The sequence below is a fragment of the Pelmatolapia mariae genome, linkage group LG18, assembly GCF_036321145.2.
Source record: "Pelmatolapia mariae isolate MD_Pm_ZW linkage group LG18, Pm_UMD_F_2, whole genome shotgun sequence".
Classification (NCBI taxonomy): Eukaryota; Metazoa; Chordata; class Actinopteri; order Cichliformes; family Cichlidae; genus Pelmatolapia; species Pelmatolapia mariae.
The window spans coordinates 25,462,773-25,515,000 of NC_086243.1; the positions used below are offsets into that span (position 1 = coordinate 25,462,773).

At 39.5% G+C, this 52,228-nt stretch overlaps 4 protein-coding genes across 5 annotated transcripts; 1 reads left to right on the forward strand and 3 right to left on the reverse strand.

Moving 5' to 3' along the window:
• Window positions 1-415: 415 nt before the first annotated feature.
• Window positions 416-7,364, reverse strand: LOC134617495 (transcription factor BTF3 homolog 4-like). 2 transcript variants are annotated; one of them, XM_063462747.1, is made up of 6 exons: window positions 7,274-7,364; window positions 6,720-6,779; window positions 3,461-3,574; window positions 2,538-2,739; window positions 1,171-1,230; window positions 416-882 (listed from the first exon to the last, which is right to left on the reverse strand). In XM_063462747.1, exons 2-6 carry the CDS (start codon window positions 6,771-6,773, stop codon window positions 836-838), a joined length of 477 nt encoding a protein of 158 aa, XP_063318817.1. In that variant the 5' UTR covers window positions 6,774-6,779; window positions 7,274-7,364; the 3' UTR covers window positions 416-835. The 2 variants fall into 2 exon arrangements, with proteins under 2 accessions (XP_063318817.1, XP_063318818.1); XM_063462748.1 differs by having other exon boundaries at window positions 7,182-7,350.
• A 2,294-nt stretch (window positions 7,365-9,658) lies between these two features.
• Window positions 9,659-16,903, forward strand: txndc12 (thioredoxin domain containing 12 (endoplasmic reticulum)). The gene is made up of 7 exons (XM_063461789.1): window positions 9,659-9,823; window positions 10,782-10,842; window positions 11,119-11,171; window positions 12,624-12,697; window positions 12,883-12,952; window positions 14,385-14,468; window positions 15,736-16,903. The coding sequence occupies exons 1-7, from the start codon at window positions 9,724-9,726 to the stop codon at window positions 15,813-15,815; spliced, it is 522 nt and encodes a 173-aa protein (XP_063317859.1). The 5' UTR covers window positions 9,659-9,723; the 3' UTR covers window positions 15,816-16,903.
• Window positions 16,904-17,585: 682 nt separating this feature from the next.
• On the reverse strand, window positions 17,586-40,353 carry gipc2 (GIPC PDZ domain containing family, member 2). Its single transcript, XM_063461594.1, has 6 exons — window positions 39,758-40,353; window positions 24,625-24,810; window positions 20,646-20,826; window positions 20,103-20,215; window positions 19,856-19,937; window positions 17,586-18,681 (listed from the first exon to the last, which is right to left on the reverse strand). The coding sequence occupies exons 1-6, from the start codon at window positions 40,031-40,033 to the stop codon at window positions 18,530-18,532; spliced, it is 990 nt and encodes a 329-aa protein (XP_063317664.1). The 5' UTR covers window positions 40,034-40,353; the 3' UTR covers window positions 17,586-18,529.
• A 5,373-nt stretch (window positions 40,354-45,726) lies between these two features.
• dnajb4 (DnaJ heat shock protein family (Hsp40) member B4) lies at window positions 45,727-52,025 on the reverse strand. Its single transcript, XM_063462775.1, has 3 exons — window positions 51,534-52,025; window positions 48,834-49,414; window positions 45,727-46,740 (listed from the first exon to the last, which is right to left on the reverse strand). Exons 1-3 carry the CDS (start codon window positions 51,742-51,744, stop codon window positions 46,510-46,512), a joined length of 1,023 nt encoding a protein of 340 aa, XP_063318845.1. The 5' UTR covers window positions 51,745-52,025; the 3' UTR covers window positions 45,727-46,509.
• Window positions 52,026-52,228: the final 203 nt, after the last annotated feature.

Sequence of the window (52,228 nt, forward strand, 5' to 3'; positions counted from 1 at the left end):
AGTGTTTTTTTCTTCCTATAGAAGCTTAAACACTATATATTAAATAATTATATAGAATTACAATAATGTGTTGAAGATAACATTGTTTTTCCCAGAAAGAGCTCTGGATGCCCCCCCCCCCCCCTTCCTTATACCCATTTCCATGAGAGCTCATGGATACATTGTAACCAAAGATCATCTGACTCAGTGTCCCGACAAAGAAAATTTTACTTTGACTGAAGTAGTTTGTCCCAATAATTTATTACACTTTGACATTAGGACTTCTGGAGTACATGAGAGCTCAGTTATTAATGAAAACAAGTATTTCACACATTAAGGCCTCAGCATACCACTTTACAGCTGCTCACCGAGGCGGATAGGTAGGAAAATATGGTTGACAAATCTGAACAGTAAAGTAAATGAAGAGAAACTCTAATAGCCCAAAAATGTTTTATTAAATTCATAATCACCACTATAACGTTAAGTGAATCACTCATTCACATTAACTGCAATTTAATAATCTCTTAAATACTAGCCACGTTTAACCATATAAGAAGTTTATTTCTAAACTATTGCGAGTCCTTTGGGTGCTGAGAGTTACAGATACTGTGTCCACAATATCACCGACTAGTGAAATCAGAACTTAGGTGTGTGTGTGTGTCGTAGTGCTCCTGCGGCTGCAGGCTAACCCGAAATGTTTCACGTCTCTGGAGATGATGCACCGCACCTTTAACAACCGTTCCCACACAAAGGGAGGTGCCCCTTGTGAGGCTGTGAGAGGTTAAAAAAATTAAAATTAAAAACTGAAAACGGTTGACCAAGGGGGCAAAAAAAAGAAAAAAAAAGAAAAGGAAAATCAGTTTGCTTCATTCTTTGAGGCTTCGTCAAAGTTCTCCACAAGATCTGCAAGACAGAAAACAACAAAGATCACCTGATTTTGTTCTGAGAGCAAAGCACAGTGTTCGGTTAAAGAGATTCAAGAGACAACTGCTGAAAGTGACAGCAAGTAATTTACTCCTCAAGGGACACCCCCCCCCCCCCATTATTCCTGATACCCTGAACATTTAAACTATCTGATTAAACACACAAAATAACTGATGAACTACTATCTGTGCCCCAAGCAAGATCAAAACCAGATATAAAAAACTAAGAAGCTTTGTTTACTTCAAGGATAATAATTTGTATCAATACCTGGGACATCGTCATCATCTTCTTCTGCGTTTTCCTCCTTGACTGCTTTCATGTCCATTGCTAAAAAAAAATGAAAACACAAAAATGTATCAAATGTTAAGGTTCACATTGCAACTTCCACAATGCGAACATCCACTGATCCCTTGTTACAAAGCGGTGCTCTGCTGGGAAATTATTGCAGACTAAATATAACCCACTATTAAAACCAAACAACAACCTCCAGGGCTGTAAAATTAAGCTAGAAGTATCACGATTAACCCTAATGTTATAGACTCTGATGTTAAAATGACAAATTTTCCAGAGAAGAAAAAGAAGAAGAAGAAATAAATGATCGCCTCATCACAACTAGACAGTGACTCACTTTTGTTATTGCTTAAAGTTAGAGGTGTGGTAGTGCTGACTGATGTGTATCACCACCCCCACCAAATGGAATTGTGGTGCCTTTTGGAACACCTTAGTACAGTTATGAGAAATATTATGTTTGTTTGGTACAGGTCATCCAGGAACTTTGTGTTTCAGTTTTATTTTATTATCATATTTCTCATATTTAGTCTGTTACACACTTAAGTGACAGCTATCAATCTGTACTCAAGCTAACTAATGCTGATGTTTAAAAGTCAGAGTCCAAAAAGAAATGTGTCCAATTACATCAGCCATCTTTTATTTACAGTCTACGAGAGGCACAGAACCTGCCACGCAACTTGCAGGATGAGCTGCCAACATAATATCAGAGTAGCTGTGCTAAAAGACCACAAAACATTATCATAAGCTGCAGAACGGCCCCTAAGAAGACATCACGGTGACATTTTCCTTTATTTCTGCTCCTGTGTTGGACTCCGCACAGATTCACAGCACAGGGTTAGCTGTGCTGTGAATCCAAGTGAAAAAGATGGTCCTGTCTCCCATGTTTGCTTCACTGGGTTTATTTTCATCTCCATGTGCATCATCTACAAGGCCAGCCTCTGCAGACTGAATCATCTAGATGCTCAGACCGTGTGCTGGAAGCGTTCCTGCCCTTACCAACTACCAATCACTCTCTGAGTGCTCTGATTCTTTCAGACTCACAGTCACGTTACGTCTAATCCTCAGTAACTCTGAACAAAACACTGCTGGATAAATGCACAATAATGTATGAGGCAGTGTCTTAAGCAAGTTCAGCCATGACCAGCTGCTAATGCCTGAGTCATTTAAGCTCCGTGTTTGCCAACAGGGACACCTGAACAATAGTCTCACCTCTCACCACAATATTTCATGTGTGACAAAAAAACCTCTGTCTGACGTGACCGTGACCGTTATTCGCATGACAACCTCAGAGGACACTCTGACATTGTGACACGGAACGTGTGTTTTTGTGTGTGCAAGCTCACATTGCCGTGGGAACTGCTCAGCCAGCTTGCGCAGGCTGCTGAGGCTGTCGGCTCCCAGCTGGCTCAGGATGCCGGGCAGCATCTCTGTCAGCTGTTTGGTCTCTCCGTGGCCCGTGATGGCGAAGGTGTTGGCAGACAGAGACGCCTGAACTTTGGGGTTGTTGAAGTGAATCACCGTCCCGTCATCTTTTATCATATTCACCTGAGAGAAAGAGGGAAACCGCACAGTCTGGATTAGAGCCTTTATCCTACAAGATTTTGCACTGTCAGGCTCATTAAAACCAGCCCAGGTATATTAGACGCTCTGGTGGGCAGAGGATTCCAAAAACAGAAATATGTCTTAATGCTCTGAGGAAATAAAGTACTACAAATACAGAGGTACAGTAGAAGGACATTTCCGTTTTCAAGAATCTGTGGCAAATGCATTAATGTCCTTTGAGTAGTTTTTGTTGGGCCTGTCCCAGAAACACCCACTGTACAGATTATGATATGTGACTGTATCAGGTTCCAAATTAGCAAGTGTGTGATGTGATGTGTGCCCAAAATCACCACGCTGTACAGGCGCTGCAAAAAACCCCCCAACAAAACTGCTGTAATTATCTTAACAATATAAACAGTATGCTGTAAAGACAAAATGTATATTAAGTAAAAAAAAAACAAATGTGCATCAGGTGAGGGTCCCTTTTTTGTTTATGCTCTGATGTAACAAGGACACTTTATGGTATGCCCGTTTGCTGAAAGCTCCCTAAAAATAAACTGGAAGATGACATGACTGCGTTTCACTTAGGCGCCCCCCCATCTTTCATCCCTTCGTATGCCGCATGACATAATGATAAAAAATTCAGGATCCTCAGAAAGAAACAAATCAAAATAGAACAGACACAGAGAGTAACAGTAGCATTAGTTTCCCTTTGATGGCTCACCTCTTCTATCCCTGCGATGTTATTCACTGCCAGTTTCTTCAGAGAGCCCTGCAGCTTTTTGTCGTCAGCTGTTGCCGTTTTGTGAACAACCTTTTTCTTCCTGCGGGCCGTTCCCTGAAGGGGAAAAAAATGGATTTCATAACCGAGTGAACCAGAATGTCAAACATAGTTAAGGTCACACGCGTCATCCTGTCACGGACATAAAATTACCCTCACAGAAAAAGACCTGTTTTTATTATTATAAATGAGTGGCTTATTCTTTCCATCTCAGAGTGCATTCTTCAAGATAATTACATTAATCTATAAATACTGTGGCTCAGGAGGCAGAGCAGTAGTCAGGTAATTTTCAAGGTCGGTGTCTTTGGTAAAGATTTTGAACCCCAAATTTCCCCAGAAGCAGCTGCATTTACACAACCCACAATGATTGTGATTGGCTCATTCATTACCATCATTTTAAATAGAAAAAACAAAACAAAACAGATTAACTAATAGAAAATGGAGAGCCTCTACTGGCCACTAGTACTTAGTGTCAAAATTGCAGAGAAGCACCCGTACATCCACAAACAGCTAAAATACAGTGCTCCATTTGAAATGGAAAGTTGGAAATCTTGGAATTTTCAGCTGGAAGTTAGGCTTCCCACATTCACCAACATTGTGAGTGTAAACAGTAGGAAAACTGAAGAACCTGCCATGTGTACAACCACTGTTGTGTATTTGTCACTGGTTAAACAAGCAAACACAGAGAACCAAACCTTTTCATTAACATGTTGCGGCGACATGCTGTGGCGTCATGCTGCAGCAGTGGCGGCAATGACAAAAAGGACAGAAGGAAGGGCTGAAAATACTAAGATTCTCACTGGTAGTGATTAGGATGGACAGGATTAGAAATGAGTACATCAGAAGGACAGCTCAAGTTAGAGAGGCAAGGCTGAGATGGCTTGGATATGTGTCGAACAGGGGTAGTGTATATATTGGACAATGGATGTTGGAAGATGGCACTGCCAGGCTGCAGGAAGAGAGCAAGACCACAGGGAAGATTTCATGAATGCAGTGAAGGAAGACATGCAGAGGGTTGGTATGACAGAGAAGATGCTAGGGATAGGGTGAGATGGAGGCAGGTGATCTACTATGGTGATCACTAAAGGCTGAAAGTAGATGACGACAATGTCTGGAACATGCTTCACTTTAAATTTAAACATCTGTCCAGTTAGGAAGACCTGAGCGGTAGGGCTGTGCGATATGACCAAAATCTCATATCCCGATATAAGACATCTTGTCCCGATAACGATATAAATCACAAAAATTTAACATTTTCTGTAAATTCTGTGAATCTCGGGCAGCTCGACTTGCGTGAAGTGTTTCCAGCTGGGCGTCGTGTACCTGGAGTCCAGTGTTTTAACCGATGCATGAAACGATACATTTTTAGACATAAGTTGTAACGGCTGCCGTTTTCTTTGTGAGTATTTATTACACAGGAAAAGCCTGTTCTAACGTTTGAATCTAAGGTTTATTTTTTAGCACCTGACGGCTCTTTTTTGCTTCTCATCCGTAAATACTCTGCATACTCTTTCCCGTGATTCAGTTTATTTTGAAAAGTCTCAACAGGATCTTGAGCTTTATTGTGAAAGGTTTATGTGGAAAATAAACAAGCGGACACGCGATGCTTTTACCGTCGTTGTTGCTAACAACAAGGCATAAAAACAGGCGCTTGTCAGTAGTGTGGTTATATTAAATATAAGAGAAAGAGAGAACTTTAAGAAATTAATATAGCCACTACAGTGACCATCAAAACGATGAAAAAAATATTGCCATAAGCAGTTTATTTTACGACACCACGAAACAAACGATAGCGTAAAATGAAACGATAGATGTTTTTATATCGTCATCCGACATATATCGTTATATTGAACAGCCCTACTGAGCGGTGTACCATAAAGACAGACATAATGAGTTCCCTTCTGCTGAAGAAGAATATTTATCCCACAGAAAGAAGCCGAGCAGTACAATTAAACCAGAATTGGTGCACTCTCAGAAATGTACCTGAATTCATTTAGAGATAAAGAAAACACATTTTGATGCTTGGTTAATTTTATACCAAGTCTGTTTTACAGTGTCAGCAATACAGCTAATAGAGCATAAGCCCATTTCAAGGCTAGTTATCAACAGGCAACAAAATCAAAGGAAATGTTTTCACTTTGGAACACCACGTCATCTTCATTGGTATATGGGAGACACACTGAGTAATGTGAAGGTTCCATGTCACATGAGAAACAAACAGTAGCACTGAGAATGTACTAAGTGACAACATAAACAAATGTATGAATTCACATGATTTTCTGCAGCACTGCTTTCTTTACTTATATATAACTGGATTAAGAAAGAAAGCTGCCAACCACGGTGGTGATACTGGGGGCTTTGTCAAGCTGTGTAATGTAAAGAAATCCTGTTTATGTTCACAGTGTCACAGCACAGGTCACTCCTCTGGACAAGTACAATTGATTTTTTTAAGTACCCAGAGAAAAGACATACCTTACTGTATGTCATGTGACCATATTAAGCAAAACATGGTCAGTATTGATGCACTAGTAAGCAAAATATTACACCCAAAAAAGGGAAGTTAGTCCAAAAGTTAAAACCACACTACTCAATTGAAGCGAATAGAGTTACAAATCAAACTTCTGTGATGGCTGAATTATCAGAAAGCTTCTATAGGTTGAAGAACAGAAAACATAGAAAGGTGCTTAAGCCATGTGAGATATTGGTTGCCTCCTCCACCCAGTGAGCTAAACTAGTGTCCACTAACCTTTATTTTATTTTAAGGAAGAGCTTTACTCCCACCCAAATATTTAAACCAGACATTATGCATCTATATTTCAGCACCACAAATTCATTGTGATATGTACACAGAAACAAGAGTCTGTTGAGGGTCACTCCAGTTTTAAAAAAAAAATGTTGAGAATGTCGATGTGAGGTTAAAGGAATTTCAAAGCAAGAAAAACAAATAACGCCACCTAGTGTGTGACTGAAGGCTTCACAATAAATGTGAACAAAGCCAGAGAGGCCACAGATGAAGGGGGGCACAGCTCTGCCCTCCCCCAAAAAGGGAATGCTGAGGTCAAGAGGAAACACCTGACCTCAGCTGAATACCATCACACCTTGAAATGAGCAGGAAAATGAACCCAAGACAGATGAATCCAAAATGTGACATCTGTTAAGTTACCATAATTAGAATAAAAGAGGAGATCCAGCAGACTCTTACCTTTCCCCCTATTCGGACCTGAGCCTGAAGTTTAGCGAGCTTCTCTTGATTCATAGTGTTCTGTTTTGAAAGTAAAAAAAAAACAAACAAAAAACACACACATTTAACGTGATTTTATTCCCATGCTCATCAAAGAGGGAAAGAAAACAGTTTTGTTTTTTTGTTTTTCAGCTCTTAAAACCACCATCTGCCTGAGGAGCGCCGCATGCTGCTGCTGAAATACAATAGTCCCAGCATGAGCTACAATAATCCCCCAAAATAACAAACTGGAAATGAGCTGACTGACAATCTAATCGTTATACTCAACCTGCTGACCATTATACACTGAATGCGATGAAGAGATATATCCGGGCTTTGTCGTTTTAAATTACATCCACGATAGCTGTAGCTAGTTAGGCTGCTAACTAGTTGAGTAGCTAAGCTAATGCTAGCATCAAGCCAGAAGAAACAAGCTGAACGCACCTGCTTTGGTATCGACAACTAAATTTAAGCTCAAATCCAACGATGGAAACAAACCAGCGCAGATGTCTGCTGAGAAATACCCCCCAAATTACCTGCGGTAATGAATTTGCTGACGGTCAGTTGTACTAGTCTCGATGTTAACCACCCAGCTTAGCTTAAACTATCGTTAAGTCAACAGCAATCACATACATTTCCTGTTGGAATTTTCACTATAAAGTTTACATCACGCCCGTCAAACGATGTTATATAGCTTTTATCCAGGTGAAAAGGACATAAATACAAATGTTAAAAATATCTCCAGTTAAATTTAAACTTATATTAACTGACATATGTAAATATATTGTATATTTGCTATATTTCGATGTAGTTCAAACTTTTATTTTGGCACGACTTTCCGGTGTCATATCAAAATTTCGTTGTCTAGCTTCACTATGTGACAAAGCAGCGAAGAGCACGCGGTTATGTGGATGTGATGTCATATGACCCGCCCCACCAAAAGGAAAATGAATCACCGTTGGCCAATAGTAAAACGCGGACACACACGCGCGCACAAACGTGCACGCCCACAAACACAACATGATTATTACAAATATGAAAGTTTTAGGGAAGTTTACATACATTCGTCACGGACATTAATGTCATGGTAATTTGGGGCTTTTCATGATTTTTTCGATTTTTTCTTTATTCAGGTTGGTATGACTGGACAAAATCCTTTAATTAATTTAAATAAACAAGGACTGTGTGCACAAGTTTGTGTTTATTTTGGATTTTCTATAACCCATACAGGGTATATATGCACAAAATCCTATTAATGATTGGTTAAAGTTGCATCTCGACCGCTGATATTTGACCAATCATTTTGGCAGATTTGGTAAAGTTTTAATTGGTTTCCTGGCACAGATCCAGCTATTAAGCATAGTCCACAAATTATCAATAGAGGTTGAAGTTGGGGTTTTGGGAAGGCCATTTTAGAAGCTTAATGTTAGCCTGCTTTATCCATTCCTAACACATTTTTGATTTGTATTTGGGATTATTGTCTCTTCAAACACCCAATTGTGCTCTTCCCTTCTTCATTATTCTAACCACTTTGTGCAGTGTGCCAGTACCACTGGCAGCAAAAGAGTCCTAGAGTGTAATGCTACCACCACCATGCTTGACCAATGGGAAAAGTGTTCCTAGGTTTAAAAGCCTCATCATTACTACTCCAAACATACTTCTCGTCATTGTGGTCAAATAGCTCAAACTGTTCTCCAGCAGCCATTTGGTTTGTCCATGTGAATGGCTGCAAACTCCAGTCGAGCCTGAAGGTGTTGATTTTGAAGCAGCACCTCTCAGACCATGGTGATGTAAAACTCACTTCACTGTGGACAGTAACACTGGCGTCCCAACAGTTTCTAATTCATGACAGGCTTGAGCCTTGGTTGTGCCCGGGTTGTTTCTGAACATCCTAACCTGTTTCCTCTGATCTAAAGGTGACAGTTTGGGTCTTCTTCCAGACCTTGGAAAAGTGGTGACACATCTGGAAACTTGTTGTGTACAGGTAATTAAAGTTATGATCTTGGAATCTGCAGTTGTTTCAAAATGACTCCAAGACACCTTCCCAACGGAAATCTACTATTCTACAGATCTCCTTTGAGAAATTACCGGTTGTTGTCAATTGTGATCACCAAGGAAAAGTTAACACGTTTTGGCCTTGTCAAGTTAAAAGACATTGTAGAACCTTGAGCTCTGCTTATTAAAAGATCTAATTGAGTGTATGAATATATTTTAGCCTGTGTGTAAACATTTGATCCTGTGTGGACTACAGGAAATCAAAAATAAATTGTGCAAACAACTCTCATTTCCTAAAGTCATTAAATATATAAGTTGTACAATCATTCAACTCTGGAAAAATAACTGTTCAAACCATTAAAAGTAGATTTAAACTTCTGACTGAAGTGAACATTCAAAGGGACCATGGAAAACTAAATAATCTAAGCAAATAAACAGAAAATTGTAAATTTCACACACACACACACACACACACACACACACACACACACACACACACACACACACACACACACACACACACACAAATGACAGCAATTTTGCATTTTTTTTCACTCAAATAAAATTTTAGTAACAAAACTTTTGATTTTTTTTTCTTGGAAATAACTCCACCCAGTTTCTTTCTTTTATTAAAGAAAGAAAGAAAGAAAGAAAGAAGATCTGTAACAGGAAGAATTGTAACATATATTTATTAGAAAAAACAAAACATATATATATATATATATATATATATATATATATATATATATATATATATATATATATATATATATATATATATATATATATATATATATATATATTGGTATTGTTTCAGGCTATTGTTTGTTTTACAATTTTATTTTCTGTGCACAGTTTTGTAAAATCCCAACTTTCTCAATGGGGCTTTTATTATGAAACGCGGCTGTTATACATCCGGGTCACTTGGCTAACTATCGGTCACTGCTATTAGCTGTTCCCGTCCGCATTTTGACAAGGAAAAGCACTCAAAATGCAAACCTCTCTGCTGAACTTCGGCCTTTTCTCAGTTTTTCAGCTTTTAATCTCTTTATCGTATTTCCAGGAGGTTGTGGAAGCCACCAGCGGGAGAGGTGAGTTTAAATCTGGAGTTAATGATTGATTTAAAGCAGGATCTTTGTGTAGCTTCATTGATAGTGTCATCAGTGGCAGAGCAGAGCAGAGCCAGATGTCTTTCATCCTGAAACCTAATATCCGTGTCCTGGTTTACTGAGCAGGTGTATGCATGTGTTTCTGTCGGGCAGACATAATTTGTAGTTTTTCTGGTCAGCTTAGCCGAGTTGTTTTATAGCTTTAAGTCCTCTACAGACCTGCATTTTCCTTTTAGTTTAACGATTTCTTCATTAATACTGTATTAACTTATAATTATACTCACTCAAATTAAAATGTTTTTCGCTAAGCAAACAGGAAGATGAGATATAAGCTTAAATAAAATATGCCTACATGAATGTAGATGCATTTTGATTGGAAAAATAAAAGTTGTACAGTATGTATGTAAATAGTAGTGGGCGTTAAAAGAAACAAGTTAGTGAATGCGATTAAAGTTTAGTACTGAAACAAATGATTAATCCGTTGATTGCATTCTTAATTATTCAGAAGTACCCGAAAAGAGTAGAAGATAAAAAGGATGTTAAATAAAATGTTTTTTTGTCTTATAATCAAACAGCTTTTTCTTCTTGCAGATTTGCCAGTTTATTTCTGATAAATTTTCCAGATTTTAATTTTAATAGTTTTTTCTAAAATGTATTTCATGCTTATTAATAGTACTACTAGTAATAAGCTACTACTACCTTTATTACTGGTGAAGTAGCTGTATAAAGTACCTTGTTTCAGCCCTGTTTGCTATAGCACTATCTAGCCAGCGACTTTTATGTGACTAATATCAAATAACTTGCCATTCAGTTGTATTTGCCAGAGTTTCCTCATACCTCTATCTATTGATTGAGTATTTAGGGCAAACACACCCCCTGTTGTGCAACACAATACCAGATACACAATGTGGGTGTGCTCATTGATTGTCTCTGCCTGCAGGATTCGGTGATCACATCCACTGGAGGACGCTGGAAGATGCCAAGAAAGAAGCTGAAGCCAGGTGAGCTAAAATATTACAAACACTTCCTGAAATGCTGCCAAAGAGCCTTTTGTGCAAAGATTAGCCCGAGGCAGCTGTTAAAACCCCCCACGCATATATCTATTTTTGTCCTGGTTAGAGGAGCAGATTGACAAGTTGTCAATGAGCGGGTGTAGTTTTTCATGTGTTGCAATTTCAGGCTTTAAAAACATGGAGCAGCGTGAGAAGTTTTCAGTTTGGAACAGCATGAGTTTAATTTTGGTTTTGATGCACTTTTAAATGTGTTTAAATTAACAGCGGGCTGCCGATCATGGTCATCATCCACAAGAGCTGGTGTGGAGCCTGCAAAGGTAAAATAATGTTCCACCGTTCACCTTGCAGAAACTGTCCGATTAAAAGTCTCTTCTATAACGTAAAAATACGCCACATTAGGTGTAATTAAAATCATGGTGAACGTTATTGAATTTAGTCGATTGACATTACTTTGAAGAGAGAATCAAAGCCAGACATGTTGCATATTTCCTGCTTAAAAATTATTTTATTTTTTTAAAGAAAACATTTAAACATAAAAGGTTTAACATTTAGACAGGTTGTCTGAGTCATAAAGGCATAAAATACTGTACACGTGAAGCTTTTATGATCAGTAAATTTATGTACACGTAATAATAGTAGGCTCACTGTGTTGAACAACCAGGACAAGGTGTTGAAATTACGCTTACACCTCTTAAGATATCACATCTTTTTGTAAGTGACTGGTTCACTGAGTGTTAAAATGTGGACATTTGAGAATTTAGTATGTTAAACTTTAGATGTGTGGCTCATGAACTAGAATGAACATGTTGTGTTGTCTGCGAGAACAGGCTGTTGTATGGATACTTTAAAACGCCCCTAAAGCGCTGCTTTTTTAATGCAGGGCATGTTACCAGTGGTTTAGCAGCCTGCCCGAAAGCTCCTGAAAACCTGTAAGGTAGCAATGCAGAGATGCTTAAACACCTGAAGCTGTACAGATGCTGCTGGGCCTTTTTAAAACAGCAGTGATGTTAGTTGCTTATGTCAGGTGTTTGTGTATGTGGACTCCCAGGTATTTAAATCTGTGCGTCCGTTCAAACCCTGGGGTCTGTTTACGATGAACAGCCAATCAGAAGAAAGTCGCCTTAAAGGTAGATGAGCTAAACCAGCTTCTTTCAGACAGAAGATGAACCAAGGAGCTAAACAAGGATGATTCTGAACTGTGAGTCATGCAAAGCCACTCTAGTAAAGTCCAAGAATGACAAAAGTTGGAGATGAAATCTATCTACAATGCCTGAAATTGAGTTTTATATTTGTTTAATTAACTTGGGATATTGCTTAGCAATTTAAATGTTACAGAAAATATATTCGTGGAAAAATATTTCTGTTGAAAGCAGAATCAACTGTTTTTATCAGCTTTTTAAAATGATCCAAATCGTAGCTACAGTGTTGTTGTTAATCAGAAAGCCTGTTTTTGGATCTCAGCCAGATGTGTAATGTGGAAAATTGGGACAAACAAAGCAATCAGGAAATGACAAAAACCAGAAGGGTTGTTGGAAAAAATTAAGTGAATATTTTCAGTAACAAGTGAAATGTAACATGAGAATTCAGCAGATCTGAAAATTTGAGTTTTATTTTTGTACTTAACAAAATGTCTTAATTCTAAAACTGAAGAACAACAGAGGCTTTTAATTATTCAAGCCTCTTCACCCTAAATATAAAAGCTCTGGTTGGTTTGCATTTGATTGTGGTGTAAAATAACCTCTTTATTATGTTGTTGTTTTTATAATCAGCACTGAAGCCCAAGTTTGCTGAATCCAAGGAGATCTCTGAACTGGCGCACAACTTTGTAATGGTGAACCTGGAGGTGAGGATATATTGAAAGCACCTTAAAGCAGCTGCTTCTTGTATTTTCTGTTTATTTCAGTGTATTGATGTAAAACTATCAAGTTTTTGCTCCCTTTTATTTCTTGTTTTATCGTCATGCTACAAGTCAGAATTGACACATTGGCTGTTTTTGGATTTGTTTCCACTAATCTCTCATTTTAACAGGATGAAGAGGAGCCAAAGGATGAAGCCTTCAGCCCAGATGGGGGATACATTCCTCGGATTCTTTTCCTTGGTAGGAAGGCGGGGGCGTAATCAGCCTTGATGTAAACATCTTTGAGGAGTGACTCCTTGTGCAGTTAGTGGTAATAGTAATAGTTTTCTGGTCCAGGTTAAATTATATTATCAGAAAACAGAAAGTTTTTAGAACTATAGACAAAGTTAGTATTGTTATAAATAATACAATGAAAAGTTTCTAAACAATATTGTCATACCAAGTCTCGTCCACTTCTCTTTGGGAAATGTTTAAAAAAGACCTAATGGGCAGGTTGAACTTCCTGCAGCTCTACACATAAACTCAAAAGTTTATGAATGAATTGTGTCTGTACTTTTTATGCACTTATTTGCCCTAAAAAGAATAATTTGGCCAGACATTCCTTCCGAGAAGATATAGCAGATCTGAACCAGAGGTTGACATGACCCTGTTGTAAGTCCACTTATTACAGACAGGCTGTAAAAGGTGTGGAAGCTTGTTTCAGCCACTGAAAAAATAGTTTTGCCATCCATAAGTCAAAATTTATATGGAGAGAAATTTGCCTCAAAAATGGGATATTGTCCATAAGTGTGAACTAAAATTTACAAATGTGTGCAACTTTTGAGGACTCACAAATGCGCACTCCAATCCACACAAACCGTTTTAAAAATGCATATATCCAAAGGCTAAAAGTACAGGCAACATCCCTTGCTTACTTATAAAGCCTTAAATGCGTGTGCACAACAGGCCCACCTGGGATTTTTCACGCCGAAAGCTTCGCACAGATCCACAGACGTAAGTTGCGTTCAAGTCTCAGTGTAAAACTGGGACTTCTTAGTTTTATGCTTGTGGATCATAAGGTATGCATTTGTAACATTTTTAAAGCAAATGTCTCTCCATAAATTTCAAGTTATCAACTCAAAGTGTCAACTTAACTCAAATTTCAAGTTATGTTTTTAACTTTCAGTTATTTTCTTAGTAATTACATCATAAATTTGACATAATGATAGGAAATTTTGACTTATGGATGGCAAAAAATGTCTTTTTCCCTTTTAGTGTGCCTTGATCATCAAAATGTTGAAAGCCGGTGATTTAGACAGCCAGCAGTCTTTATTAGTTTATCCTGCACGTACAGACACACGTTATACTAAGAAAAAGCTGTGCCCTGTGCTGGGAACTGCCCAGCGTGGCAGGTCTCAGCATGCTGCTACATCAAAGGAGAAGCTGATTAACAGATGTATGGCTACAACAGCTGTGCTGCTCAGTGTCACTGCTCCTTGAGCTACTCTGCCCAGCCCTACACCACACCGCACCATCACCCAGACTTTTCTAGTAAAACCCACCTCTTCATAAATAAACATCAGAATATCATATGAGGAATTATTCGTCAAGAACATCTTAGATTAAATGAAAAACACAGTTTTTGTTTTATCTGTTTCAACTAATTTTTTTTTCCTCTTTATTTCCTTCACAGATCCGCTCGGCCATGTCCATCCTGAAATCAACAACAAAAACGGGAACCCCAACTACAAGTACTTTTACAGCAATGCAGAACACGGTAACGGTCCACATTATCATTTCTCTGTTGGTGGGATATTCACAGCCAATTTAAGGTCGCTTTATATTATAAGATCCTACAAACTGTCCTCTATGAGCAAACACTTGGTGGTGGGGAGGAAGAACTCCCCTTTAAAAGGAAGAGCAGGCTCAGGGAGAAGACGCCCTCGTGGGTTTGGAGCTGAGGGGTAGAAAAGAGAGAAAACAGGACAAAAAACAAATTTCAGAAGAGGAGAGATGAGATTTACCGTACTGCAGACTACACCGAACACTTTTTGTTTAGGTACACCTGTTTAACTGCTTGCTAACACAGATCTCTAATCAGCCAATCACAAAGCAGTAAGCCAACCCATTTAAGCATACGGACAACCTACTGAAGTTCCAACTGAGCATCAGAATGAGGTGAAAAGGTGATTTCATTTACTTCCAAGGTGACAGGTCGTTGGTACCAGACTGCTCAGGATATATTTAAGAAACTGAACACCAAACCTGGTGACACTTCTGTTATTTAGGAACAGGAAACTGATGCTACAGTTTGCATGCACTCACCAAAATCTGACAACAGAAGACTGGAAAAACATTGCCTGGTCAGATGAGTCTCGATTACACAACACTGCCATGGTCTGGTCAGAATGTGACATAAACAACAAGAAAGCATGGATCTATCCTGTATTGCAGGGGTGTCAAACATAAGGCCCAGGGGCCAGAATCAGCCTAGCAAAGACTCCAATATGAACCCAACAAGGTGGCTGTGGAAAATGTGAAGTAGGGTATAAATTTTATGATGTTTAACTGTATTTGTGTAAGTTTTACAGCTTGTCCTGCTGATTAAAAACCTCCCCCATGGCTACCAAAGTAACTGAGTAATACGTAAGAAATTAATTAGCAGCTAGTTTTTCTTATATTAAGACATCTCAGGGAATAAATGTGTAGTTGGACCTCTTCACGCTGACAGAAAGAGTTGCACTGGTTCAGCCCACTTAAGATTAAACTATCATGTGATGTAAAATCACCTGAAATATGATCTCTTCCTTTAAAAAAGGAGTTCTTCTTCCCTACTGTCACCATGTGGTTAGGTATACATTACTGGATCATTAAGGATCTTTCTATAATATTGTAGGGTCTTTACCTTCATCTTAAAGCACCTTAAGACGACTGTGGTCGTGCATTGTTGCTGTACAAATATAACAAAACTTCAGATATATCTTCCAAACTTACAGCAGTTCATGTTTATTTATTTCTGCCTTTCTTTCCTCTCTGCTACTCAGTTATATCCGGTATGAAGGAGGCTCAGGACAAGCTGACAGGGGACGCCTTCAACCAAGGTCACACTGGAGATGAGCTGTGAGGAGGCTACGACGGGCTTCAGGCTGTAAGGGCTAAACTTCCTCTACCTGAGCCTGTGCTTTCAAGTTCCTCCAAACCACCCCTTAGGATATTTATCCTTTTTCACACAGTGGGGTTCGTCTCACTGACTGAAGCCAACCATTATAGGAATCGGTGCTTTAGTATTTCTCTCTGTCCTTTACTACTACTCCTAATGTAATTAAATGCCATATACTGTACTTACTGTCTGTAGAGGATACAACCAACTCAAATTAGCCACGTTTACTGCCATCTGTTGTCAGTTAGTTAGAAACATCACATCTTTGAAAAGCCAAGACTTTAGGAAGATGCTCCGTCTGCCATAGACAAGTTTCGTTCTCAAACACACAAAGAGACCTTTAAAGTTTTCACCCAGGAGCATTGAAGCTACACTTTTCACCTTAGTTCAGATTAAGTATTTAAACGCCTCCAGTGATGTGCTTCCAGAGATCCTCTACAGTAGGTGTATCTTATCTATCTGTGAAACTTTTCACCATGCACGACATGGGGTTTGAACTTCTGATTTGTTACTGATTTATTCCTGCCAGTTTGTGTGTACTTACTCATCCAAACCATAGACAGTATGGAAGATGGCTGGAGCTACCATGTCGCCACGCTCTGGTTAGAGAAGTCTTGTTCTAAAGCCTTGATGAGCTAATTCGCTGTCACCTTCTTTTGGGTTTTGAAACCATCAGCTCATCAGGAAGTGTTTAAAAAGTCAGGGGAGAGGGTCTTTTCCACATAGACTTCTATAGGATCCGAGGTCTTTTTGCAACCACTCGAGTCGCCCCCTGATGATCATTAGAAAGAAAGCAGTTTTGAGGTACTTTGTGCTTCTGGCGTCACTTTTCAGACACTGAAGCTGCCTCCACCTTTTATACCGTCTATGATCTATATCTATATTAGTTTTTTTGTTTTTTTTTTCTTTCCTGTTTTGCTGCTTGTAAAGTGACACCCCTCTTCATTTTTTATGGGCCTCATTAAACTCTTGAATTAAGGGAAGGAATCATTTGTGAAGTGTCTTGATGTATTTTATACATGAACACGGCCAAGTGTGCAAATAAAGTTTGTTTGGTTGAACGCTTTGACTCATTTCACTCTGAGCCTCACAAGGTTTTATTATTGTATTAAATAAAACTGGAACTAGTCTCATAGGAGGACAGGAATCAGCTGGAGCACCTTTGGGTGGAGTTTGCATGCTCTCCCTGTGGTCCCAGTGGTTTCCTACCACAGTCCAAATACATACAAGTTAGATTAATTGATTATAAATTGCTTGTAGGTGAATGGGAGCAGGAATGGCTTTAGCCTAGCAACTTGGTAGGCTGTACTCCTCTTTGATAGGCTTCGGCCTCCTGGTTTAAAAAAAAAAGGAGGATAAACTAAACTAGGTGTGGCTAAATAATCTTAAAACTAACCCACACAAGTCTTTGAATGTGGAAAACTAAAATAAAATATATAAAAAAGAGAAATGTCCTTAAAGTTTTAGCTTTTTTCAGTTTGATAACATTTGTCCACACAACCTGTGTGACAAAGCATAATATTCAGATTTTACCCAAATCCTACCCCTGAGAAAGACCCTGTAAATTTAAACTAATAAGACTAAAACTGAAACTAAACTAAAAAACTACAAAATACAAATAAGCCTTTTTAAACATTACCAGCTACAATGAACTGCAAATATTCAGAGGAAGATGCACAAATAAGTCGGGAGCCAGATGCATTCATGACACAGCAGTCACATTAACAGTAAAAATTTTATTGTCTATGCAACAAAAGTGATCCCTTATAGTTAACGTCAGAATATGACGGTAATCAGTCTGTATTTAAATTCACTTTGACAGCCGGTGCAGTTACATTAATACAAGTCCATTTATTTAAGACCGCGGACTGAAGTTGATCTGGACGTGGCCTCCATGTCGAGCCACATCTTTGAAAGTCTTACAGCATCTGATTTTTCTATCATAAAATAAATTACAGGGGGAAAGAAACGCTGAACAGACCTAACAGAAGACGAGAAAAAGAGGAATGTGTGTCGTCATCTAAAGGCCTTCCAAGTAAAAAGTCCTCTCTGTATTGCTCGAGATGTGTCGTAAGGGCAACTTCTATCATTTAAACGATTTAACAGGTTTCTGGAGAGAGAGAGAGGAGTATTGCTACAATCACTATGACTGATAATTACACAATGCTGCTGCTATAAAAAAATCAGCAACACCTCCACATATAAAAATAAGCCTATAAAAAGCTGTGCAATACATCTGAACATTCAAAAATCACACAGCTACTATAAAACATGATCAAACTCTAAAATTTAAGGTTGTGCATGTACCATTTAACAGACCCCTGCAGGACGACACTTAAATGCATCGTGAGCTTCAAACTGCAGCTGTTCTGTCGCTGAGGTTTACACAACATCTGGAATGAAACACTAACTTGTCAGCAGGCTGGAGATGGGTCCAGTGTTGGACTGGATATTTTACACAATTACACAAAAGAAGTGCTGATGCGCTAAACCTGACTTTTAAAGACGCCTTGGCAGAGAGCAAAGCTACACCTAAGAATGAAGAGAGGGCAGGACACTGCATCCACCCCCCTCCTGGGTGGTGCTATTTAAAGTTTGTCCAGTTGACTTCGGAGATTATGAAGATTTTGGGGTGTGTGTTTGTGGAATATGCGACGAGGGAGGAGGCAGCTGCAAATTTAAAGTCTTCCATCTTTGGCGTCTCCTATGGCGCCCCAGACATCAAAGACGAACTCGTCGGGAAAGGCGAAGTCTCCGAGGGTCTCGTCTAACGCCATGGCGAATTCATCCGGGTTCTTCTTGTCGCGTCCGACCTCGACCATCGTAGCAGCTGGAGAGAGAGGAGATAAATGAGCGTCGAGACTGAGAATCCTCTACGAGAGCTCTTAAGAAGATGAATTCAGGCATTACGCAAACTGGAAATATTTTATTTCCTCTTTTAAGTTAAATCCATCTATTGCATTTAAGGCCTTTAGACACCAGACGTGTAAAAATCTGTGCAAATATTTATGCTGATGATCTGTAATTATTATTCTGCTTCCCTAGATGTGTTCCCAACTCTGCCATCAAGAGTTCAAACTGCCTGACTGACATCTTGAAATTTGTATGAAAGCAGCCGTGATACAACTGCAACAGAGAATTGGTTGAACCCCAAATCTCAGTTTATTCCTTTTCTTGTTTAGAAACATCAGCACCAGCTCATCATTCAGGGGAAATATATTTCTTAGCATGTTCTTAAAAATCTAGTACTGGGAAGTGTTGTAAATAAGAGTCCAGGAGTTTATAAATAAGAGAGTGAGAAGATTTTCCAGCACTTTCTGAATGTGGGACAGCATCTTACTGTGTGATCTGGTGGCTCAGCATTCCCTATGCATTCTACTATCTGCTAATAAAATGTTGCCTTGAATCAAAACCAATGTTTAAATCCCACATTCCTGCTTCTTCAGCCTCAGCCGGCGAACAAGCACAATAAATTTCTTTGTTTTGTTTTTTTTGTTGTTTGTTTGTTTTTTGTGTGGGTATCATGCAGTAACTGTGAGAGTGGACACACAGTGAAACCTGAGTACTTCAGCCACAGCTGGATATTAACTTTTAACTTTTTGTTTGTTTTAAATATTAATACTTTAGAAAAAGTCTAATTTTCTTGCTGGTGTTTTTAAGTGAAATAGATCGTGTTTTTTTGGGTATGTCTTCTTTAAATTGTCCTTTGCACTACACTCTTGGAAATACAAAACCTTCATCAGCTGATCAGATTGATGCCTGCAATCCCAAAGGAACTACAGGTATGATGGAATTTCACAGCTTCCTGCTATAATCTTGCAGAATATGAGGACCTTGGACTGATGAGCTGATAAAGACTCAGGGCGAACAGTGGGTGCAGTATGATACCCGGCTTAATATTTATTTTGGGGCTTTATTTTTTTATGACCCTTTATTCTTGACAGGCCAGCAGAGTAGTAGTAGTAGGGGGAAAGAAAATAAACTTTAAATTAGACAATCCTTACCAAGTTCAGTGTCTCTGATGCCCATGTAGCTCTCCAGAAGGTCATCGACTTTCTTCACGGCCTTCTCCTCAAATTCTGTCGGCTAGCACAAACACACGACTCAAGGCGTTAATCCCCGAGCTCCGCATTACGTTCACTAATTTACCCAGCCCTTGTACAAGGACACAACCTGACAACAGTGCCTTTGTTTCAGGCAGATTTGGACATTAATTCAAAATAAAACACTTATTTCCTGAGAGAAACGCACCTCATCCTCTACGGTAGCCGGACCTTTGGAGCGGAGTCTCAGAGTCCCCCTCCCTGTGCCAATCTTATTTTCACCGGCAGGTTTGGCGCCCTTTGAACGGGGTTCAAGCATATCTGTGAATAGAGAAGACAATATTAAGTAAAAGACACGGTGTGCGTGTGTGTTGTTCTGAACTTATAAACCTGGTAAAACAGGTTTGATTTTGTAAACTGTTTAATTTCCCTGAAAGGAATGCAGAGCCCACGCTGCAGTGTTTAACGTGACTGCATTATGAAGTTATTCAGCGACATGAGCCTGGTGTCAAAATGTAGGTAAAAAGGAGATCTTTCAGATGCCGGACCTTGTTTTGACAGGATTGTGACATGACACTGAAACAGCCTAAACTCAAACACATATGACAACTTGTCCAAGATGCCTGAAACTTTCCTGCCAAGTGAGAAAGTGTACTTGTGTACTCCTCAAAGTTGGCCCGCGGTCTCTTTACCATGTGTATCAGTTGTTTAATGTGGTGAAGCTTCTGAGTCGATGCTGCTTCTTACTTACCGAAAGCCTTCATGGGCTCGACCAGTTTCAGGGTGAACGGCTTGTCTTTGGGCAGGTCTTTAAGCATGCGTGCGACCTCGTAGTGCCGCGTCCCGACGATATTTTGCCCATTAATGCACTCTATATGGTCGCCGACACAGATCACCTTCACATTGTCTGCAACGCTGCCGTCTTTGATACGCTGCCGCATACAGAGAGAGCACAGAAAAAAAAAAAAGTGAGTGATCTAATTACAGGATGGCATAAAAGCTACACGGAAAGCTGATGTTTGAGGGTTTGGTTTTTTGTTTGAAAGCAACACTAGTGCATGTGGATCAGACCGGTATTATCCATTGTTTGTGAGCCTGTGGATGTTTAAATTATACATACTTCTGTGGAAATCCAAAACTCAACGAAGGTCACTTTCTTCCATTTTTAATTAAAAGAGTAAGATCCAGAATAATCCTTGAATGTCAGTATAACCAGGGTCTGAGCTTTTTTTAGAGGAGGTCATGCTGTGGGTTCAGGTGGTGAATCAGAATCAGAATCCTAAAACTACTCTTAGAGCCTCTTCCCTCCATACATTTAACACAGAGCTATAAAACAAGCATCAGGGGTAGACAAGTGATCCTCACAAGAGTTCACAAGTCGTTAAGGATGTGAAATAAGAAACCGAGAGGAGCTTAAATCATTTAATTTCCACACAGATTAATAATGAAAAAGTCCAGCAAGTTAAGTCCGACTTAAAGATCACTCAACTTACAACGGCATCACCTCACTGGCCCACAGGCTGTAGTGTTAAACACAGTCAGGTCATCGGGATGCAATGCTGTTGCAGCATCACATGATGGCACATGTGAGCAGGCCGAGACTTTATGATATTATTATACAAGAGACCGAAATATGATCTCTCTGATTCAAATGTATGTGTTGCTATTTATGCGCTTAGCTTCACATTAACAGAACATTTAATCAACTTTTATATATTTAGCATATTTATGTTACGTTTCCTGTTAATTGTTTTTTTTTTTTTTTTAATGTTTATCATTGATAGCGAGGTCAAATATGCAAAAGATCACCCGAATGCAGCGTTCATTAAATGTGGCTGTGCTCCAAATAACAATATATATATACATTTTGGAGAAAAAATGTAAATACTGGATTACAGTTAGTGTTCATTATCAATGAAGACTTAAACCTCAGAGGGTTAATAAGCCTTATTTCCATTTTATTAAAACATGTCATGCCTAATAAATCTTTTCCCCTGTGCCCTTAATGATGAATTTTGACACCTCAGTAAAAATAAATAAAGATGTGATTTCTGATGCACACCCAGAACCAAATAAAAACCAATCTATCCCAGAGTATTCTTGTTCTAATGAACCAATGTTATTCTGTATGCACTCCTGGTCTCACAGTACAGCACTGACTGACTCCGACCAGAATAGAAGCAGAAGTGGGAGGCCAAACTGACCAAGACGACATGCACATCCACAAGTCTATAGGTTGAGAAATAGATCAGCTGGCAGCTTCATTAAATGGTACCTGCAAAACATCAGTGTCACTGTCAGTGGTGGAAAAGATGCCTCCAGCATGCTGGCTGGTTTTTAAGGAATGGTTCATGTCGGCAAAGGACACATGAAGGTGAAAACCGAGTAAATAAAGACTATGATGGAGGAGTGCTTTCACGGTCTGTCAGGTCACAGTGTGAAAAATATGATAATCTGGGGGAGTTAGTACTAAAAGGGAATTTTTTAACAAGGAAGGTTATCACTGAACTTTGCAAGCCATAAACTGTGGATGCCGCTCGACTGGAGTTGTTCTTTGTGTCATTGCCCTGTTGTAGGAGGAAACTGGCTCCAATGGAGCTCCAATGGCTTTAATGCAGAGGCCAGGTGACGGTGTCCAAATTATTTTAGTCAAGTCTGCACAGGTTTTCAGAATCAATAAGAAAAGTGAACACAGGATAGAAGCAGAGAAAAAAAATGATGGTCTGCAGATGACCTCGATGTGAAAAACCTCCACTGATTTGAGTTTGACATCATTTGTCAGTAAAGCATGCCAGCACTGGTGAAAGGGATTGCTAGCTCGGAGGCATATGTTTCCAAGAGCTCAGACAACTTGGATCCACTTCTCCTATGAATTGGATTCCCATCCCGGTTCTCAACTCTGCTCACAGCTTGTTAGAATGATATGAGCTAAATCACCATCAAGCAAAAAATCAGTGTCTTGACTACATTCCTCGTCTTATTTGAAACTCATTTGATGAGTGAAAGTATGTTTTGTTTTGTTTTTTTAAATATTAGCAACATGAAATTTTCTGGGTGATCCTGAACTTTTGAGCAATAATTTATATTTTAAGATTATTTCTTCACATTTATTTGAATCAAAGAGTGAAAAAAGACATGAAATGTAGTGGGAAGAGAGTAGACGACAATACGAAGCATGCATGTGGACAGTGAGACTCAAACCAGGAACCTGCGCCAGTCAGTACTTACATCCATGTGACATGAACACGCAGCTCTCAGGTTATTTAACTTTACTGTTTACTTTATTTATTATGAGCGTGTGTTATTTAAGTGGGTCATGTGTGGGTAAAGCTGAGAGCATGTATGTCATCATCACTGTTCAGTATAATACTTGCAGTTTGGGTTGCACATGTTCTTGTGCTGCTTTTTTTCTTTTTGTGGGAACCAACTGTTCTAAGATGATTTACAGGTTCATTACAAAAATAATCAACATGTTTATTAAAGGGTTTATGCACACGTTCTTTGAACATTTATCTTGCTCACAGTATAATGAGCAAGATAAATGCTCATTATACTGTGAAAATCACACAGTGAAAATACACCAGTGCAGGTTACAAAAAAAACAAAACCAAAACAAAAAAAATCCCCACAATCAGTGATTAGTGTGTACTGGTCTATCGTGCGTGCAGGTAGTCTGCCCTGCTGTAATGCTGGCAGGTTGGAACCAGTTTCTGAGGTGCAGGAAGCAGATACGTCTATCCTGGTTTCTGGTTGTCAATCAGGTTGTCGTCAGTCTGCCGTTATTACTCCAAATAACACTGGTCCAAGCATGCTATTGGGAAGCAATTTATATTTGAGAATCCTAGTCAGGCTGCTGACCAAACTGTGGTGCCTTTTTACAAGGTTGGGTGTGTTTGACAGAGGAGTGGTCATTTGGGATTAGCTGGATAAAGGCATTGTCACTTCTTTTTGCGTTTAGAGACACAGAACAACGCTATAATCAGTCAGGTGTGACCCAATCCCACAAGTTGGCGACCCTACATGCATTAGTACGACTAGTTTTATTAGTAGAGAAAAGCTCCTTCCAAATTTGGCCAAAAATAGAGTGGTGTGTTCTTAAATACCTCAAGTGTGGTTTTTTTTTTTGTTTTTTTTAAATCCATCAGAGAAAGATCATACATGCCAGGCTCCTTGCTCTTATTTTGAAAATTCAGTAGCTGCTAACCAGCTAGCCCTGGCACTTCCCCTCCTGTGACTACTCTTGTAGCGGTCCTTGATCTTAATTAGCTGCTCCAACTCCACCACCTTGGACTGCTGCTGGGAACAGTAGTCCTCCACCTGCTTTGGAGGTCGACTGTGAGCTGGAGTCTCACTCAAACCGGACCCTGCAGCAGGTGGAGATCTGGTTCTTGCGCACAGAGCAAACAGCTTCAGTCCAAAATGGTGAAGCAGGACGAGAGATTCACTGAAGAAGCACCTCAATATATTAATCAGTTATTATTGTCACAAAGTACCCGGCAAACATAATATTTGCAGAGGATAAACTTAATTATTTTCTACTGCTTAATATTTTACTGAGAAAGCCTGTGCAGTGTGAAATGAGCTGCACAAACACACTGTATATGTAGGGAAAACATATGACGTTCTTCTAGCCTTGTATTAACTAATCACGTTACATAACTCCACATCAATGCAAATTAAAGGTAGATTGTGATGCATTCACTGTGAGGAGCTCTGCTCCTTCTTCTTACCTTAATGAAAGCATAGCCGGCCCCGTTGTCTGTGATGGTGAGGCCCAGAGCATCTTCCGATTTATAGACTTCTACCTCTTTTTTTAACCCTCTAACGTGGGCGAAGATAAAATCCTCAAGGCCGATCTGCCCCCCCAACAGCTTATCCATGTCTATCTTGTGTGTGTTGAGAGTGCAGAAGAGGATCTGTAGACAGAAAAGAAGCAGGAACATCATTAATACGTCACGTGACATGAGGTCCATCCAAGAAATGGTTCAAATGTGAGGGAAACACGTAGAACAGTCTGCATCTCGTATAATTAAAAATTATTTGAAAAAAATTATTTCTGTTTTTAATCACAGCATGAAAATTGAGCTGAACTCCAAAATAAAAGTTGCTGGAGTGTAGATGACTGAGCTCTGTGTCACTGTGCTAAATGCAGAAGTCATCAGGGAGCTCTGTGTTTATAGCAGCTGCTAAGTTATGCGGTTATGCCCTCTGCCACCCCACGGTGTTATCAGTGAGAGTCCGAGCTGCATTTTAAATCGTGTTTGAAGCAAATGGGGGAAATGACCTTTACTCCTGTGTGGCTTCACACCTCACCAGGACAGAAAGAAGGGCAACATGATCACCAGAAACATGATAGACCAGAAGGAGCCTGATTTAACTCCTCTTCAGACAGAAGCTGGACAGTGAGACCCAGGAGGAAGAGTCCGTTGCTTGTGAATCATTTATCCTGCTCTGACTCACCTACACAGACATTTAAGCTGGGGCTAAGTTCTGCTTTTATCCAGATTTATTACCAGCGCTCATATTAAAGTGATGCATCACTCTTTGACTGCTTTGCAAGAGAAAATGATCCAGGATTCAGAGGCTGACTTGCAGATCGGGAATGTTTCGCACAGATTTATCTGCAGGATGACCTTTGTGCACCAATCAGTCACTGGCAGTGAGGCTGACCTTGTTTGGGCCTCTTTGTCCTCCTGTGTACCGACAAGTGCTATTCACACACGCATTGGCTGACGCGGCCTCTTTTGGTTGCCTTGGGTTACCAGACTATAAAAGAATTTGATTATAATGGAGGGAGGCCAGTGGAGGAGAAGGCAGAGAGAAAAAGTAGAAGTACAGGAGAAGGGGAGGCGATGGGTGTACTGTAGCTTAATTGACAGCTATTTCTTTTAAACCCCCCCACCCCGCCCAGGCCAGGGTGTTACCCCCGCATGGGTGGGAGGACTGGCAGCAAACGCCTACGCCCGATTACCGAGGCTGCCGCCTGCATTAAGCTGCTTCTGTTAGAGGCAGGCAGCTCTCAGCACTCCTCTCCTCCTGCTGGGCCGCCTGCTGACGCTGCGAGTGTCGCTACTTTGCGATGAGCAGCATCACGCGCTCACGCACAGCCTCTACTCTGACGCCCTGACTCACAAGAACAGATACTACACCTCCCACGGCCTTTGCCACGCTCACCAAAGCCCTGATAACCACATGGAAAAAGGGCAAGTCAAAAGAGAGGCACTGCAATCTGCTCAGCATCATCCAAGACAAAGCTAGTCATGTGTCCTTGACAAGAGGATTAAAAACTCACTGAATCAGATTTAAGTTACAATTTAGAGACAAAACTGTGTCCCAGATCAATTCTTTGTGGTAATATAATGCAGGTAGTTTGTGTAGCTTAAGAAAACATTTCAGTTGATATACGATAACATACGATATACTCGTCTTCTCTACTGATTTTTGCTTTCAAATAAATTATCTGCACTCAAAAGTCTAAATTGTTGACATTCCAATAAAGATAAAGAGTAACAAATATATACATATACCTACCACGGGCATTTTCAATCAACGTCTGCATAAAATCACACAGAAGCTAAAAAGTCAAACTACTCATACACATTGAAAACCCTGAACCATTGACATCCGTATCTAGTTTGTTAAAAAAAAGAAAAGATCCAATCATTAAGCTATAATTACCTATTTTTGTTTAAAAAAAAAAACAAAAAACAAAAGCTACTCTTGTAGAGTGCAGGAATAAAAGCGTGGAAATATGCATAATAAAACCACTTTAATATAGATGCAAATAGACGTGTGACTAACCGCCTATTAACAGACAAAGAGAGCAGCTGAAATAAGAAAATAACAATCTCCACCTTTTTGTTCTCCACATCTAGACTGTATGAATCAGATCTATTATCCTCGCTTTTAAAAATATATATAGAAGGTAAGTCTAGAAAAATAGAGCCGCTAATTGCACCTGCCTCTGAAGTATACCCCGGCATTGAAGCAGTATTGACTCAAAGCTTAGGAAACCTGTTTCTTTGGCAACTGAACCGCTGCCAATTTACAGCCTCTTCAGCTAGCCTCTAGTCTTTTAATGGCAGAGCCGAGGGTCAGAAAGATTACAGAGGAAGCATCAAGCTCAAAGTGGGATCTCACTCATACGTAACGCCTTCATAAGCTGCTGTGTTTTTTTACACTTTCCATCTTCTGCTGTTACTTTTTTGCATTTTTAGGGCTTAACTGGGAATGCTGAGCTAAGCTCTGTGTATTGTGGTGTGGCTGTTTTCCAGCAGGAAACCACATCCATCAGCATTTAGGCCTGTGTAATCATTTACCTAACTGCGGATGTGAGACTCTTCAGGATGAAAGCTGAGGGGGGGGGGGGGGGAATTTTGGAAAGGTGGTGCAGAAAAAGCATAGTTTATTATGAAAAGCCTGTTTTTAATTAACTGAAACATGATCTTTCTGATCCTGGCTGACAAACAATCCAGCCCTGATCGTGTGGTCCAGAGTGGAGAAGACAGATGGGTCATTCTGAGTCAAATCAGCACCGGTTTTTTGCTCAACTGCCTCAGATTAGCATAAAAATATTATGCTACAAAGTCTGAACATATCTATTGAGTGTGGGAAATCTTAGCTTCATATATTCAATTGTTTTCAACATATATTTGAATAATGGTCTTTCAATCCCCCATCACAACACTTTACTGGGGTAATTGTTCATACTTTAGGCTGGACATCATCATGCATTTTGGATATCATACAAGCAAACAGCAAATCTTTCCAGAAAAGTCAAATTGAAGATGTTTTTTTTAAATACCACAGTGAACTTGAATGAAAATACTTTGACTACTTTTACCATCTTTAAACTAGTTCTTTCTACAGGTCTTCAATTTCCAAGTAAATTCAAGTTCTCAGGATTCGATGTTGAACTTCAGCTACTCTTTCTTTTCAGATTCCTGAAGTCTAGTTATGTTTTGAATGACATACCTTAAGTAGTTCTATAGATACAGTGATAAAAAAATAAAATAAAATAAATAACTTCTGAGAAAAGGCTGGAAAAACCATTTAAGTCTCCACAGAATTATTATTATTATTAGCAAACTAATAAGTATGGAAAGCTAACATTTGGCATTTTCCTATTAAGTACAAGTATTATCACTTCTCTTTTTTCTGTTGTCCCAATTCACAACATCAGTTGTTTATTTTACCTGCATATGTCACATTAATTGAACTTATTTTCACTCTTGCTCTCCACGTCCCAACAGTCGGGCCAACCTCACAATATTAGACCTGCTTTTTACAGTAATCTGATCCCTGATGTTTTGCCTCACAGATATTACTTTAAATACACTGGCCTCAAAATTTAAATATAACCATCCACCACTTTAACACCACATACATGACAGAAAATAAAGAAAAGCAGGATAGGTCCCACTTTAAAAGCATATGCTGACTGGAATACTTAAACTGGCATTAGTTCATGGGATGGACGGGTAATGTAGGTTTATTTTAATATAAACAAATAGATGTAAATGTTCTTTTAAGGAACATTTCATTTACAAAACAGATGAGCAGCCTTGGATATCTTAAACACTGGCTTTATTTGATAGAGAAGGACAGGAAAGTGGGGGAGGAAGACGTGCAGCAAAGGGTTTGGACTCACACACACAGCCTTGGGGAATACGATCACCTGCTCAAGCAGAGTTAAACTGGTGCCTAGCTTGAAATGGCTTTTAAAGAAATTCTTCCATTGATATTCACATCTGTGTAGCAATGCTAACATCACCTGACCGGGAGTATTAGTGCATTCTACTGAAAACCATCAGGTTACTGTGACCCAACTGCAGCTTCCACATTTATAAAACCATCTTAGTGTGCCACATTGGAGCATCCAGCTTTCAGTCAACACGTCTGACAGCCCTGCTCTGGACTGAAAACAGATTCGATTTTTATACAGTGTGAAAATGCACTGAAAAAAAAAATCATGTTTAACTCCCAGGTTAAAGATTAACTTTGAGGAAGACGGTGCATTGATGTTGAAGCACATTCTTAGCCTGATGTGAAACCTGGACAGTAAGTTTCCATTTAAGTGCCTCTAATTTCCTGAGAATAAGCTGTATTCGTTGAAATTAAGCCAAGTTTAACTGGTTTATTGGTGAAGAATAATTGATGAGAAACAGTCCATAGATATCTGGATGTGTTTATTTATTTCTTTTTTTAAATCCACTGCTTCAGAGAGCTCACGGCCTATAGACAGCTGTGAAAGGCTGTTAAACAACCTGAGGTTAAACTCTCCTCTGGTGCACCACCACACCCATCATATATGATAACGAAAACTAGTTTTCTTTTCATCCGTGGCTGTTTTGTCTCCACGTGGTTCCTCCAGAGAGGCCGATGGAAAAACGAAGTTGCCGTGACAACAACTCCACCACAGCCGGTAAACAACCACTTAAATCGCTTAAAAACAAGCTGTGGTCCAGTGAAGAGTGAGCACACACCTGGGGTGTGTTTCTGCAGCTTCGCACACTCCTCGTTAGCTCGTTTCTTGCGGGCATGCGATGAGCACACAGACAGAGTTCCTGCTAATTTGCTTATCACATGTGTAATGAACCACAATTACCAGTAAGCTCATGTTCCCCGGAATCGTGTTGCAGGATAATTTAAATGCATGTTATTAGAAAGCCAAACAGCAAAGCTGGGGGTATTTAACTTGGCCAGGTCGCTCTTGTAATACTGATCCCACTGGGACGTCCCGATAACAGTTTCAGCTCAAGAGGATCGATAGTTATGAAGGTTAAAAAATAAACTTTGGGGAAATAACCCACCAGCAGTGAATAAGTTACCCAAATAAAAAAAACTTAATATATATATATATATATATATATATATATATATATATATATATATATATATATATATATATATATATATATATATATATATATATATATATATGTATAAGCTTCATAAAAACAAGTGGCAGATCTGATGGTCAGGATCCAAGTGGCCAACTACTGTATAAATATTGTACTTTCACAATGTACTTACAAGGATCTGGGACTCTCGGCCATTTGACCTTAGAACTGAAGAAGCTTCTCGGATGAGAGGTGAAACGTCTTCAAGCAACTTAAAGAAGTCCAGACGCTTTTCTTTGCAAACTACAAGGATCAGATATGAGGCGAAGAGTGTATCTGTGTGGCGTCTAATGCCAAGATTGGTCCCAATAAATCCAACCTAAATCTTGGCATCGATCATAAACTGCACTGTGTTGGCACATTTCTTCTTGTGAGACTCACCTGTGTTGATTTCTATAAACTAAAGCTAATCAAACAATATAAATTATTATTATTATTACTATTGCAGTCGGACGACCGCTGGCCACTTTCTGATGTTAAAAACCTCTGGTTGCCTAGGTAACCCACTAGTGCATTTAATATAAGTCAATCAACAGTATACTGCGCTCTCATTGGCAGCTCAAAGTCGTCTCATTCGCTTTCTGTGCGCTCTCTTGCTTTAACAGCATACATCTTCATAGTAACTTGGTGCAGAGATAAGAGGGCAACACATGCAAAACTGCTGCTTGCTTACCAGACAGTTCTTTGGAAAACAGCGTGAGCATTCCTCGGAGATGCCTCAGACCTCCGGACAGTAAAAGGGTCTGAATCGATAAGTAACAGAGATTCTTTAAAAAAGACAACAACAAAAACAACATATTTTTTGTGCACTTTTCCTGTCTTCTGCAACAAGTTTAAAACAATGTTATTGTTCTATAAGCCTTAATATTAACTATTTGAACAAGCTGACCTTATAATAAACTTGTAACTAAGCCCACGTTTGGATTCTTTACCCACAGACCTTTAAAAATAAGGCCCAAACTGTCTGGCACTCACATAAACATGAATTTACTGTAATTGATCCGATCCTCCCGTGTCTTAGTGACAGAACTCTGATACTGGTAAATTGTATTTGTGGCCTTTCCTTTCTGGGGTTAGACTTTATTAGTACAGCAGCTCTATCCAGTCTTTAGTGACCAAAACACTTTAAGCACAAGTCACTTTTTGATTCTGCTTTGTTTACGTTTTATTCACTCTTTCGTTTAAGTAGTAGTTTGTCAGTAAAGCTCATCTTATCTCATCTTATGCGAGCTGTGTTGTTTTTCAGCCCATATTTCTGTTTATTCTCCTCACATGATTTACAGTTTGATCATCTCAGAATAATCTGTCATTCAGCTGGGAAAAAAAAAATCACTGACTTATTGAACTGATAACCACCTTCGTGTGACTACTCAGCCTGACTGATAATGCTAGGGTAAGTGAACATAGATAAAGAAAAGATAACCTGGCTATGTTGAGCTTGCTTCATAGTAAAGGGTCTGCGATCACCCTATTTATAGCATTGAGTGGCAGAAATAAGCTAAGGATTTTAGATAAGAGTTAAAAAAAAATGCACTGATAGGGAAACATGTTCACTTCAAAAAGCACTCATTCTCTGCAGACAGGTTTATTCCTGTATGGAGGAGTATGCATGCAGGTTTGGTTGGTTTGCATACTGTTGAGGTAACAAGTCTGCATTATTTCTCACTATTCAATTAAAAAAAGAAAAGAAAAGAAGACTTTTATGCATGAATAAAAAACCTACTAAGCCTTCTAATCCATGTCATTTTAGTATGGGACAAATAGTCTACAACTGGGCAACCTGAACTGCTGTTTATCCTGACTTGGCTTGTTTTTTACGACCTCCAGGAAGTGAGTGCTGGAGCCTAGCTAACACAAACAACAGACTCAAGCCCTATCAAATAAGATTGTTTCACCTAATCCCCCTACTACACCACCACTACCCTCCACCAGCAGCACCAGATTAAGAAATGTCTGGCTGTGAACTACCTGGAGGAAAACAAAAACAACAAGGCATACATCCATTTCGCACGACCGTAGCCCAGATATTCAAACCACAGGCAAATGGCTGAGTGCTTTCTGCTCATCAGGTGGACAAGAAGCAACGCCACAGGGCCACACCTGAGGCTGTAACACACTGCGGGTTTAAGTCCAATAAACAGACTTTGACCTGAGCTGAACGAGCACGTCAAGATTGTAATATCATATTGGTGTATCATTTGTGGCTCATAACACGCACGCACACTTATCTTAGTCATCATAAAGTGTGTGCTTTAGTATGCGTTTAGCCATTTTTTATTTCGATTCCAGTTTGTTTGTTTTTTTAATCTTCCTCTGCTCTTTGCTTTCTAGATCAAGTTACTGATTCTCGGCTTTAGTGTGAGATAAAAAAGTAACAAAGTTACTCAGACATGCATGTGAATGTGACTTGGACAATATGACTTTGTTCAGCAAAAGCAATAGATGAAAGCTCAGTGAATGCCTGTCACCTGACCCACTCAGAATCAGCTGTACAACGACCAAACTGCACAAGTTTCATGTCTGCGATGCAGAGGAACAGAAACAAGCAGTGGTACCCTTAATGTGTCATCCTGTTTCTGATAATTCACCAGAGAAAACACCAATTAGGGTACTAGAGGTATGTGACAAAATTGCCACTTATTTTTATTTACCACTGAGAGAACATATAGATGTCTCATTACATTTAGATCTTTGATCTGGTACTCTAGTTCCAATTAAATCGAACTCTGGTTAATTTTCCCTCTTGGTGCGGTTTGTTCGTGTAGGTGTAAACACAGTTATCGCACTCAGGTTTGGACCAAAACAACCACACCGAGACCCTTTGGAGTGAGTGGTCTCGGTGCGGTTCCAAACGAACTCCAGAGTGGTTCATGTATGGTGTGAACGTGATCCGATTCGAACTAAAATACCAGGTTTACGGTACAAGTTTGGGCTAAAAACGTCCTGTATTGTTTGTACTCTGAATGCGGGAAGATGCTAAAGATATTAAAAAGTCTGCACGAGCCGTGAAATGAACGTAAATTCTCCGTGTTGTCTAATAGTCCAGAACACGTCACCTTCTCCCTGTATTTACTTTTGTTGCTCCCGCCCTGGAATCATCTGGCCAATGAGCGGCCTAAACATCCTCACATGCTTTGTAGTGACGCATTTTGGTTTGCTTATAGTCAACTTAGATTTTTCTCTGCGTGAAAACAAACCAAACCAAACCAGGAGAAAAATGCACAAGTTTACAAACTCATCAAAATGACTTTGGACCAGAGTAAACATAGGTGTGAAAACGGCTTAAGAGTAGGGTGGGGCAGGTTTGAGATGTGTGTTTAAACTGTTTTCTTATCTTGGTTTATAGAGTCTGTACTGTGGTAAAAATATAATAAAAAAAGACTCTTGAAGAAAAATTTGAGATTCTATTTACTCAAGTTGTACAAAGTTGTGGTTTAGTTTCGTTTTAAGCAGTTGTACAAGAACAAAAACCGATTTGTTTTGCTTTTGATAGTCACAATGTCATGAAAACAGGATATAAAACTGATTTCATTGCAGGTTTTTAACAGTTTAAATCTGTTTTACAATCCTGAAAATTTCACATGGGCATCTCCTGTATGTAACGATTCATGTGGGCTAAAAATGATGCATTAAAATAATCAAGAAGAATCAAAAAGTCAATTTTGACCCAGCTGTCGCACTTCGAAGCTCTTGAACTCTGCAAATATTCAAAGTATGATGGTAAAATTTTGCATGGCTTTATAACATATAGTCAAGTTATTGAACAAGGGGGGGGGGGAATCAGCTGATTTTGAGTGGGTCAGTTGGGAAACGCTGAATGATTTTCCATGAAATGACCCAGCTTCTAATTAAAAGCACAACAACAGAGGCTCAGAGTGAACTGAGACATGCCTTAATGCAACCGTTTCTTGGAAAGAAATGTGTAACCTATTATAAGCACAGCAAGGAAGACAACACCATTGTTCATACTGTTCATGACATAATTTGTATCTGGTTGAGCCAAGATCTCATGTAACCTCACAGAGCGACTGGTTTACAAACAACCACAGTCTGTGCAGCTCCAAATAAATCAGCTTACATTATTTAGTCCTCCAAAACTTCATTTACAAGGATGGTCAACTTTAAAGTATAAAAATGTAGATTTGATTTAACAGTTTAGCCAAAACGTAACTGAATAAACATTAAAGAAAGAGTATAAAGTGAACTGAACTAGCTGCACAGCTGTGACAACTCAAAAAACATTCTGATGTCCAAAAATTTAAGCAACACAATTACCCTAAAAAATTACCTACGACTTTACTCACTCATATTTTACATATTTAAAAAACAAACATGTAACTATTTAGTGGCTTATAAAAACATAAGACTACACCTTTCAAAAAAGCAAAAAATGTTATCTTGATATGAAGTCCAAAGATCCAAAGGTCTTTATGACAGCTAAACCAGATGGCACATCCAATAACGGCTGATAGTGGGTTTTGAGTGCCAACTGCATTTGACAGTTTAGCAATACCTAAAATCTCACAGCCTCTTGATGTACTCTTCGGGAAATGCTCACATCTCTTAAAGCGGCGTGAAACAGCTCTTTCTGGCAGAGAAATACACCTCGGTGCCACTACCTTCAAGTACTTCCAGCTAAAACTGGACTGAAAACTGCAAAATCATTTTATTTTTCCTCACAGAAAATGTTCATTCACTCAAAGCTCAAGCACAAAACTCTCCCGGTTAAATCATCAGTCCCAGAGATAAACAGCTCTATTACAATATTTTGGATTCTCTGGTCAAAAGTCACAGGTATAGGATTGAGAGAGCTTTATTTTAGTGGAGATAACCAGTAGAGTATTGCATACAGATCATTGTCAAAACTGAAAAATCAGTCATTTTAATGGCTAAAAGACCTGAGGGGCTTATTGTAAACTGTAACTCATGCAAAGCTACTCTAGCACAGTCCAGAAAATAAAATATCAAGCTAGCACAATAGGTCAACTTTAATTAAAGCTGAAGACTAAAACATAAAACCTGTTGGTTATATCATCCATTTAGGTGGGGTGACCCCAAGCTTCGTTACATTTCAGAAAACAATTAAATAAACTGGTCATAGACTTCTCTAAGTGCCATCCCTTTTTGTAGATCTCCATCAGAGACCACTGACTAGCTGATATTGAACTGTAAAATGTCCTGTCTGCTGTGTGCTTTAAAAATGCATAAAATAAAATATTAAACATGGTATATAAATAAAATGTATTAAGATTACGATCGCACCGTATTCAGAGTGTCACTCCCAGATAAAAGATATCACTGTTAATTTAATAGAGAGCTAAACAAACGTGAAATAATACATTATTTTTTTGTTTGTTAAATCTTCAAAAAAAAAAAAAAATACCAGTTAGACTTTAGCTGTAATGGACATTTTTAAAATCTTTGTTTGTTGAGGGGGAGCTTCGTGGGTAATTTACAGACGAAACACTTTGATGTCACAAGGAAAAAAATTAATGATAATTTGGGCAAATTAGTCGAATTAGGGCTATTCTGAATTCCCCATAGATGTGAATGTGAGTATGGATGGTTGTCCTTCGCTCTGTGTTAGCCAGCGTGTACTGCGCCTGTCACCCTATGGTAGTTGGGATAGGCTCCAGCCCCCTGCAACACTGATAAGGATAAGCGGAAGAGAAGGGATGGATGGATAATTCAGGCAAATGCAGCAAAATAAGATATTATACAGCAACCATACTGAATAATATTGTCTGACATTCTTACTTTGCTCCTGTAAAGCAAAACTTTTTTTTGGCTTTAAATTAGCATTACTGCTGTCTTTTGCTGATCCTGTTACCAGCCACGTTCAGACTGCAGTGCAACAAGGTTTGGTGGTGTTTACGGAGGGAGGAGGCCATGGGCAGAGCTGCTTCCCTGGGTCCTCTGGGACAATTTATCTGCTTAGATTTGAGGCTGTGCCCACTGAGCCGGACACGAGGGACTTCCTGTGGTAAAAACCGTGGAGTCCATGAAACATTATCACATCTCACTCCCTCGCTCTGTCTCCATTTAAATGTCACAGGTCTGAACTGGCTGATTGATAAGACATTTTGTAAATAAAAAGCCAGAAAAGTAATGTACTGGCTTTCTTCATTTTCTTTTACAGTAAAAGAGAAATGGTTAATGAGTACCTAAAAACACTCATGGCTGTTATCAATGTGAGATAATTGCTTAACGGGATAACTTAATATGTTGACATTTGAGTAATTTTTTTCCTGTGCTACCTGCTTGGCAAGCATTGAAGCATTAGCAGGAAATGACTCTTTATCTCTCAGTGTGACAGCAATCTAAATAAACTAGCGTGAATGTGAATCTCTGGTGATCCCTGTAGTGCAGGTTTTCTCTCGTCACCCTTTACGTGGTCATAAAACAAGTTACAGAGGAGCAGGTTTGAGGCTGGTACTTAATAAGAGCAGTGAGAGTTCAGTCTCTGAACGTGCTGTGAGGCAGTTGTTGTAATGAGACAAGTTCAAACAGAGGCAGGAGATTCCTCACCGAGGGTTATTTATGAACGTGATGGGACAAATACCATTTAGACACAAAAAACTGAGGGATTAAGATTAATTAAAGATAGTTTTATTCCATCAAGTCACTCCGGCTGGTTTCAGAGGAGCGGCACGCCATTATCAGGAGTATATCTACACATGACGTGATCACTGTATACCAATGCTACTGAAACAAATTCCTTTCCAGTTACTGCGCGCCTGTTGAATGAGGTGGTTGTAACTTTTAAATACATGTTGTGTAACGTAATCTGTCTCGATACAGCTTCATGTCACCATGCATCATCCTCTGAAGGAGGAAGGAGCGGGTTTCTGTCAGCGTGAATTTTAAACTGGAGCTTAAAATGAGTTGGTTTGCACTCACTAGTTTATCACTTTTAAACTTTTTTCCACCATGTTTGCTTGACTTTAATTCCTATTCTTCAGTGCAAAGATGTGCATATACTCCCATATCATAAGTTCCGCCTACAATGTTGACATGCAGTGTTTGTTATGTCTATGCTATGCACTGAGCTAGAAGAAATGCAATTTCAGTCTACTTTGCACTCCTTGTTGCATGCCAATTTTGAAGCCATTTTAAAGTTACCAGTTATTAAAATACAACCCTGAAGAAAAGTTTGTTTGTTTTTTTAATGGAAAGGCAAACAACAGACTTATGGTCTCATACTTGTTCTTTCTTCTTCAGCACTTTATTGCTTATCCAATAATTCTTACATTTGAACAAAGCTCATATAGGCTTCACACTTTCTCCTCGTGCTGGAAGAAAATTAAAAAAACAAATCCCAAGTCTATCCTTTCCTGGCCACGCTGGCAAAAAGATACCTTTGTATCCCGGGTACTAGTGTCTCAGCTGAAAGAGTCTTCTCGACCACTGGAGACATCGCCACAGCAAAACGGAGCACTCTGACCTCGGAGCATGTTGATCAGCTCCTTTTTCTGAGCAAGAATGCCGACATTCCTTCACCTTCCAAATGTGTTTTACTTTTTAGGACAGCAACAAACAGGATGTTTTACTTATTTTAATTTAAGACAATGTGTTTAATTTTATTTCAAATTAACACTTTTTAATTTAACGTAAAACTATATTTTTTTTAGTTAATTTTGTTTCAAATTCTTCAGTTCCTGAAGGAGCTGCATAGTTTTTACACATTGCATGGTTCAGAATAGCTAGAACTGTACAGTTGTCCCCAGATAGTTGCATTCAGTTAAGCTGGACTAGACTGTAATACAAACAGTTCAGTTTGTCAGCAATAAAACTGACTGAAGTGAGAGAAAGACTGAGGACTTTGTTATTAGATAAAATGAATATTGATAAAGTTTACCTTTATGGGCAGAATCTGCGGGCGAAAAAAGGTGATAAATCGCAATAATAGCTTATCGTGAGTTAAGTGTTGTGATAATATCGTATCGTGGGGTATCTGGTGATTCCCACCTCTAAAAACCACCCAAATGCTAAGTGAATATTTAAATTAGCCTTTTATTACATTGGAACCAAAAAGCATGAACAGGAGATTGATGACATAGTAGATATTTTTATATTTTCTTTTCCTTCTAAGACGTGGACGCCCAGCTTGAGATGATCTGTGGGTCGGCTCTGGTTTAAGGTCTGCCACACTGATGCTGCAAGAGATGTATGTAGCCACTCTTACGTCACCGACTGGCTTGTGAAGCTTGAGCTGAAGGTTTTCAGTATTTCAATATTTCACCTCATATAAAAAAGCTTCACGCTGCGTAATAAAACCCATCACCTGACACCTACACTATCAAAATGGTCACTAACTCCATTTGTAGGAAGCTGTGTTTCAACCTCTTTTATATAGAGGCAGGGGAGGAAAAAAAGGATTTGAAGAAACTGAGCAAAATTGTAGGACTTCAGGGTCTGCTCTGAAAATATGTTTCTGAAATTTTGATTCCAGCTTCTGGATGTATTCCCCTTGCCCTGCTGGCTTTTAGGAGTAAATATCTGTGGGTTTCCAATGCCAGAAGGCCTAAATTCCAAAACTAGTGATTGAAAAAAATTAATCACTGGGAAATTTTTTTAATAAGAACAATAGGAAAAGGAGCCAAGCACGGTTCCCCATAGACTTCTGTAGAACCGGGAGTCTTTGAGTCGCACCCTGCTGGGTACTAATGCACTTCCACACAGGATTCCCTTTTCAGACTCAGACGCTACACCCATCGAGTTGGGTGTTAACATGTTCAAATAGCATCAAGCTGAAAGCCAGAACCCAAGACCTCCTGGCAGGTGATTTCGGTTTAACGACATGATGGATGTTAAGCACTTTACCCGTCAGGTAAACAAAAGACACAAATGCCACTACCGCTTTCCTTTTAAAACCAGAGCTTAAACTGTACAACTTCAGAGGAGGACGCAGAACACACTTTTGTCTTGAGGGCTTTCGTGTTTTACCGCAATAAAACAGCATCTAAAAATAGATGCACGTTCATTTGTAAGGCATCCAGTGACTGCATGCAGCAACCATGGTTTTACATGGTTAAAGTGTACAGAGTAGTACACTAGAGTGAGCAGGGTGTGTCTTTACAAACATGAGGCAATCAGAGACTTTTAATGGCCACAACGCAACTACGCTCGCAGAAAAGCCACTTATAAAAAGTGTCTAACCCAACCTGAAAGAAGCAGGGAGATCTTTAAGAGTGGATGGGGAAAAGTGCGTATTCTGAAGAGGAATTGTCACTGTAATTGTAAAAAAAACCAACCAAAAAAACAAAAAACCTAGTAATCTACTGGATTATGTACTGGTGATGTGAATAGTTGAGAAAATAAGTCAGTCTTGACATAGAAATGGGAGTTTGGAAATAAGTTTCTATGGTTTTGATATTGTGTCATTCCTCTTATGGTTTATTTTGATTTTTTATGTCTTGTTAACATGTCTGGGACTGTATTTGTGTCCATCTATTTTGGTTTTCTTCTTTGTTTTTTAAATTTGATATGTTCTGATAATCATGTCAAGTGTGTTTTGTTTGTCACACATTTACGACATCGTGAGCTGGAAGAAAGATCATTTCCGTAACTCAAAGTACTATTTATTCCTAAATACTTCCTGGCAGCAAAGTCCTGCATTTACACTACTACTGTGTATATGTAAACCATTTTCAGGGGCTCATAGCATAAACCTTGAAAAAGTTCAGCTACACTTTTTTAAAAATTTGATTTTCGGTACTTTTTCTTCTAATTTCTTAACTTTCTGAAATATTGGATCAGTGATTTCCTTTGAACCTTCCCAAGTATTTAAGTTAAATTACCTGTCAGGTTTAAAGGGCAAAACATTTGTGTTTTCCTAAACATCTACAAATTATGCTAGCATACTTCACGTACTCCCTGTAAAATCCAGCTTCAACACCTAAACGCAGCGCTAAATCACTGACACCCCCCACCCTTCCTGTGACAACAGGTGAGATCTTACCTCAGGTGGAGTTATATTAAACGCCTCTGCTATCTTCGCGTACAACTCCTTGACATTGCCAAATCCCTCGATCCTGCCGGTGGGACTTCCGTGCGCCAGCTGCGTGTGGAAGACCAGTTTGGGCCGCAGGTTGGCAGGTGGCGCCGGGAGACCCGCTCCATTCACCGTGGATTTACTCATGCTCCCCGCACCTGTGTGTCCGCCGCTGACCACCTCGTTTTCCACCAAATGCTCCTTTGTTGACTTGTTTTTCTTCTTCCATGGTCCCAACGGCATTTTTTTTTCTTATTTCGGGTTATCTTTTTCGATGTGGGATGAAAAAAATCCGAGCCTCTGCTATAACATTGAAGTAGCTAACCTGTTGAGTTCGTGTTCTCCTTTATTTGCTTCCTCCTTCCCTAAAAGCCTTTCTTCCTTCCTTCCACCAACACTTTTCCTCTCCTCACCTGGCCACTTCTTTAACTTTGTTCTTCGATAGCGACTCGGCCCTCGCTTGCAAATAAACCGTGTAAATATTCAACAGGTAGGGGGGTGAGTTGGATAAGCCCTGATACAACCTGCCGCTGCTGCCCGGTCCTCGGCTAACAATAGCTGCTCTGTATGCCTATCAGCATGCCCTGGGACGCAGGCGCAGTGGGACGAACCCGGGCTCAAGAGGGAGGGAAGGATCCCCGGTGCACCTGTACGGCAGCACAGGGAGGAGCGTCACTTTTTTCAATTATTCAGCCTTTACTGAGACTTTATTCAAACCAAAACAGTAAGTCTAATGCTAAAACTTTCCAAACGTGCCCAAATATGACTGAAACTGAAAACTCACATTTTCTCAGAGAAATATGTTTAAAGGTAGCATTACTTTGTCACAGAGGAACTGTAAAAAAGGAGGGAACCATTACTTTAATCATGAGGGCAATCACGTGATTTTTCTTGTTTAGAAAATGCCAATATTTATACACAAAAAAAGCAACGTGCCAAATTTAGCAAGTAATCATGTTATTATTACAGCTCCTACCTGACGGCACAATGAAGCTGACCTCTAGTGGAGGTCCCCTGGAGGTTTATCCTGTGTCTTTATGTTGGATGAATTCGAAATGAAAAATGAATGAAAAATAACTGCATTACTAGTAGTTATAATAGCGTGTTTTAGTATTATTTCCTGACATTGTCTTCAAATGTTATATTTTCCCAACTTTTCTACTGACGACAGTACAGGATAGAATGAAAACAGGCTTTATGTCCAGTGTTGTTGATGTCATGATGTTACAGTGCACTCACATAAAGGCTGTTCTGACATTAAAAGCCTAATAAGACTTTCGTTGAAGATGCAGAGGTAATTTCATGATCAGTGATGCAGATTTAAAAGACACTTTAACTGAAATACAGCAAAAGTTCAAACTGTTAACCTGATGATGCAGGGACACTGTTGTGACTTATAAAGTGTCTGCTTGTTTTTATTTGTTCTCTAAATAGCGTCAAAAACGTTCGTTAGTGCATAAATCATTAAAAATTATTAGCTTATTTTAACCTTCTGATCCATTAGTCTGCCATTAATTATAACATTTTTGAAAAAGGTAGTGTTTGCTTATTTTAAATATTTCTCTGAATGTAATCATCTGCTAAACAGTGACGAGTTGGAGTATTAGCAACGTTTTCAGTTTTCCTTTGTTTCTTTGGGACTTCAAGCTCCAGACACTGAACATCCACTTCTAGAGTTTCAAACTAAAAAACAAACAAACAAAACAAAAAAGAATCAGTGACACTGACTGTACCACACTATTATTTTCTGTGGAAAGCTCACTGCTACCAAGGTCAATGCTCTCCAGATGGTGGTTACACTAAGAGTTGAAGGTTTTACATTCTGCTTTGTGAAGCAAAACAGTGTAGTTACATTTGCATGTAATGTGGTGAAAAATGTCCTTCAGTGGTCACACAACACAGGACAATACACTAAAGAGAACAAACTGAAACTCTACACAACGTTTTACAGAGAAATCCAGGTTTATGTTTCTTGCATATTGTTTCTGTGATAAGTATTTGTTGCTTCTTTATCTTTTGTTAGTATTTATTATTAATTATTTGTATTTTTCTGCTCCGTCTTTTCTTCTTTCTTAGCTTGTCTCATTTTATCTTGCTTTGTTTTTGGCCCAAATGTCCAAATGCTTTCTGTTTGAATCTGAAGTGTCTGGATCTTGTTTCTTTTAAAGTGTATGTATTTAAAGTTAGTATTAATATAAAAACATGTAGATTATCAGTGCCATTGTGGAAACAAAACCTTGGCCCACCACGTGCAACATCTGTTGCACTCTGTTGCAATAAAATGTGAGAAGAACGGCTTTCTAAACTGCATCGTCACTTTTCTTCCTCCTCCATGGACGGGCTGTTACCCATACCATAAAACCAGCATATATGCTGAAACAATCCCCTTCACATTTCTGCATTTTCTTGTACTGTGCTGTGAAAAACTATTTGTCCCCTTCCTAATTTATTTAATTTCTGAGCACTTACTTTTATATTACAATAGAATATACAGTTTTAGCTGATGGTTTCATTTATTAAAGGAAAAAAGATATCCAAATCTACCTGACCCTGTGTGAAAAAGCAATTGTCCCTAAACCTAGAACTGCAAACAAGAGTTTGCAATAACTGATAATGAGTCTTTCACATCTCTGGAGGAATTTTGGCCAGCTCTCCTTTGCAGAATTGTTTTAATTCAGCCCCATTATAGCGTTTTCAAGCCTGATCAAGGCCTACATTTTGGCTTCAGGGCACAAACGGATGCTGACATCTATCATTTTGGAAAAGGTCACCAAGCCAAGGAGGTCACAAAAGAACCCAGAACAACAACTGAAGACCTGAAGGCCTCACTTGCCTACAGGTCAGAGTTCATGATACAACAGTAAGAATGAGACTGGGCAAAAATGGCATCCATGGAAGAGTTTCAAAGCAGAAATCACTGCTGACCAAAGATAACACAAAAGGCTCGTCTCATATTTACCAAAAAACCCCATCTTGATGATCCTTAAGACTTTTGGGAAAACACTCTGTGGACTGACAACACAAAAGCTGAACTTGGTCCCATTACATCTGGTATAATGCTAATGCAGTGTTTCATATAAAGAACATCGCACCAACAGTCAGACATGGTGGTGGTAGTGTGATGGTCGGGGGCTGCTCTGCTGCCTCAGGACCTGAATGACTTCTTGTAAATGATGGAACCACAAATGCTGCCCTCTACTGGAAAATCCTCAAAGAGAATGTCCAACCATCAGTTTGTGCCCTAAAGCTCAAGCAGACTTGCACTAGGACAATGATCTGAAACACACCAGCAAGTCCACCTCTGAACGGCTTAAAAAAGCTTATCAAACTTTGGACTCGAAGGCTGTTCATGCATGAAAACCCCCCAGTGTGGCTGAATTACAACAAATTCTGCAAAGAAATTTCTCCAGAGTGATGTGAAGGTTTCGCCAGTTACTACAAACACAAGACTGCAGTTCTTGTTGCCAAGGGTGGCACAACCGGTTATCAGGTGTAGGGGGGACTACTTCTTCACACAGGGCCACGTAGGTTTGGATAACTTTGTTTAGTCTTGAAAAATGAAATCATCAATTAGATATGTTTCATTTGGTCTGGTTATCTTTGTATAATACTAAATTTTGTTTCAGGATCTGAAACTTGTAAGTGTGAAAAATATGCAAAAAAAAAGAAAAGAAAAGAAAAAAGAAATCACTTTTTCACACCACTGTATTGTGTTTTCCTTCCCTTGCTGCAGCACCACATTTCCTTTTCCTCTTCCACTGGCAGCCTGTTGCCCCTATAAATGTTCGCCTGAGCAGCTCATTCAGGGTGTAACTCTGTTGCACTGAAGCTCTAAAATATGTTTTATTATACTCATATTAAAGGTGTACAGACTTATACAGTCAATAACTGTTCAAGTTGTAAAACCTGTACCTATGTTTTCTAAAATATGTCCAAGTGATAACAAAGATGGAGACGTGCTCTTTCTATAGTCCATAAAAACCCGAAATCCTCAAAGGATTTCGTAAATTATTTTGAAAACATAAACTGAGCAAAAAAAACTGAGAAAATTGTGAATATTTGTGTTACAATACGCACATTTATGACTGAACCATGCAGAGGCTTGTCACATTTTAACTATTTGAGGAATCTTCTATAATTTCAGGATTTAAATTATTCATAGCATCTATTTTGACCAGATACACCAAATAGCACTGATAATTGTTCATGTAGACATTTGTACTTAGCCACTTGCCTAAACCTGATACATTTGCAAGTGCTAACAACAAGAAAAGACAAATGCTCTTTTTGTTGTGCGCAAATAACAAAACATTTTAAGAATTTCACATATTGTTTTGACAATTTCAACTGTCATCCAAGGACTGAGCCAAAGAAGCTGAGAAAAACTGCAGCAAGTGTGACACGGCCATCAGCGTGTTGCTTATAAGTCAGCAGTAACGTGTTACTTGAAGGCTGAGCGTGAAGCACGTATCGCATAAAATGAATCTGTTTAAACTGCTCCTCAGGTGTACAAACGCTGGGGGAACTAGTTGATGAATAAATAATTATGAGGATGAAGTTGCTGTTTGAATGCTCCTCTTTAAAACAGGCTTTGAAGAATCAATTTAAATGCTGATAATGAAAAAGTAAAGACCTTTGTAAATCAGTCGTACTTGTTAGTTATCGAATCTGCGCAAGCTTAAAGGGACTAAATATTGATTTATGAATTTTGATGCATAGCTTAAACATTTAATGGTGAGGCTTTCACTGCACTTTGGATAAAAATGCAACATTAAACAATATAAAATGGGAAACTGTGGTTGGTAAAAGCTCCAGGAGACATCATTTCAGGTTTACACCGTGACCTTTAACTTAGAGGCCATACTTTTACTCACATATGCTCACAGATACTAGATTTAAAAATCCAAATGCCAATTTCTAGTCAGAGTTACGGCGATTTTGAACAGAGAGGATCGGCAGCTGGTGAGCTCCCACACTACCCAGAGCATGTGTGTTTACTCTCCACTCTCTGTGCATGATAGTGACGCATCATCTGCATGAATCTCTACACATGCTGATGGACAATTTAAGATGGATGGACAGATCAAGTTATGTAAAAAGAAAGTACAACCTTATTCAAAATTCAAGCTTTTATATGTCAGAACGTGACAAAAATCAATCGTTCCTTAGCAAAGCTTAAAGTTGTCGAAATACAAGCCTGGATGAACAACACTGACATATTACACCGTGTCATTAATCATTTAATAAAAACTGAGAAAAAATGCAGAAGCAGTGTGTGCAAAACGAACTATCCTCTTACTGCTTCCATAGGAATTAAGAGGGTAAATAGCACTAAATGCATCTGATCAATTGATCATCAGTATTTGTGACAAAGCTGAAGTTTTGGCAGTTTTCACGTGTGCATTAACACAATGCCAAGGAGGAGAGATACCTGCAGTAATTTTAGACAAGCAACTGTTGTTACCTATCACTCTGTTGGGGTTCATCATAGTCTTCATCATTCACTGCTTCTATGTGTAGATAGATAGATAATTATAGTTTAATTGCAGGATATTATTATCTGCCAACACAGCCAGTTTGAGGTTTTTTTTGTATGTCTATTTATTGTTATACTCTTCTGAACTCCTGATATTACCCACGCCAGTAAAAGTAGCACTGAAACAGACACTAAACTCACTGAGTTAAAATCAATAGAAATCACTGATGTAAAACTAAATAAAAATGGGAAATTTAGTGAAAATGACTAAACAGCAGTAAATCTGGCGCTAACACGGACCATCCTCGCTGTGGGCCCCTGAGTCATAAAGATGTGGCGTCCCCTGGTGGGAAAATGTCAGCTCTCCTGCATGCGTCAGCAGCAGGGGAGCTAACAGACAGCTATAATTACACATTCATATTTGTACTGTGAGTAACTTTACACATTAAATTCAGTCAAGGTATTTTTAATTTTAATTTTGCACATCAGAAACATTTTTTACAACAGCAAATTATTCACATTTGACTATCAAAATATAGGTTCATTTCATTCCCCCCTGGGCTGCAAAGAACCCATGTTGTGTAATAATAATGCTACACAGACTATAAATAATCCTAAGCAGTATGAACTTTTTTTTTTCTTTTTAAAGCGATGACTGTTTATATCCCGGAGGAGGAGGCGTCTCTGAATGCCTCTCCGTGGCTGAAACAGCTCGAGTCAGTTTGTGTGTAAATATTTATTTTAAAATTCAAGTTCTTGTATTTTCACAGGTAAGCTTCTAAAATGCACACATTGCACCTGCTGAGTTCATTCAACCACCTTCCACCTCACATTCAAAGAGCCTCCAAATCAAAGTTCACTGCTCGCGGCAAAACAAACGTGAAGCCTGACGAGTCTAAAGTAAGACAACGAGCTGTTTGACACTAAAGTTTGTTTTTTGCTTTTGCAGCTGTAGACTCATTCACACCAAAACATTTCCAACTAACGAAAAAGTGGCAAAGGCCCACAAACATGAAATGTGCACGTTCAGATATCAACAGCCTTTCGCTCGCACTTGTATCAACTTGGCAGCATGCATGGCATTTATAAAAACACCACATAGCTCAAAAATAGAAATTGCACATTCGCCATTTGGGAAGGGGGGTCCATCTGTGAACTGTCAGAACTGTCCTTGTTCATGTGTGTGTGTATGTCTGTAAGTAGGTGTGTGTCATGTGGCTCTGTCTCCCTCGTTTATTTCTTCCTAAGCAGGTAAATGCCGTTTCAGGACATCTCTGGCGTTTGTCGGCAAAGACTCGGGAAAGTTCACATCAAACTCCACCACCAGGTCTCCTCTCTGCTCGGGGTTTTTGGGGAACGGGAGACCCTGTCCGGCTACAGTTTTTCTCATGCCGGGCTTGACGACGTCTGTGATCTTCATGTTGCACGTCTTCCCGTCTATCGTCGACACGGTGACGGAGCATCCGCACAGCGACTGTGAAGACAAGAATATGAGTGTAAGGTGAGGATCAGCGGGAGAACAGCAACCCACACACTGACGACTGCAAAAACGGCAGAAATAACACAGAAATCTGCTCACCGGCTATGTCGGGGCATCATCTATGGTTCCTTTTATCATTATTTTATTTTTATTAAAGGTTTTCTCTTCCTTTGTCCCACTTTCAGTTTCCTTCTTACTTTATTCTACAGGTTTGATCCTCGTGTGTTTGTTCTTCTCTGCTCTGTTGTTTTCCCACCCTGCTTGTTTTGTGATTGTGTTCACCCGTTTCTTATTACCCTTCCCTGCTTGTGTGTATTTAATCCCTGTGTTTCCTTTGGCTGGATCTCTGCGGTTCCAGGATTTATCTTATTTGCCCATCTGATATGTTTTTCCTGCTATCAATGCCAGCAATAATTACAGTTTCCCCTTAATTCCCTGAAAGTCCAAAATGGTTTCCTCTCTGCATTTGAATCTTTTCTGCAGACTAAACCAGAGGCATGAGATACATGCAAAAATTCACAGTATAGGTCAGTGGAAAAACATAATTACACAACAAATGTCAAAATATGTGTTCATGCCTTTGTTATGCAAGTTAAAAAGTAAAAGAAAAAGCAATTTAACTGCAGCTTTATCTGATCAGATAAAACAATGCTTACTTTGCGATACATGCGTAGAATCTGACATTACACTAGAGCTATTAATCAAATATTTTACTGTTCTATCTAATCTAACTCAAAACATGAGCGTAGGTGGATTGAGAGAGAGAATCTGCAACCAAAGCTGCACAAAAGCAGACAAAAAGAGCAAATACACTGAGAGTGAAAAGAGATGAGCTGATAAACAAAAGCTCCTCAAGTCTAACATCTGCTACCAGTACAATGTGACCATATTAACTAAACTGTATATTTTTTTTAACATGATATCAACTTAATATTTTCGAGTGTTTGTTTTGGAGCCTCGAGCTGATGCCATCTTAGCGTTGAAGCCGGGTGTGACCGGCAGCAGCTTTTCAAACCTAAAGTATCCTCAGCTTGGTTTTCCTTCCTGACACTAACGAGGAGCATAACTGACAAAACAAACAACATGTTGCATTCAATGTGAGATGCAACTTGAAACTGAGACCATATGCTTACCAGGAAAGTGTTCAAAGAGATCATGAATCAAGTAAGAGGAAGGATCATTTCCCCACAGATTTTTATACAGCCTGACTTCTTTCATTGCAACTAGAGGAGTCTCCCCCTGCTGGTCATCAGCAAGAATGCAGGTTTAAGGCACTATAGCATATTATCCAAGCTAGAAGCTACATCTGTCTTTTAGATTTCTGATTAATCTTCAACAGACTTTAAAATTTAGTTTAAATCTGCTTCCACAAAACAATCTTAAAGGCTATTTTCAGAGCCCTGAACTACTTTAACTCTCCGGATTAGTCTTTATCAAGAGAAGGAAGTTTGATCAGCATCAAGTGATTACAGGTGGTCATAATTTCCATGTTGAAAGACTAAATGGCTTCAGTTATCATTCTGTCTGTATGCTTTTTTATTTTTTTTAATTGGGTCATAGTTGCCCACATTTTCCTCTTAACAAGAGTCTCATTGTGATTGGAAACTGATTAAAAGGCAGCTTAATTATAGCATGCACAGCTGATCTGCTGGTAGTGGTCATAAATTCAGAGATGTGGAGGTTATATATCTCACTGTGTGCTGAGGAGAGTGGGAGGAACCACATAAGTAAGTACATCTTGCACCGTGTGCGCGTGGGTAGCCGTCGCCTCTCCGCGCTCCCTGCGATACAGCTCCTACTTCTCTGCGCCGATGATCCAGATTACATAAGTGTGCATTCAAGGTGTGTGTGTGAGTTTGGTCTGGTACTATACTCATTCATTTAAGCCCGTGCTTTCCAGGGAAACAGCTTTTGAAGCAGAGTACCTACAGTTTATTGATTGTGACCAGCGTTTAAGCTGCAGAGCATTAAAAGCTGCACTCACAGCTAAATATGAACTTGTTCTGTGTGTGACTTATTCATCTATCAGACTCTATTAATACCTCTACGCTCAGACAAAGCAGGTGCCAAAATAGAAAAGGCCTCACCTGTCGTAAGCTCACACGCACTGGATACACAATGTTGGAGCCCTCCCGCCTAAAGTGGGGGTGTGGTTTGTCCTTGATGACAAAAACAATGTCAGCGGGAATGGTATTTGGAGACTCGTCTCCCTCCCGGGGGAACGTGATCTTGGTTCCCTCCTTCCAGCCCCGCTTAATCTCGATAGTGAGAATCTTATCCTCAGTGCGCATGGTCCTGCCATCAGGATTTAGCCTTTTGCGGGAGATTTTCATCCTCTTGGTGCAGCCGTGGAACACCTCCTCCAGGGTGACCCTCAGTTCGTGGATGATGGGCGGGTCCTGCTTCCGCCGCTGCTGCCCCCCGAGGCCCACGTGGCCGTCACGGGGGAAGCCGTTCAGGTTGAAGCTGGTGAAGGAGCCGAAGGGGTCGTTTCCGTCCACCTCCATGTCCTCGTCGTCTCGCCCGTTCGCTTTACGCCCGAAGAACATCTCGAAGGGGTTGGAGCCTCCGAAGAAAGTGGCGAAGGTGGCGTGAGGGTCTCCGTGGAAGGTGTAGGTGAAAGTGGTGCCTTGTCCGTCACCAGCGGGCCCACTTCCTCCCTTGAGACCTTTTGGGCAACAGAAATGATTAATGACATGAGCACTCAGCTCAGTGAGAGCACTTACAGCATGACTGATAAACTCTGACTTAGGTGGATTCAAAGTACAGCCCAGTTTATCAAAGTTCTGCTGAATGATCTTAGAGCTAAAACATCAAACCATGATGGTCCCAGTTTCTTTATTTCACACTTTACATCATTCTTGAGTGAGTACTGTGGTTTTTAAGTGTTAAAATACCACATTACCTCAGAGATTACCTACATCTTATTAATTGTTCCTCAACCATCATTCCAAAATAAAACTGAAAAATATGGGAGTAAAGAAAGTTTTCCTTAAGGGAAAAACTTCGGGACGTCAGATGAGGGAGGGAAAAGTGGCAGAGAGACTCCCTGTTCTCAAACACCTCTTCCAGTTCTTCTGGTGAGAAATTCCCAAGCCAGCTGAGAGATACAATCACTGCAACATTTCCTGGGCCTCCTCTCAGCAGGACCTCACCGGGGAGGTGGCCAGGAGGCATCCTAGACAGATGCTCCAACCAGCTCAGCTGCCTCCTTTTGATGGTGAGGACTAGCAGTGCTACTTACTACCCCAAACCAAAAAGTCACTGTAAATAGCATTGTTTTTAGCCTTTTAAATTTTTTTTTTAAATCATTATAATTTTCAGTTTTCAGTCACAGTTTGGTTAAATCTACATTGCCATGTTCAGGCTTAGGTTAATAAGCAAAGCCTTTCTGGCAGAAAGTCCTGAAGTACAAATTCTTCCATTATCACAGTTTTCCAGTCTCCCCCAGTCTCAAAGCTATGACATCACAACAATAATATTGTTGCACTGGAGAGACATGATGTGGGAAAAATGCCAACATGGCAACACCAGACTGTGCCTGTTATTCAACTAGCAGCTGATACTGGTTGGTACTCTGAGTGGAGGGGATAGTACTGGTGTCACAAGAAGGAAAATTGGATTAGTGCAAGAAAATGACAAAAATTGCTGAGAAGTCAAGCCACTTCAGACATAGATGGACAAATTCTGAGTCTTACATACAAAGTATTTTTAATATCAATATCAGGAAAGATATCTTTGAGATATTAGAGGAGATGACTCATGTAGGGGGTAATTGTAAAGCTGCAGTTAGATTCTCTGATGGAGCCATTGCAGGAGCCATGTTATGCGCATTCTTTCTTTACATCTCTTCCTTCTCAAACTGTTCAGGTAAAAGTTTTTCATGTATCTCCATCACAGGGCCAAACTGAGTACAACTGCTAAAGTTGAACCACGCCACCTTTGTGGAAATGATGGGATGATGGGATACACTTTCTGGTAGAGGTATCACATATAAGAGCATGTCCCCTGTTACAAAATTGGAAATTTGTCTGGTTTTCTTTTTTCCTCTTCAAAATGGATCTCACCACTAGTAATCAGCGGATTTTTGATTGAGATCAACTCCCAACTCAGGGAATTGTTTGCATGGTTTGAGGGAGCCCTTACAGAAGCCATATGGTTCAAATTTCCATGTTCATGATGTCATTTTACCTTTTTCCTGCATGCATTTTCTTACTTTACACTTTCCGTGCCTTAAACTGTGCATTTCTGAGAAAGGTTCCTCGTGTATCCAGTTACATTAAGAGGAGAAAAATGTTTTTGTGTGAGTAAAATTGTAAAAATCATAATATGCCTCCATAAATTTTAAATATGTGGTTGTGGAGATGATGGATGGTCTATTTTTCCTTCCTCACACCAACCAAAGATCCCCGAAAATAGCAGTCTGGACTGAAAATCTCCATGTAGCTGCATGTACCTCTGCTGCTGTAACATTTTGTACAGAATGACTGTTGGGTAATTGAAAGTCGTGTGAATCGATATTACCCCCGGTTTCTCTTAAAATTGGAGCTTATTACTGTAAGTGCCGTGCCACATATGGACTGAGCCTCATGATAAAATGCACAGAAATGTATGCAGATGATCTGCCGAACAGCTGTGCTGTGGGCCTGCTGCTGTGCTGGTTACAGTGTGTGACTTGAATTGAAGCCAGTTGTGTTTTACATGCAGCCATCCAGCTTCACAGCGCGTTCATAACGGTGTTTTAACCCGAAACACACAATAGCATGTAATTAAAAAATATACGTTACCTTCCTCTCCATACTGATCATAAATTTCCCTTTTCTTCGGATCACTGAGGACTTCATATGCTTCGGCGATTTCCTTAAATTTCTCCTCGGCGGCTGCAGACTTGTTTTTGTCCGGATGCCATTTCAGCGCCTGTTTTCTATAAGCTTTTTTTATATCCTCATCCGTGGCTCCTTTAGAGATACCCAGCGTTTTATAGTAATCTTTGCCCATTTTTACCCCACTTATCCCCCTATAAGAAAAATAATAAATTAACAAATAAAAAGGGGGCTAGAGCTCCTGGAGCAGAGCTGGTAGACTGGCCTGACGCGAGTCGGCGGATGGTTGTCACAGCTGACTAATAAACAATAAGTATCCGCAGACAGACACACAGTGGAGGATGAAGACCATTTAGAGGGGGTTAGTCAACGCCGTGGACCCTCTGTTATTTATCCGTGACTGGATGACCCTCTTTAAATAGACACAGCTCCCTCCCCTGCATCCACAGCGCCAAAGTCAAGTCAGACGCAATAAATAATTCTGGTTCCGGTGCGCTTGAGCTTGCTCTTCCAAAATCATGATGCATTAGAAAATGTCTTGTCTCTTGTATCAAACTTTTTTCAAGAAAAACAATAAAAACTGCGAAACACGCTTCAAGATGAACAGGTGGAACAATTATTTTTTGACTAGAGATAAAAAATAATAATAATAAATTAAA

Coding starts and splice junctions, on each gene's coding strand:
- LOC134617495 (XM_063462747.1), bottom strand. CDS start 6,773: ATGAATCAAGAGAAGCTCGCTAAACTTCAGGCTCAGGTCCGAATAGGG. Junction 3,575..6,719: donor AGGTCCGAATAGGGGGAAAG/GTAAGAGTCTGC, acceptor TTTCCCCTTCAG/GGAACGGCCCGCAGGAAGAA. Junction 2,740..3,460: donor ACATCGCAGGGATAGAAGAG/GTGAGCCATCAA, acceptor TCTTTCTCTCAG/GTGAATATGATAAAAGATGA.
- gipc2 (XM_063461594.1), bottom strand. CDS start 40,033: ATGCCGTTGGGACCATGGAAGAAGAAAAACAAGTCAACAAAGGAGCAT. Junction 24,811..39,757: donor TTAATATAACTCCACCTGAG/GTAAGATCTCAC, acceptor TTCTGTCTACAG/ATCCTCTTCTGCACTCTCAA. Junction 19,938..20,102: donor CGGCTACCGTAGAGGATGAG/GTGCGTTTCTCT, acceptor TGTTTGTGCTAG/CCGACAGAATTTGAGGAGAA.
- txndc12 (XM_063461789.1), top strand. CDS start 9,724: ATGCAAACCTCTCTGCTGAACTTCGGCCTTTTCTCAGTTTTTCAGCTT. Junction 9,824..10,781: donor GGAAGCCACCAGCGGGAGAG/GTGAGTTTAAAT, acceptor CTCTGCCTGCAG/GATTCGGTGATCACATCCAC. Junction 12,698..12,882: donor TTGTAATGGTGAACCTGGAG/GTGAGGATATAT, acceptor TCATTTTAACAG/GATGAAGAGGAGCCAAAGGA.
- dnajb4 (XM_063462775.1), bottom strand. CDS start 51,744: ATGGGCAAAGATTACTATAAAACGCTGGGTATCTCTAAAGGAGCCACG. Junction 49,415..51,533: donor TGATCAGTATGGAGAGGAAG/GTAACGTATATT, acceptor GTTGCCCAAAAG/GTCTCAAGGGAGGAAGTGGG. Junction 46,741..48,833: donor TGCGTGTGAGCTTACGACAG/GTGAGGCCTTTT, acceptor TTGTCTTCACAG/TCGCTGTGCGGATGCTCCGT.